General features: G+C 44.2%; 3 protein-coding genes across 4 annotated transcripts in view; 1 reads left to right on the forward strand and 2 right to left on the reverse strand.

Annotated features, from left to right (window-relative positions):
* The first annotated feature begins 13,489 nt into the window (after positions 1–13,489).
* LOC122559974 (ciliary microtubule inner protein 1-like) lies at positions 13,490–35,327 on the forward strand. Its single transcript, XM_043710088.2, has 4 exons — positions 13,490–13,585; positions 21,081–21,162; positions 25,680–25,778; positions 34,675–35,327. Exons 1-4 carry the CDS (start codon positions 13,536–13,538, stop codon positions 34,828–34,830), a joined length of 387 nt encoding a protein of 128 aa, XP_043566023.1. The 5' UTR covers positions 13,490–13,535; the 3' UTR covers positions 34,831–35,327.
* Positions 35,328–46,563: 11,236 nt separating this feature from the next.
* On the reverse strand, positions 46,564–65,470 carry LOC122559894 (uncharacterized). The gene is made up of 4 exons (XM_043710002.2): positions 65,258–65,470; positions 54,546–54,676; positions 50,884–51,049; positions 46,564–47,225 (listed from the first exon to the last, which is right to left on the reverse strand). The coding sequence occupies exons 1-4, from the start codon at positions 65,424–65,426 to the stop codon at positions 46,564–46,566; spliced, it is 1,128 nt and encodes a 375-aa protein (XP_043565937.2). The 5' UTR covers positions 65,427–65,470.
* Positions 65,471–68,969: 3,499 nt separating this feature from the next.
* The window catches only part of ppp4r1l (protein phosphatase 4, regulatory subunit 1-like), a 150,391-nt gene continuing 147,706 nt past the window's right edge, over positions 68,970–71,654 (reverse strand). Inside the window, exon 20 of one of the 2 annotated variants that reach the window (XM_043710084.2) lies at positions 68,970–70,945. In XM_043710084.2, coding sequence (XP_043566019.2) covers positions 70,797–70,945 — 149 coding nt within the window. In that variant the 3' untranslated portion in view covers positions 68,970–70,796. The remainder of the gene's footprint in view (positions 70,946–71,654) is intronic. The other variant, XR_006314608.2, reaches the window with a different exon arrangement.

Here is a 71,654-nt window from a genome sequence, read left to right on the forward strand (position 1 = left end):
TGACAATAAATAAATCATACCAAATCCGATTTGCAGTCCCATGACATGGAAACAGACAAAATAGGACCAAGATTAGACCATTCATCCTTTGAGTCTGCTGTACCACTCATTCTGATCATCCAACTCAGTACCCTGTTCATGCTTTCATCCCATATCATTTGATCCTTTAGCTCCAAGTGTGACAGCCAACTCCTTCTTGAAATCATACAATGTTTTGGCCTGGAATATTTTCTGTAGCAGAAAATCTCACAGACTCACCACTGTCTGGGTGAAGACATTTCTTCTCATCTTCTACTAAAAGGTTTACCCTGTGTCCTTGGACTGTGACCCTTGGTGTTAGACTCCTTCACCATTGGGAACATCTTTCCCTCATCTACCCAATCTAGTCCTGTTAGAATTATAAACATTTCTGTGAGGGCCCCCCTCATTCTTCTGAACTGGAGAGGATGTAATCCTCATCAATTCAACCTCTTCTCAAATGCCAGTCCTACGATCCCAGGTCTGTTGAATCTTCGCTGTGCACCCTCTATAACCAGAACATCTTTCCTCAGATAAGGAGATTAAAACTACACACAATATTCCTGGTGTGGTCTCACCAAAGCCATATACAATTTCAGCTGAACATCCCTGTTCATGTACTCACATCATCTCACTGTGAAGGCCAACATACCATTTGCCTTGTTCACTGCCTGTAGCACCTATAAACTTACCTTCAGTGAATGGTGTACAAGGACACCCAACTCTTGTTGCACATTCCCCTCTCTCAATTTATCCCCATTCAAATAATAATTTGATTTCTTGTTTTTACTAACAAAGTGGGAAAACTCAAATTTATCCACATTATACTGCATCTGCCATGCATTTGCCCATTCACTTATTGAAATCGAATTGAAGCATATCTGTTGTACTCACAGCTCAGCCTCCCACCCACCTTTGTGACATCCACAAATTTGGGGATATTATATGTAGTTCTTCATCTAAATCATTAAAATATCTTGTGAATAGCTGGGTCCTAGCACTGGTCCCTGTGGTACCCACCTAGTTATTCACTGCCATTTGGAAAAAGACTCGTTTATTCCTAATCTTTGTTTCCCACCTGCCAACAGTTTTCTCTGCATTTCAATACCTACCCCAGTCCATGCATTTTAATTTTACACACTAATTTCTTAAGTGGGACTTTGCTGAAAGGTTTCTGCAAGTCTAACTAAACCAAATCCCTCTTATCAATTCTACCAGTTACATCCTTGAAGAATTCCAGTCAATTTGCATTATTTCTCTTTCATAAATCCATTCTGACTGTCAGATCCTATCATTGTTTACCAAATGCTCAGCTATTAATTCTTTTTAATGGACTCCAGTATTTTCCCCACTACTGACTCAGGCTGACTGCTCTATAATTCCCCATTTTCTCTCTGCTACCCTTCTTAAAAATAGGGGTTAATGCCTGTCCAATCTGTAGAAACAGCTCCAGAGTCTATAGAATCTTGAAAGATGACCACTATTTCCAGGGCCATTTCCTTAAGTACACTGGCATGTAAATTATCAGGGCCTGGGGATTTATCGCACTTCAATCTCATTAATTTCCCCAACACCATTTCTCTACCAATACTGATTTCCTTCAGTCCCTTCCTCATTCAAAACCCTGTGTTCCCAAAATTGCTGATATATTATTTGTGTCTTCCTTTGTAAATACAGAACCAAAGTATGGTGTATTGAGTTGGTCAGCGATTTTGTTTTGTTTCTTGTTATAAACTCCCCTATTTCTAACTGTAAGGCCCTGTGTTTGTTTCACCAAGCTTTTCCTCTTTACAGTCAATTCTTGTATTCCTGCAAATTTACTCTGGTATTCTATTTTCTCATTTTTAATTAATCCCTTCATCCTCCTTCAAACTCTAAACTGCCCCCAAGCCTCATCTAGGCACAATGCAATGCCATCCATACTCTCAAGACCAACATTGTCATCAAACCCACAGATAAAGGAGGAGCCATCGTCATTCAGAATAGAATGGACTACTGCAAGGAAGTGTACCAACAACTGAACAAACAGGAACACTACAAGCAACTACTGGCTGATCCGAGCAAAGAACATGCCCGTGAACTCAACAGAATGATCAAGACTCTTGATCCAGTCCTTCAGAGTACCCTACGCACTCTCACCCCATGTATTTCTTGTGTAGGGGACTTCTACTGCCATCTGAAGATACACAAAGCTAACACATCATATCAAGCAATGGGATCCTGTGTGAGAACCTCTCTGGCTATGTTGAGGGAATTTTGAAACCCATTGTAGAGGGGACCCCCAGCTTCTGTCATGACACTATGGATTTCTTCCAGAAGCTCAAAAACCACCGACCAGGAACATGCATCATCACAATAGATGTTTCAGCAATCTATACCAGCATCCCCAGGACAATGGCATCACTGCAACAGCCACAGTACTCAACACCACCAACTGCCAGTCTCCAGACATCATCCTACAACTCATCTGCTTCATCCTTGACCACAATTTTTTCACCTTTGACAACCAGTTCTTCATCCAGCCACAAGGAACAGCCGTGGGGACCAAACGTACACACCAATATGCCAACATTTTCATGCACAAGCTCAAGCAAGATTTCTTTGCTACTCAAGACCTCCGGCCAATGCTGTACACCAGGTACATTGATGACATTTTCGTCCTTTGGACTCATGGCAAGGAATCACTGAAACAATTACACAGTGGTATCAACAGATTTCATCCCACCATCAGGCTGACTGCTCTTAAAGGTCAGGTTGCACCTATTTTTGCTCACATTGTTATTTCTGTGAAGTTAGGCTGGAACAAAAACCTAGGTGGTGTCTTTGTAGCTTATCACTGCATTGGAGAATGACAACTCTTTGGAATCATTCTTATTCTTGGACACACATTGAAGAAATTGGGATTGTTCACGATGGAAAGAAGAGGAGGATACTTGATGGAGGTTTGCAAAATCATGAGCAAGCTGGACAGAATGGATAGGAAGAAACTGTTCCCACTCATAAAAAAAAAATGAACAAAAGAGGGCATAGACTGAAAAGATGTATAAATGAAGCAAGGTTGATGTTAGAGAAAAGTTTTTTTACACACACTGAGTCGTAAGGGGATGGATTGCATTTCCTAGAAAGGCAGGTAAAGGCAGGTTCAACTGAGGCATTCTAGAGGAAATTGGATGATTATTTGGATAAAAAAGGTGCACAGGGATACGGGGAAAAGGCAAGACTTTGGCATAATGTAACAGAACCAGTGCAGGCATGATGGGCCTAATGGCCTCTTCTGTACTGTAACGACCATATATAGCTTTCAGCCAACATCATTCACATTTCCTTTTTCTGACATACATTTCTACAGGTATTCAAACACGGGAATGAGTAAGTAATGTTTTGGTCTTTATAGTGTTTCGGTCTTTATAGAAAGTGAATTGGGAGTTCCAAGTTAACAATAACTGTGGTTAGGTTGCACGTGGTTTCTTTGTCAGAGGAATTGTATACACATAGATTCCAATGTGCCTGGTTTAAATGGATCTTAGGGGCAATTTGATTATAGCTAACAGATACTGCCTCGGTTAAAAGGCTTTCGTGTTAAAAACTTGTACAATGAAAGGGGAGTGGCAGTTCTCCCAGCTCAGATTTTCTCTAGTTTGGTTTTAGCAGTCTGGCTGTTCAGGGCTGCTGGTCAGTTTTTTGAGGCTGCTGGTCAATGAAACATTTCCATGCTGATCCCCTCTCTCTCTCTCTCTCTGATATCTCTCCTCTAAGAAACTATGCTTGATTTTTCCTTTTTGCCAAGGTTGTGTTTATGGGGATTTTGCAAGCATTTGGAACAGCATCATAAAGTTGGGATAGTCTGTTGGGTTTTCAGATTGATTAAGTTGTTCAGTATTCTGTTTGCTTTTGTTTGTGTTACATTTGTTACTCTGTCAATAAATTCTGTTTTGTTTAAAACTGAGTGGTTAGACCAGCTGCATTACTCCTTGTACATACACCTTACACCTGCTTAAAACAACTAGAAAAAGTAGGGTCTGGGCTAACGTCATGAAATGTTTTCTGGGGGGCTAGCCTGCTCTATAGCATAAGAAAATGGCAAAAGAAATAAGCAAATATTTTGTTGATAATCTATGGCTGGAGGTTCTGTAGCCTTAGCAGGGCCAGAGTCATGTAATGCCACAGCTTGGATGAGAACTGTCCTGAAGGAAGTTGGAGCCTGTACTTCAAGTGAATCTGGGATTTTGTAGGGGCCAGCCTGGCAGACCAAGCACTGTAGAGGAGAAAGGTGTAGGGTTGAGATTTAGAAGGTAGGAGAGTGTTCAAGGTGGATGATCTGATCTAAGATTAAGTGCCACCAATGGGTAGGAGGGTCATCCCAAAGGAGGTAACTTCCCCCTTCCTGCCCAAAAGCAATCAACACAGTGAAAGATTGCTCCTGCAGGTTGGTGAATCTAAAAAATAGCGACTCGGTCTGAAGGGGCTAATCATTTAGAGTCACACAACATAGACAGACCCTTTGGCCCATTGGGTCTGTGTTGACCTGTCTGCACAAGTGAGATAAATTGAGATTAACCTCCTGCCTTTCACCTTACAATTATGACCCCTTGTTATTGATTTTTCAAGTAAGGGAAACAGTTACTTCCTTTCCTCCTTGTCCATGCCCCTCGTAATCTTATACACTTCAACCAGGACACCCCTCAGCCTGAAACAATAACCGAAGTTGCTGGAAAAACACAAGCAGGCCTGGCATCATCTGTGGAAAGAAAGCAAAGTTAACATTTCAGGTTCAGTGACCATTCTTTGGAATTAGGTCTCAGAACTTTAACTCTCAGGGTGACTCCACAGGTGGTTATATAGACCAATGTGCCACAATGGTCGTGGAAAGGACTGGGGTGGGATCGGGAGTGGGAGAACTTAATCAATCTGAAAACCCAACAGACTATCCCAACTTTATGATGCTGTTCCAAATGCTTGCAAAATCCCCATAAACAGAATGCTGTGTGGGGAATGTGGGGGGGGTGTGGAGACTCTCCTGAGTTGGCGGGGGTGGGGAGCTGGTGAGAAGGGGATGGAGACTCTGCTCTGTGCATGTGTGTTTGTGTGTGTGGGTGTGTGTGTGTGGAGGGAGTGTTCTAGAGTCTCACCCCTATGCTTAAGTAGCTCAGGGTGGGGGGGGGGGGGGGGGGGGGGTAGCAGAGTGATTGAAGATGCCCCTGTTTATGGAGATCCATACAAAATCCCAGGTTCATAGAGTGATAGTCATAGAGATGTACAGCATGGAAACAGACCCTTCGTTCCAATCTGTCCATGCGGACCAGATATCCCAACCCAATCTAGTCCCACCTGCCATCATCAGGCCCATATCCCTCCAAACCCTTCCTATTCATATACCCATCCAAATGCCTCTTAAATGTTGCAATTGTACCAGCCTCCACCACTTCCTCTGGCAGCTCATTCCATACACCTACCACCCTCTGTTTGAAAAAGTTGCCCCTTAGGTCTCTTTTTTATCTTTCCCCTCTCACCCTAAACCTATGCCCTCTAATTCTGGACTACCCGACCCCAGGGAAAAGACTTTGCCTATTTACCCTATCCATGCCCCTTATAATTTTGTAAACCTCTATAAGGTCACCTCAGCCTCCAACGCTCCAGGGAAAACAGCCCCAGCCTGTTCAACCTCTCCCTATAGCTCAGATCCTCCAACCCTGGCAACATCCTTGTAGATCTTTTCTGAACCCTCTCAAGTTTCACAACATCTTTCCGATAGAAAGGAGACCAGAATTGCACGCAATATTCCAAAAATGGCCTAACCAATGTCCTGTACTACCGCAACATGACCTTCCAACTCCTGTACTCAATAAGGTAAAAACAATGACTGCAGATGCTGGAAACCAAATTCTAGAGTAGAGTGGTGCTGGAAAAGCACAGCAGTTCAGGCAGCATCCGAAGAGCAGTAAAATTGATCGTTCGGGCAAAAGCCCTTCATCAGGAATACAGGCAGAGTGCCTGAAGGGTGGAGAGATAAATGAGAGGAGGGTGGGGGTGGGGAGAAAGTAGCATAGAGTTGAAGAGCTTTCGGGCAGAGGAAATGACCTGGGAGTTGCAGTGCGACAGGGACTCCCTGAGATTCTTGTAGAGAGAGGAGGAAAACTTCTTCAAGGCAGGCATCCTTGCAAGAGGATTCGCAGTAAGGTTCAAATCAACGAGGTGAAAACAATGACTGCAGATGCTGGAAACCAGATTGCTGCTCCTCGGATGCTGCCTGAACAGCTGTGCTTTTCCAGCACCACTCTGCTCCAGAATCCTGTACTCAATACTCTGACCAATAAAGGAAAGCATACCAAATGCCTTTTTCACTATCCTATCTACCTGCGACTCCACTTTCAAGGAGCCTGCACTCCAAGGTCTCTTTGTTCAGCAACATTCCCTAGGACCTTACCATTAAGTGTATAAGGAGAAAGTGAGGACTGCAGATCCTGGAGATCAGAGCTTAAAAATGTGTTGCTGAAAAAGCGCAGCAGGTCAGGCAGCATCAAAGGAACAGGAGAATCGATGTTTCGGGCATAAGCCCATTGGCCCATCTGGTCAAGGATTCACTTGAAGTACAGGCTCCAACTTCCTTCAGGTCTGTTTCTAATCCCAGCTGTGGCAATACGTGATTCTGGCACTGCTAAGGCTATAGAACGTCCAGCCATAGATTGTCAAAAGGGAATGTGCGGACTGCCCTGAGTGGGTGGGAGTGTGAACACAGCTCTGTGAGTGTGTGAAGGGAGGTGGAGCAGGTGGAGATGGTTGTGTGTGTGTTTGGGCGTGGACTGTCTGAGTGTAGGTGTGTCTGTGTGGGATGTTTATGGGGCTTTAGGTTTGAGTTGGTTGTGTGTGTGAGGTGGGGGTGTGTGAGTGTTTAGAGTGGTGTGTTTGTGGGTGGTAATGGTTTGCGAGGGAGGGAATGGTCTAATAGTATTAGTGCTGGACTGTTAATCCAGAGACACATGTAATGTTAACAGCAGATGGTGGAATTTGAAATAAACAAAATCTGGAATTATGAGTCTAATGATGACTGTTAATCCATTGTCAATTGTTGGGAAAGCCAATCTGGTACAATCATGCCTTTTATGGAAGGAAACTGCCATTCTTACCTGGTCAGACCAGTCCCACAGCAATGTGGCTGACTCTTAACTGGATTGGCAGTGGACACCATTGTCCTGCGAATAAATTTTTAAAAAGTGGAATGGGGGTGACACGTGTGTAGTTGGTATGTGAGGGGGTGGGCTAGGGTGTGTGTGGTGTAGGAAGGGTTTGGGGTAATGATGTGTGTGTGGTGGTGAGGAGCTTGAGGAGGGGTATGTGTGGGTGGCTATGGGGGGGGTTTGTGCGTGGATATGTTGTATGTGTTTGCGTATGGGAACATGTGTCCATATGGGGAAGGAGGTTGGGGTTGGGAGGGGACTGGGGTTTGGTGCTGTGGGTATGGGAGTTATATGTTGATGTATGTGTCGGTGGAGTGCAGTGTGTGTAGGTGTGGGGGCTGGGGTTTGGTGCTGTGGGTATGGGAGTTATATGTTGATGTGTGTCGGTGGAGTGCAGCGTGTGTAGGGTGTGTGGACTGGGGTTTGGTGCTGTGGGTATGGGAGTTATATGTTGATGTATGTGTCGGTGGAGTGCAGTGTGTGTAGGTGTGGGGGCTGGGGTTTGGTGCTGTGGGTATGGGAGATATATGTTGATGTGTGTCGGTGGAGTGCAGCGTGTGTAGGGTGTGGGGACTGGGGTTTGATGTTTTGGGTGTGACAGTTATAGGTTGATATATGTGTCGGGGAATTCTGGTGTGAGTTGGGGCTGGGGGCTGGGATTTGGTGCTGTGGGTATGGGAGTTACATGTTGATGTGTCAGTGGAGAGCAATGTGTTAGGGGGTTGGGGCTGGGGTTTGGTGCAGTGGGTATGAGAGTTGGTGGAGTGTAGTGTGTGTAGGGGGTGGGGCTGGGGTTTGGTGCAGTGGGTATCAGAGTTGGTGGAGTGTAGTGTGTGTAGGGGGTGGGGCTGGGGTTTGGTGCAGTGGGTATGAGAGTTGGTGGAGTGTAGTGTGTGTAGGGGGTGGGGCTGGGGTTTGGTGCAGTGGGTATGAGAGTTGGGGGAGTGCAGTGTGTGTAGGGGGTGGGGCTGGGGTTTGGTGCAGTGGGTATGAGAGTTGGGGGAGTGCAGTGTGTGTAGGGGGTTGGGGCTGGGGTTTGGTGCAGTGGGTATGAGAGTTGGTGGAGGGAAGGGGGTGGGGGCTTGGTGCTGTGGGTATGGGAGTTACATGTCGATGTATGTCAATGATGTGTATGTGTTGGGGCTGGGGTTTGGTATTGTGGGTATGGGAGTTACATGTTGATGTGTCAGTGGAGTGCAGTGTGTGTAGGGGCTGGGGTTTGGTATTGTGGGTATGGGAGTTACATGTGGATGTAAGTGTCAGTGGAGTGCAGTGTATGTCGGGGCTGGGGTTTGGTATTGTGGGTATGGGAGTTACATGTTGATGTGTCAGTGGAGTGCAGTGTGTGTAGGGGCTGGGGTTTGGTATTGTGGGTATGGGAGTTACATGTTGATGTGTCAGTGGAGTGCAGTGTGTGTAGGGGCTGGGGTTTGGTATTGTGGGTATGGGAGTTACATGTGGATGTAAGTGTCAGTGGAGTGCAGTGTATGTAGGGGCTGGGGTTTGGTATTGTGGGTGTGGGGGTTACATGTTGATGTAAGTGTCATTGGAGTGCAGTGTATGTAGGGGCTGGGGTTTGGTATTGTGGGTATGGGAGTTACATGTTGATGTGTCAGTGGAGTGCAGTGTGTGTAGGGGCTGGGGTTTGGTATTGTGGGTATGGGAGTTACATGTTGATGTAAGTGTCAGTGGAGTGCAGTGTGTGTAGGGGCTGGGGTTTGGTATTGTGGGTGTGGGGGTTACATGTTGGTGTAAGTGTCAGTGGAGTGCAGTGTATGTAGGGGCTGGGGTTTGGTATTGTGGGTATGGGAGTTACATGTTGGTGTAAGTGTCAGTGGAGTGCAGTGTGTGTAGGGGCTGGTGTTTGGTATTGTGGGTATGGGAGTTACATGTTGATGTATCAGTGGAGTGCAGTGTATGTAGGGGCTGGGGTTTGGTATTGTGGGTGTGGGGGTTACATGTTGGTGTAAGTGTCAGTGGAGTGCAGTGTGTGTAGGGGCTGGGGTTTGCTTTGTGGGTATGGGAGTTACATGTTGATGTAAGTGTCAGTGGAGTGCAGTGTGTGTAGGGGCTGGGGTTTGGTATTGTGGGTGTGGGGGTTACATGTTGGTGTAAGTGTCAGTGGAGTGCAGTGTATGTAGGGGCTGGGGTTTGGTATTGTGGGTATGGGAGTTACATGTTGGTGTAAGTGTCAGTGGAGTGCAGTGTATGTAGGGGCTGGGGGTATTGTGGGTATGGGAGTTACATGATGTAAGTGTCAGTGGAGTGCAGTGTGTGTAGGGGCTGGGGTTTGGTATTGTGGGTATGGGAGTTACATGTGGATGTGTCAGTGGAGTGCAGTGTATGTAGGGGCTGGGGTTTGGTATTGTGGGTATGGGAGTTACTTGTGGATGTAAGTGTCAGTGGAGTGCAGTGTATGTAGGGGCTGGGGTTTGGTATTGTGGGTATGGGAGTTACATGATGTAAGTGTCAGTGGAGTGCAGTGTGTGTAGGGGCTGGGGTTTGGTATTGTGGGTATGGGAGTTACATGTTGATGTGTCAGTGGAGTGCAGTGTATGTAGGGGCTGGGGTTTGGTATTGTGGGTATGGGAGTTACATGTGGATGTTTCAGTGGAGTGAAGTGTTTGTAGGGGCTGGGGTTTGGTATTGTGGGTATGGGAGTTACATGTGGATGTTTCAGTGGAGTGCAGTGTGTGTAGGGGCTGGGGTTTGGTATTGTGGGTATGGGAGTTACATGTTGATGTGTCAGTGGAGTGCAGTGTATGTAGGGGCTGGGGTTTGGTATTGTGGGTATGGGAGTTACATGTGGATGTTTCAGTGGAGTGCAGTGTTTGTAGGGGCTGGGGTTTGGTATTGTGGGTATGGGAGTTACATGTGGATGTGTCAGTGGAGTGCAGTGTATGTCGGGGCTGGGGTTTGGTATTGTGGGTATGGGCGTTACATGTTGGTGTAAGTGTCAGTGGAGTGCAGTGTGTGTAGGGGCTGGGGTTTGGTATTGTGGGTATGGGAGTTACATGATGTAAGTGTCAGTGGAGTGCAGTGTGTGTAGGGGCTGGGGTTTGATATTGTGGGTATGGGAGTTACATGTTGATGTAAGTGTCAGTGGAGTGCAGTGTGTGTAGGGGCTGGGGTTTGGTATTGTGGGTATGGGAGTTACATGTTGATGTAAGTGTCAGTGGAGTGCAGTGTGTGTAGGGGCTGGGGTTTGATATTGTGGGTATGGGAGTTACATGTTGATGTAAGTGTCAGTGGAGTGCAGTGTGTGTAGGGGCTGGGGTTTGGTATTGTGGGTATGGGAGTTACATGTTGATGTAAGTGTCAGTGGAGTGCAGTGTGTGTAGGGGCTGGGGTTTGGTATTGTGGGTGTGGGGGTTACATGTTGGTGTAAGTGTCAGTGGAGTGCAGTGTGTGTCGGGGCTGGGGTTTGGTATTGTGGGTATGGGAGTTACATGTTGGTGTAAGTGTCAGTGGAGTGCAGTGTGTGTAGGGGCTGGGGTTTGGTATTGTGGGTGTGGGGGTTACATGTTGGTGTAAGTGTCAGTGGAGTGCAGTGTATGTAGGGGCTGGTGTTTGGTATTGTGGGTATGGGAGTTACATGTTGATGTGTCAGTGGAGTGCAGTGTATGTAGGGGCTGGGGTTTGGTATTGTGGGTGTGGGGGTTACATGTTGGTGTAAGTGTCAGTGGAGTGCAGTGTATGTAGGGGCTGGGGTTTGGTATTGTGGGTATGGGAGTTACATGTGGATGTTTCAGTGGAGTGCAGTGTTTGTAGGGGCTGGGGTTTGGTATTGTGGGTATGGGAGTTACATGTTGATGTAAGTGTCAGTGGAGTGCAGTGTGTGTAGGGGCTGGGGTTTGGTATTGTGGGTATGGGAGTTACATGTTGATGTGTCAGTGGAGTGCAGTGTATGTAGGGGCTGGGGTTTGGTATTGTGGGTATGGGAGTTACATGTGGATGTTTCAGTGGAGTGCAGTGTTTGTAGGGGCTGGGGTTTGGTATTGTGGGTATGGGAGTTACATGTTGATGTAAGTGTCAGTGGAGTGCAGTGTGTGTAGGGGCTGGGGTTTGGTATTGTGGGTATGGGAGTTACATGTTGATGTAAGTGTCAGTGGAGTGCAGTGTGTGTAGGGGCTGGGGTTTGGTATTGTGGGTGTGGGGGTTACATGTTGGTGTAAGTGTCAGTGGAGTGCAGTGTGTGTCGGGGCTGGGGTTTGGTATTGTGGGTATGGGAGTTACATGTTGGTGTAAGTGTCAGTGGAGTGCAGTGTGTGTAGGGGCTGGGGTTTGGTATTGTGGGTGTGGGGGTTACATGTTGGTGTAAGTGTCAGTGGAGTGCAGTGTATGTAGGGGCTGGTGTTTGGTATTGTGGGTATGGGAGTTACATGTTGATGTGTCAGTGGAGTGCAGTGTATGTAGGGGCTGGGGTTTGGTATTGTGGGTGTGGGGGTTACATGTTGGTGTAAGTGTCAGTGGAGTGCAGTGTATGTAGGGGCTGGGGTTTGGTATTGTGGGTATGGGAGTTACATGTTGATGTAAGTGTCAGTGGAGTGCAGTGTGTGTAGGGGCTGGGGTTTGGTATTGTGGGTGTGGGGGTTACATGTTGATGTGTCAGTGGAGTGCAGTGTATGTAGGGGCTGGGGTTTGGTATTGTGGGTATGGGAGTTACATGTGGATGTTTCAGTGGAGTGCAGTGTTTGTAGGGGCTGGGGTTTGGTATTGTGGGTATGGGAGTTACATGTGGATGCGTCAGTGGAGTGCAGTGTATGTAGGGGCTCGGGTTTGGTATTGTGGGTATGGGAGTTACATGTTGATGTGTCAGTGGAGTGCAGTGTATGTAGGGGCTGGGGTTTGGTATTGTGGGTATGGGAATTACATGTTGGTGTGTCAGTGGAGTGCAGTGTGTGTAGGGGCTGGGGTTTGGTATTGTGGGTATGGGAGTTACATGTGGATGTAAGTGTCAGTGGAGTGCAGTGTGTGTAGGGGCTGGGGTTTGGTATTGTGGGTATGGGGGTTACATGTTGGTGTAAGTGTCAGTGGAGTGCAGTGTGTGTACGGGCTGGGGTTTGGTATTGTGGGTATGGGAGTTACATGTTGATGTGTCAGTGGAGTGAGTGCAGTGTATGTAGAGGCTGGGGTTTGGTATTGTGGGTATGGGAGTTACATGTTGATGTGTCAGTGGAGTGCAGTGTATGTAGGGGCTGGGGTTTGGTATTGTGGGTATGGGAGTTACATGTTGGTGTAAGTGTCAGTGGAGTGCAGTGTGTGTAGGGGCTGGGGTTTGGTATTGTGGGTATGGGAGTTACATGTTGGTGTAAGTGTCAGTGGAGTGCAGTGTATGTAGGGGCTGGGGTTTGGTATTGTGGGTATGGGAGTTACATGTTGATGTGTCAGTGGAGTGAAGTGTATGTCGGGGCTGGGGTTTGGTATTCTGGGTATGGGAGTTACATGTTGATGTGTCAGTGGAGTGCAGTGTGTGTAGGGGCTGGGGTTTGGTATTGTGGGTATGGGAGTTACATGTTGATGTGTCAGTGGAGTGCAGTGTGTGTAGGGGCTGGGATTTGGTATTGTGGGTGTGGGGGTTACATGTTGGTGTAAGTGTCAGTGGAGTGCAGTGTATGTAGGGGCTGGGGTTTGGTATTGTGGGTGTGGGGGTTACATGTTGGTGTAAGTGTCAGTGGAGTGCAGTGTGTGTAGGGGCTGGGGTTTGGTATTGTGGGTATGGGAGTTACATGTTGGTGTAAGTGTCAGTGGAGTGCAGTGTATGTAGGGGCTGGGGTTTGGTATTGTGGGTATGGGAGTTACATGATGTAAGTGTCAGTGGAGTGCAGTGTGTGTAGGGGCTGGGGTTTGGTATTGTGGGTACGGGAGTTACATGTGGATGTAAGTGTCAGTGGAGTGCAGTGTATGTAGGGGCTGGGGTTTGGTATTGTGGGTATGGGAGTTACATGTTCATGTGTCAGTGGAGTGCAGTGTGTGTAGGGGCTGGGGTTTGGTATTGTGGGTATGGGAGTTACATGTTGATGTCAGTGTCAGTGTCAGTGGAGTGCAGTGTGTGTAGGGGCTGGGGTTTGGTATTGTGGGTATGGGAGTTACATGTTGATGTCAGTGTCAGTGTCAGTGGAGTGCAGTGTGTGTAGGGGCTGGGGTTTGGTATTGTGTGTGTGGGGGTTACATGTTGATGTCAGTGTCAGTGGAGTGCAGTATGTTTTATGGGGCGGGGCGGGGCGGGGCTGCGCTGCAGGGGGCATGTCCTGTTGCTAGGAGAAGCGCGCGGCGTCACGTGCCGCGGACAATGGGCGGTTTTTAACGTCTTTCGCGCGAGCCGCGGGCGCAGGCGCGGACATGGCCCGCCGCGGGAGTGATGTCAACTTTGTGGCTGCCGACAGACAGTGGTAAAAGAAATTGGGGTAAATCCAGGGCGTTTAAAACAGGGTGTGAATGCACAGCGGGGAAATGTCGCCGTGGTAAATTTATAGCGAGCTAATGCAACAGTAACAAAGGATTGACACGGCGTAAACATACAGGGAATAAAGGCATATAAAGATAGCGGGAGGTTAATACAGTAACGGGGGTAATTACATAGGGAGACTATACAGGGTATGTTGGATAAATACACAAGTGGTTAATTACATAGGATAAACACTGAGGGATGATTATAGAGGAAGTACATATAGATGGTAATTGCACATGGGGTGTTACAGAGGAGATAAAAGGGGGTAATTACAGTGGGGCAAATACTGGTGGGTTATTACTCGTATTGGGGTAAAAACAAGGTAGTAACTGCAGAGGTAGTAAGTGATGGTAAACCCAAGGGGTTAATACAAAGAAGTTAAATAAATTGTGTAATGCCAGGAGTAAACACAATGTGGTAAATAAGGGGCAACCCCAAGGGAGCAAATAGGGTAAATAGAGGCAAACCAGGGTAGTTGGGGAGGGGAATCTTGAGGGTAACCATGGAGGGAGAGTGGCAAATATTGAGGTGGTACCCAGAGGGACAAATCCACAAGGGAAAACCTGGTTTGAGAGAGGCAAACAGGTTAGAAATGGACAAACCTGTGTTAGAGAGGGGTAAGCCAGAGGGGCAGACCTGAGTTTGAGAGGGGTAAAAGAGTGTGGCTGCTGGAAAAGCGCAGCAGTCCTCACTTTCTCCTGTGAAAGGGTTAACACAAGTTGAAAATTTGTAAACCCACAGGGCTAACCAATAGAGGCAAACCCAGGTATAAGCCTGCAGAAGTAACCCATATGTGTAACCCGGGCTAGGGAGAAGAAATTGGGGTTAGAGGGGGTAATACACAGCAACAAACCTGGGTTAGAGAGCATCAAGCCCAGGTTAGAGAGGTGTGACCCACAGGAGCAAATCTGGGTTAGAAAGGATCAAGTCCTGGTTAGAAAGGTGTAACCCACTGAGGCAAATCTGGGTTAGAGAAGTGTAAACCTACAGGGATAATCCATGCGGCAAATGGGGTTCAGAGAGAGGTCGACCCATAGGGATAATCCATGAGGGCAAACCTGGTTTAGAGAGAAGTATCCCGCAGGCACCAACCTTGTTTAGAGAGGATTATACCTGATTAGAGGAAGATAAACCCACAGTTGCAAATCAGAGAGTGGCAAACCATGGTTAGAGGCAGACAACCTGAGTTGTAATGGGGTCAACCCAAGTTAGGAGGAAGCAGTCTCAGATTGAAGATGAAAGTAAACCCATAGCAGTAACCCACAAGGGGTGAACCTGTAGTATAGATGTGGAAACCCAGGTGAGAGCGCTGTAGCCCATGGGCTGAATATGGATTCAAGGAGGGTAATCCAACAGGGGTAACCCACATTAGGCAAACCTGCATCAGACAGGGATAAACTCTCAAAAGGTAAATTGGATTAGAGAGGGGTAAATCTACAGGAGTAACATACAAGTGAACTTGGGTTAGAGAGGAGAAACTCACAGCTAAACTGTATTAAGAGAAAACTGGAGTGGTAAATTTGAATTAAAGAAGGGCAAACCACTGGAGCAAACTCATGTTAGAGTTTGTAAATTTGGATTAGAGATGGGTAAACTACAGGAGATAAATCCAGGTTGGTGAGGGGTAAACTAAATAAATAAACCAGCGTTGCAGAGGGGTAAAACTGGGTTAGGGAGGTAAAAACAAGGACTCTAATCTAGACTCTGGGTTAGGGAGGTGTAAACCTGCCTCAGACAGAAGAGCCCACTGGAGTAACCCTGGGGAGACAGAAATAAACCTAGGTAGACAGGGATAATTCTGGAATAAGTAGGGATAAACCTAGTTTAACAGCAATAAATCTGGGTAGAATGAGTAGCCTGGTGTCAGATGGGTAATCCTGGTTTCATCAATGAGGATAAAAAAAACAAGTGGTAACCCCCAGCTCAGCCAATGTCTCAATGCCTCTGTCTGTATCCACTGTATATTGAGCAAAATGGCATAAATTTCCTGTAAAGTCAAACAATGGAACTATTCCACTATCAGAGAGCTGTCACCAGAGCAATGTACTGCTGCTGAATTGTTGCTCTGACAGTTCTGTCACGCTGGTATCATTGTTAGGAGGAGTGACTGTGCATTGACCTTGCAAAATGGGAATGTACAGAGTAGCAATAACAGCAAAATGACCTAAGTTCAGGGAATATCCAACTAGGGAGTGCTGAGACATTGCTCATTTGCATTCTGGGAGTGGACTTCGCAGTCGGTGTGGGTCATGGAAGAATCTGGTCTTGATTCTGTCTGTCTGTCTATCTGTCTTGACTGATTTGCAGTTATCTTTTTAGCTTAGGCATGCTATGCGGTGAGATAGAAAAGGGGCAAGTCTAATACAACTTTATTGAATACTTTTATCAAGAAAAAACAATCTTTCATTAAACTCTATCAATCTCTTCACAGAACTTGGCTGGGCTAGGCTGTTCTTCTGTCTTTGAAGGTTGGCTGATGTTTCAGGATCTGCAGTTGTCAATCTGGGCTTCCCCTCTTGTTCATGGCTTGTTCTGGTCTATGGGTCATCTCGGTGCAGTAGTCTTCCGAATCTGTTCAGTCTGATACTTGCCGTGGGGTACAAGGAGCTCAAGAATGCCGTGTTGCTCAGCTGATTGTTAAAGGTACTCTTTGGAGAAACTGTTGAAGAATGTGCAAAGGGCAGATAGTGGGGCAGATATGGAAATGTGTTGCTGGAAAAGCGCAGCAGGTCAGGCAGCATCTAGGGAACAGGAGAATCGACGTTTCGGGCATTAGCCCTTCTTCAGGAATCAAAGTTGGGGCACCCAGATGGCCTGTTTTATCCCTCTCTTCATGTCCTTATTAAAGATTCTGTGGCCTATTTGCAGTACTAGCATTGTGCAGGGGCAAGAATCACCAATGAGGTGAATACTTTAATATTTCAAGATCACAAATCATGGTTTCAGCCTTTTAACTGTCAATGCATGCTGTTATTTCCCTGTGCCTCTGGCCTTCTACTGAGAGAGGTGCCACCAAGTCCGCATAGCATTCTTCTAACAAAGTAGATAAATTATTTCTACCTCCAATGTACCCATTAACACCTGGCTAGGCAGTTCCAGGCCTGTTTGATTTTGACAGGAAGTTGATTGTTCAAGGCAAGGCTGTATGAATATTGTCTGTTGTAGCTGTGCAGTTTGCAAATTGCAGAATCCAGCTAGATTTAAACTTGGCTTCCATATTTCCAGTTTTTATCCATGCTCATGAGAGCATGTCAATATTTCTGTCACAATACTGGCGGTCATGGGTCACCTGACCACACTATGTAGAATGGATAGTGGTGTTCCTGGCATTTCTCTTGGCGCTATTGAGCAGTGATAATCATATCTGTAATTTCATGGACGAATTTCTTCTGGAACAAGGAGAAGGTGCCGAAAGCGGATTCAGGTAATGGTCTTCCTAGTGATGGAGAGTAGGGACATTCCTCAGTAGTTCCCGCAGTCCACTTTATCTCCTTTCTGGAAGACGGTGGTGATGGCAGCATTCCTGAGATTGTCAGGAATTTCTTCTTCATTCCAAATTTTATGAAACAGTTGAAGAAGATGATGAGTAACTTCTGCTCATCCAAGATTGAAAATCTCCAGTCTTGTCTAGTCCTGCAGCTTCTCCATTATTCGTGTCTAATCTTGTCTTCAACTTCTGCCATACTAAATGGCAGTCTGAGATCATCTTTGGGGAGTTCGAGGATTTCTAAGATTTTATTGTGGTTTAAAAGTTCTTTGACATGTTTTCTCTGCCTCTCAAAAGGGTGCCATTCCTTACTTTGCATGTCCTTATCTTGCCTTGGTGACACTGAAGAAATGTTGTGCTTGTCAGCAAGGAGTTGCAACTCCTTAGCTTTCTCAGATCAGTTCTTGATCTCCCTAGGCTTTCTTTGTAAGTCCACTGTTGCTGCTTGATGAGTTCACCTCTGTGTCTCACTGGTGATGATGCTTTGCCAGGCACAGATAGTTTTCCTCTTCTTGTCGATTTAGATCTTGCATGTTGTCATTCTCATAAATCAGTCTTGAGTTTCCTAGTCTTGTAGCTAATGGTTTCTTCACAGCATGATATCGTGGCTGTTTTCAGCTCTTGCCAGATTTCCTCTGCAGCATTAAAATGAACTTTTTGGAAATTTTGGTGAAGATGTTTTTGGAAGTTCACTAGCCTTCTCTGAACCTTTTTCTGAACTGTTTCTTTGTCTTCAGCTGCTTCTGGTGGAATTTGATAGACGTTGAGGAGTAGATAAGGTGATGGACTGTCTAGCAATTGTTTGCACTGGTCATCACTTTGCTAACGAGTGAACAACTTTTTGGCTTTGCGATCAAAGAATTATATAGCTGATCATGTGTTTTGATCGTGAATGCTTCCATGAAGTCGTGAAATTATCTTTTTGGTGGAACAGTGTGTGCTGCTGATGACCAACTGGTGTTCCAGACATTTGATGAGCAGAAGAATCCCATTGATGTTGCAGTTCCCTGACTCCTTCCTTTCTAATAGTTTCTTTCTAGAATTGGGATTCCTTTTCAACTCTGGCTTTGACGTCTCCAAGGAGGATAATTTTATCTTCCTTAGGGATATTGGTGTGTATGGTGTCCAAGATGGAGTAGAAGTCTTCCTTGGACTAATCAATGGCACCAAAGATTGGAGCTTGGGAACCCATGACCATTGCATGCTGGTTCTTCGCAATTTACAGACAGTGTCTAACTTTTCACTGTCCGTACTCAGGAGCATATCCTCCTGACCAGAGTTCCACATCACACCCACTCCCCACACAGGCAGTAGAGTTTGACTCAGTCGATTTGCTGAGCCCCACTTCGAAAGCATGTGCAATTCACTGTGCATGCACAGTGCTGCATTTGTGGATAACATATTTAAAAAGTATGTGGATAAGATTTGAAACATCTTAACATTCAAGGCTATGAACCAAGTATTGGAAAGTGGGATTTGTCTAGATAAGTCCATAGACCATAAAATCGGAGCAGAATTAGGCTATTTGGTTTATCAGGTCTGGTCCACCATTCGATCATGGCTGACATGTTTCTCAACCTCCATTCTCCCTGTAACCCTTGATCCCTTTCGAGTTCTCCAGATTAACCACCCTCTTTCTGAAGAAATTCCTCCTCAGCTTTGTTCTAAACGATTAATCTACCACTCTGAGGCTGTGCCCTCGGGACCTAGTATCTCCTAGTGGAAACATCATTTTCATGTCCACGCCTCAGTGACAAATAATCCTTGCAGAACTTAGTCTTCTGGCTGCCATCCTATAAAAGACCCCTTTGTCCCCCACTCCATGCCTTCTGCCAGTCAGCCAATCCTCTATCCATGCCAGTGCCTTGCCTTAACACAGTGGGTTCTTATTTAGCATCGTCCTGTGTCAAAGGCATTTTCTATTCGGACTTGTCATTTACATAAATGATTTGGATGCGAGTTTGCAGATGACACCAAAATTGGAGGTGTAGTGGACAGCGAAGAGGGTTACCTCAGATTACAACAGGATCTGGACGAGATGGGCCAATGGGCTGACAAGTGGCAGATGGAGTTTAATTCAGATAAATGCGAGGTGCTGCATTTTGGGAAAGCAAATCTTAGCAGGACTTATACACTTAATGGTAAGGTCCTAGAGAGTGTTGCTGAACAAAGAGACCTTGGAGTGTAGGTTCATAGCTGCTTGAAAGTGGAATCGCAGGTAGATAGGATAGTGAAGAAGGCATTTAGTATGCTTTCCTTTATTGGTCAGAGTATTGAGTACAGAGTTGGGAGGTCATGTTGCAGCTGTACAGGACATTGGTTAGGCCACTGTTGGAATATTGCTTGCAATTCTGGTCTCCTTCCTATCAGAAAGATGTTGTGAAACTTGAAAGGGTTCAGAAAAGATTTACAAGGATGTTGCCAGGGTTGGAGGATTTGAGCTATAGGGAGAGGCTGAACAGGCTGGGGCTGTTTTCCCTGGGGCGTCGGAGGCTGAGGGGTGACCTTATAGAGGTTTACAAAATTATGAGGGGCATGGATAGAATAAATAGGCAAAGTCTTTTCCATGGGGTCAGGGAGTCCAGAACAAGAGGGCATAGGTTTAGGGTGAGAGGGGAAAGATATAAAGGAGACCTAAGGGGCAACGTTTTCATGCAGATGGTGGTACATGTATGGAATGAGCTGCCAGAGGAAGTGGTGGAGGCTGGTACAAGTGCAACATTTAAAAGGCATTTGGATAAGTATATGAATAGGAAGGGTTTGGAGGGATATGGGCCAGGTGCTGGCAGGTGAGACTAGATTAGGTTGGGATATCTGGCCGGCATGGACGGGTTGGACCAAAGGGTCTGTTTCCATGCTGTACATCTCTATGACTTGATGGACTAAAGTGACTCGGGCTGTATGACTCTGACTCTGCTCAGATACTTAAGCAGTATCCATTTGTTGTGAACATTGTGCAACGAACATCCCCACCTCTCCACTTATGGTGGAAGGAAGATCATTAATGAAGCAACTGAAGATAATTGGATCTAGGACCACTACCTGGAGAACCTGGGCTCTTGTGGTACGGTGATACTTTTTAAAAATAGAATCCCTACAGTGCGGAAACAGCCATTTGGCCCAACAGGTCTACACAGACCTCTGAAGAGTAACCTACCCAGAACCATTCCCCTACCCTATTAATCTACATTTACTTCTGACTAATGCACCTAACTTACACATCTCTGAACATTCTGGGCAATTTAGCATGTCCAATCCACCTAATCTGCACACCTTTTGGATTGTGGAAGGAAGCCGGAGCACTTGGAAGAAACCCACGCAGACGCGGGGAGAATGTGCAAACTCCACAAAGACAGCTGCCCGAGGCTGGAATCAAACCCAGGCTCCTGGCGCTGTGAGGAGCAGTGCTAACCACTGAGCCACCCTACCTACCTCCAGGCCAGGAGGTTTGGATTCAAGTCCTACCTGCTTCAGAGGTGTGCAATAACATCTCTGAACAGATTCAATGGAAAATATCTACTGAGGACGACTACAGAGATGTCCTGGGATTGAGGTAATTGACTTCCGATTATTTTCCATTGTGCCAGACATGACTCCAACTTATTTACCATTTATCCCTGATTCCCATTGATTTCATCCTGCCAGGACTGCTGATGTAATAGATTTGGCAACTATGTACGTTGGGTGAATGAATGTGCGAAGTAGGCTATATGGAACCAAGTGTGAAATCAAGCATAAATTGGGAATGACTGCAGAGTGTGAATGGCAATCTGGAGTGATGTGTAAGATACAAGTATGCAGAATAGTGTAGGAATATATAGCATAGCTATGAAATAATTGCAGAGTGGGAGTTACACAGGGAAGAAATAAATAAGTTTCCAAACAGAGTTAAAGATTTTTTTATATTTTGCAGTGAAATGACTGAAAATCTCAATCCATTTTGTTTCAGGACAAATGCAATCTTATTGGAGGCTGATTCAGCAAACAAATGGGTAAACAGATGGGGATTTCTGATAACTGAACGTGATCAGGTAATGTAGTTCCCAATCTCTGGAATCTAAGACGAATAAGATGTCAAGATGTTGAGAACATGCAGAAAGTTAAAATCACACAACACCAGGTTATAGTCCAACAGGTATATTTACAAGCACTAGCTTTCAGAGCGCTGCTCCTTCATCAGGTGGCTGTGGAATATAAGATCAGAACAGAATTTATAGCAAAAATTTACCGTGCGATGCAACTGAAATTACATACTGAGAAAGACCTGGATTGTTTAAGTCTCTCATCTTTTAGAATGACCATGTTGGTTTCAGTTCTTCCATATGTAAATCCCAGAACTTTTTTTAAAGTTATATTCTGAATTGAACTTTTAACAATAGCTCATGTCAGCTCAGATAATGCATTGAAGGTGAGGTTAAAGTCTACCTGCTTGTATCCCAATGTTCAGACTGATTCTATTTCTAAAAAAAAGGGATTTACAGAATCTTGCATGGATTTATGCAGTTTTTGAGCAAAATAAGATTTAATTCTGCAAGTACAAATTCACCCCACAAACTTTGTGTGTGTGTGTGTGCACCCTCTCAGACTTGTACCTCTTTATACACCACACACACACACACACAGTTTCATTATCTGTTGTTAAGATTAGATTCCCTAATCTAATCTTAACTATAAGTAATGAAACCAAGCAAGTGGTTAAATTATAAGTGTGAGGCCCATTTTACAAACAGTGATCGTGGGCCTGAGATTCTACTCACGCCTCAGGTAACTATCTGTGTGGAGTTTGCATGTTCTCCCCATGTCTGCATAGGGTTTCCTCCAGTTTCTTCCCACAACCCAAAGATGTGCAAGTCAGGTAAATTGCCCATAGTGTTAGGTGCATTAGTCAGGGACAAATAGAGGGTAGGGGAATGGGTCTGGGTGTTTTACTCTCGGAGGGTAGATGTGAACTTGTTGGGCCAAAGGGCCTGTTTCCATACTGTAGGAAACCCAACCTAATCTAAACTGGGGGAAAGCTAATTTTAATAAGATCAGATATAAGTTGGCCAAAGTGGTCTAGAAGCTGACACTTTTAGGTAAATGAAAACACAAACCTCAGCATTTATCAGAATGGATCACCGTTCACTGCGTCCGAAGTATTAACACTTTTTTTTTCTCTACAGATGCTGCCAGACCTGCTGAGTTTTTCCAACACTTTGTTTCAGATTACCAGCATCTGCATTTCCTTGTTTTACTGTTGGGTAAATCTGTGACAGGGCAGTGAGACACATTTAAGAAATAGCAAGAGTACAGGACACATCTTCCAATAAAGAAAAAGGGTTTAACAAAGTCTGTAAAGCCTGGAATACAAGTGACATACAGGATTGGTTAAAGAGAAAAAGGGAGGCTTATGGCAGATACTGAGGGTTCAAAACAGCAGAAGTCTTAGAAAGGTACACCATGTGCAAGAAGGAATTTGAAAAGAAAATTAGAAAAGCAAAAAGTGACATGGAAGGATAATGGCAGGTAAAAAGATAACTAGGGAAAGAGTAGGGCCCATGAAGGACCTCAGTGGTAATTTGTGCATGGAACCAGAGGATGTAGTTTTAAATGAATACTTTGTGTTGGTGTTCACAGTGAGAGGAACAATATGGATATAGAACTCCGGGAGAAGGATTGTGTTATAGTTAAAGAAATTGGCATAGAGAGAGAAGGTTCCGAGCGGTCTGGTAGGCTTAGAAGTGGATAAATATTCAGGGCCAGAGGAAATGTATCCTAGGTTGTTGAGTGAGACAATGGAGGAAATAGCTGGCGATAATTTTCAATTCCTATCTGGCCACAGGACTGGTGGACTGTCAGTGTGGCACAATTTTTCAAAACGTTGGGGGCCTGGGGGAATAGATAAACCAGGAAACTATGAAGAGAGGTTAAGTAGGTTAGGATTGTTTTCATCAGAAAAAAGGAAATTGAGGGGGGACCTGATTGAGGTCTACAAAGTCATGAAGGGTATAGACAGGATAGATAGAGATAAGCTTTTTTCCCAGGGTGAGGGATTCACTAACGAGAGGTCACGTGAGAGTTGAAAAGTTTAAGAGGGATATACGCAGCAGGTACTCTACACAGAGGGTGGTAGGTGCCTGGAATGCTTTGCCAGCAGTGGTAGTAGAGGCAGGCGTGGTAGATGCATCTGGACAGATGCATGAATAGGTGGGGAGCAGAGGGATACAGATGCTTAGGAATTAGGTTTAGTCAGTGGATTTGGATCAGCTCAGGCTTAGAGAGCCGAAGGGCCTGTTTCCTGGGCTGTAAATGTTCTTTGTTCCATAGTCAGTGTTGGGGAAACTATTGGAAACAATTCTGAGGGACAGAATTAATCTGCATTTGGAGAGGCTAGGATTATTCAAGAATAGGCAGCTTGGCTTTGTTAAGGTCATATCTGACCAACTTGATTCAGTCTTTCAAAGAGGTGGCCATGTGTAGATGAGGGCAATGAATTTGACGTAGTCTACTTCAGCAAGGATTTAGAACATAGAACGGTACAGCACAGAACAGGCCCTTCAGCCCACGATGTTGTGCTGACCACTGATCCTCATGTATGCACCCTCAAATTTCTGTGACCATATGCATGTCCAGTAATCTCTTAAATGTCCCCAATGACCTTGCTTCCACAACTGCTGCTTGCAACACATTCCATACTCTCAACTCTCTGTGTAAAGAACCCGCCTCTGACATCCCCTCTATACTTTCCTCCAACCAGTTTAAAACTATGACCCCTCGTGTTAGTCATTTCTGCCCTGGGAAATAATCTCTGGCTATTGACTCTATCTATGCCTCTCATTATCTTGTACACCTCAATTAGGTCCTCCTCCTTTTCTCCAATGAAAAAAGTCCAAGCTCAGTCAACCTCTCTTCATAAGATAAGCCCTCCAGTCCAGGCAGCATCCTGGTAAACCTCCTCTGAACCCTCTCCAAAGCATCCACATCTTTCCTATAAAGATTTAGATAAGGACCTGCATGGGAGACTGATTTTGAAAGTAAGAGCTGATGGATCCAAGTGAATTTGGCAAATTGGATCCACAGTTGGCTGAGTGGCAGGAAGTAGGGTGATGGTCAATGGGGGTTTTGATGGTTAAAGCCTGTGTCCAGTTCCACAGGGAAAGGTATTGGGGAATTTTATTGTTTATGGAATTTTCATCTTGTTGGAGGGGTCAATAACTGGAGGCATTGATTTTAGTTAAGGGTAAGGAAATTTTGCGATGTGAGGAAAAACTTTTTCACCCAGAGGGTGGTGGGAATATGGACTCAGCCCGTAAGGGTGGTAGATGCAGAAATTCTCATACATTTGAAGAAATATTTAGATACCAGGGCATTCAAGGCTGTGGGCTAGGTGCTGGAAAATGGGATTAGAATAGTTAAGCAGTTGTTTTCGACTGGTGTAGACTCAATGGACTTTTTGTTTTGATCTTTGAACCTATGACAGTTGGCAAGAAATGCTTGCTCCAATAATGTCACTGTGTCCTGTGCATCATAACATTATCATCAGCAGAAATGCTGCTGAGAAACATTCAGAGGGAGAAGACTGGGACCCAATCTGGAGCAGGGTTAAAAGGCCAGAAAGGGAGGAGGTGGGTGGATGTCTAGGCTGTTGGGCTGGGAGAATTGGGAGTGGGAATGTGGCGCGAGACCTTGGAAGGAGTGGGTGAAGGCGGTCTGTTCTGGCAGAGAGCAGCCTGCATTGGGAAGGGTGGGGAAGGCACAACATCTGTTGCACTGGGAGTGGGTGTGAGGCATGCACCAGGAGCTTGCCTTCTCTGTCTGGGAGTGACGGAAGGTTGAGGAGGGAGGCTGGGAGGCTGCAGGGGAATGATAGAGAGAGAGGGTGCTTGAAGAAAATAAGCTCACTTTCTCTGTTGTGAGGCAACTTTGTTTTACTCCTTATAGGTGCATCTTTAGAAAGCTGCTTTCTGTCACTTGGAAATGGCATCAACTTTCTTTCTGTTCTTTGTTCCTCTTAGAAAGGGCATTTATGGGATGATGTGGAGGTGCTGGTGTTGGGCTGGGATGGACAAAGTCAGAACTCTCACAACACCAGGTTATAGTCCAATAGGTTTAATTGAAATCACAAGCTTTCAGAGTGCTGCCCACCTGATGAAGGAGCAGCGCTCCGAAAGCTTGTGATTTCATACAAATCTGTTGGACTAAACTTGGTGTCATGTGACTTGCAGAAATGTCTCTGTTAGTCTCCCTGTTTCCACAGGAACAGGAAAGTGATCTGTAATTGTCCTGTTTGGAAATGTGTAAAAGAATGGCCGTTAGTGTTGCATTGTGCTGTATTACGCCTCTGTGAATGAATAGTCTGTCACCTGATGTCCAAGTTCAGACTTGGAGAAGGCCCCATTAGATCAGGATAGCGAAGGAACTGAAATCCACCAAGGAACCAGAACAATGTAGAGAAAACTGGTGAATCTAGCCTCATACGTATGACCTAACTTTAAGGACATAAACTTTTAATTTGGATATTAAAAAAAATTAAGTCCCTAACCACAAATGAATACTTCTTTCTTTTCAGATTGAGGCTGAACAGGAGAAATTGAGAAATAAATGTCGACTGCATACCCCAGATCACCTGAAGATTCGACCTGCATCTCCCATCAGCAAGTACATCCAGGTTGAAGTGCCTTTTGTTCAATCAATGAGTTTTTGTTAAGGTGGGATCTGTCATGTCAATGGGCAGTATCTTTGTCATTCAGATTACAGCTTCTTCACCCCACTTCTGTTAAAAGTCATTCCTCATTAAAATTCTAAAAATCCATGCACGTTGCAGTAGATCCAAAAGGCAACCTGAAGGCAGGTCTAACCCACCGTGCTACAGTCTCCAGGAGCTGGGCAAAGAGGCAATTGCCGATTCCACTCCAGTGTGTACCTGTTATGTACAGTGTGGGCCTGTTTCATACAATGTTGCCCTGTTACAGAGTCATAGCACAGAAAAAGACACTTTGGCCCATCACCACCTCACCATCCAAAACCAACCATCTAACTATTCTAATCCAACTTTTCAGCACTTGGCCCATAGCCCTTCATGCTTGGTGTCACAAGTGTTTCACTTCAATGTTATGAGTGTTTCTGCCTCTACCACCCTTACAAGCAGTGAGCTCCAAATTCCCACCCATTCTCTGGGAACTGCATACAGTACTCTGGCTGTGGCTTAATCAACTATTAGACAGTTCCAGCATAACCTCCCTGTGCCTCAGCTGATAAAGAGAAGTATCCCATATGCCGCCTTCATCACTTTATTGACATATCCTGATAACTTAAAAGACTGGTCTACACACACACCGAGTCCCCTCTGATCCTGGGCTTCCCAGATCATACTGTTCATCATGTATTCCCTTGTCTATTTGTTCTGTTCAAATGCATCACTTTCTATTATCCAGATTGAAATCCAATTTTCACTGCTCAGTACATCTGGCCAACTGTCTATGGCCCCTTGTAATCTAATGCTATCCTCCTCCATTATTTACCACTCCAGTAATGTTTGTATCATCTGTGATTCCTCACCCTTTGCAGACATCAGTATCATAAAAACTGGGCTAAGGACGATGGGGTTGTACAGGTGGCAATCCTGTACATAAAACAGCACTGCGCAGTACAGGCCCTTCGGTCCTCTGTTATAGAATCACAGAGATGTACAGCATGGGAACAGACCCTTAGGTCCAACCTGTCCATGCCAACCAGATATCCCAACCCAATCCAGTCCCACTTGCCAGCACATGGCTCATATCCGTCCAAACCTTTCCTATTCATACATCCATCCAAACGCCTCTTAAAAGCTGCAATTGTACCAGCCTCCACCACATCCTCTGGCAACTCATTCCATACCCATATCACCCTCTGTGTGAAAAAGTTGCCCCTTAGGTCTCTTTTATATCTTTCCCCTCTCACCCTAAACCTATGCCCTCTAGTTCTGGACTCCCCAACCCCAGGGAAAACACTTTGTCTATTTATCCTATCTATGCCCCTCATAATTTTGTAAACCTCTATAAGGTCACCCCCTCAGCCTCCGACACTCCAGGGAAAACAGCCCCAGCCTGTTCAGCCTCTCCCTATAGCTCAAATCCTCCAACCCTGGCAACGTCCTTGTAACTCTTTTCTGAACCCTTTCAAGTTTCACAACATCTTTTCAATAGGAAGGAGACCAGAATTGCACGCAATGTTCCAACAGTGACCTAACCAATGTCCTGTACAGCTGCAGCATGATCTCCCAACTCCTGTACTCAAAACTCTGACCAATAAAGGAAAGCATACCAAACGCCTTCTTCACTATCCTATCTATCTGTGACTCCACTTTCAAGGAGCTATGAACCTGCACTGCAAGGTCTCTTTGTTCAGCAACACTCCCTAGGACCTTACCATTAAGTGTATAAGTCCTGCTAAATTTGCTTTCCTAAAATGCAGCACCTCGCATTTATCTGAATTAAACTCCATCTGCCACTTCTCAGCCCATTGGCCCATCTGGTCCAGATCCTGTTGTAATCTGAGGCAACCCTCTTCGCTGTCCACTACACCTCCAATTTTGGTGTCATCTGCAAATTTACTAACTGTACCTCTTATGCTCATATCCAAATCATTTATATAAATGACACAAAGTAGGGGACCCAGCACCGATCCTTGTGGCACTCCACTAGTCACAGGCCTTCAGTCTGAAAAACAACCCTCCACCACCACCCTCTGTCTTCTACCTTTGAGCCAGTTCTGTATGCAAATGGCTAGTTCTCCCTGTATTTCATTAGATCTAATTTTGCTAATCCGTCTCCCATGGGGAACCTTGTTGAACGCCTTACTGAAGTCCATATAGATCGCATCTACTGCTCTGCCCTCATTAATCTTCTTTGTTACTTCAAAAAACTCAATCAAGTTTGTGAGACATGATTTTCCACGCACAAAGCCATGCTGACTATCCCGAATCAGTCCTTGCCTTTCCAAAAACATATACATCCTGTCTCTCAGGATTCCCTCCAACAACCTGCCCACCACTGAGGTCAGGCTCACCAGCCTATAGTTTCCTGGCTTGTCTTTACCGCCCTTCTTAAACAGTGGCACCACGTTTGCCAACCTCCAGTCTTCCGGCACCTCACCTGTGACTATCGATGATACAAATATCTCAAGAGGCCCAGCAATCACTTCTCTAGCTTCCCACAGAGTTCTCGGGTACACCTGATCAGGTCCTGGGGATTTATCCACCTTTAACTGTTTCAAGACATCCAGCACTTCCTCTTCACAGAACATCACAGACGCGCTTCACAGGAGGCTCCCAAGCACTGAGGATGTCACCTAGACAGGGGACGAAACATCTGCAACACAAATTCCCAGCTCGGCGAACAGAACCACAACAACGAGCACCCGAGCTACAAATCTTCTCACAAACTTTGAACTTCCTCTTCTGTAATCTGGATATTTTGCAAGATGTTACCATCTATTTCATGGACTTGTGAAACCAATCTGAAGCCCATCTAACCTACACTATTCCATTAACATCCTTATATTTATCCAGTGACCATTTAAATTCCCTTAAAGTTGGCAAGTTTCCGATTGTTGCATGCTGGGCATTTCATGCCCTTACTACTCTGAGTAAAGAACATAACTCTGACATCTGTCCATATATCTATCACCCCTTCATTTGTCCCCTCATGCTAGCCATCACCATCTGAGGAAAAAGGCTCTCGCTGTCCACCCTATCTAATCCTCTGATCATCTTGTATATCCCAATTAAGTCGCCTCTCAACCTCCTCTCTAATGAAAACAGCCTCAAGTCCCTCAGCCTTTCCTCCATGAAAGCTTCCCTCCATACCAGGCAACATCTTGGTAAATCTCCTTTAAACTCTTTCCAATGCTTCCACATCCTTCCTATAATGCGGTGACCAGAACTGCACACAATACTCCAAATGTGGCCACATCAGTGTTTTGTGCAGCTGCAACATGACCTCCTGGCTCCGAAACTCAATCCCTCAACCAATAAAAACAAACACACTGGATGCCTTCCTAACAATCCTATTAATCTGGGTGGCAATGTTCAGGGATCTATGCACATGGACACCAAGATCTGTCTGGTCATTCACATTGGAGAAAGTGAGGACTGCAGATGCTGGAGTACCAGAGTTGAAAAATGTGGTGCTGAAAAAACACAGCAGGCCAGGCAGCATCCGGGGAGCAGGAGAATCGACGTTTCAGGCATAGGCCCTTCTTCAGGAAGAGGCTGGTGTGCCAAGCGGGCCGAGATAAAAGGTAGGGGGGAGGGAATTTGGGGGAGGGGCGCTGGGAATACGATAGGTGGAAGGAGGTGAGAGTGAGGGTGATAGGCCGGAGAGGGGGTGGGGGCGGAGAGGTCGGGAAGAAGATTGAAGGTCAAGAGGTCAGTGCTGAATCCGAGAATTGGGACTGAGATAAGGTGGGGGGAGGGGAAATGAGGAAGCTGGAGAAATCTACATTCATCCCCTGTGGTTGGAGGGTTCCTGGGCGGAAGATGAGGTGCTCTTCCTCCAGGCGTTGCGTGGCCAGGGTCTGGCGTTGGAGGAGGCCAACGGACCTGCATGTCATTGGTGGAGTGGGAGGGGGAGCTAAGGTGTTCAGCCACGGGGTGGTTGGGTTGGTTGGTGCGGGTGTCCCAGAGGTGTTCCCTGAAACGTTCCGCAAGTAGGCGGCCTGTCACCCCAATGTAGAGGAGACTATCCTCTGTCATTTCCGCCACCTCCAGACAGACCCCACCACCAGGGATATATTTCCCTCTCCACCCCTATCAGCGTTCAGGAGAGACCACTCCCTCCACGACTCCCTCGTCAGGTCCACACCCCCCACCAACCCAACCTCCACTCCCGGCACCTTCCCCTGCAACCGGAAGAAGTGCAAAACTTGTGCCGCCACCTCCCCCCTTACTTCCCTCCAAGGCCCCAAGGGATCCTTCTATAACCGTCACAAATTCACCTGCACCTCCACAAACATAATTTACTGTATCCGCTGCACCCGATGTGGTCTCCTCTACATTGGGGAGACAGGCCACCTACTTGCGGAACATTTCAGGGAACACCTCTGGGACACCCGCACCAACCAACCCAACCACCCCGTGGCTAAACACTTTAGCTCCCCCTCCCACTCCACCAATGACATGCAGGTCCTTGACCTCCTCCATCGCCAGACCCTGGCCACACGACACCTGGAGGAAGAGCGCCTCATCTTCGGCCTAGGAACCCTCCAACCACACGGGATGAATGTAGATTTCTCCAGCTTCCTCATTTCCCCTCCCCCCACCTTATCTCAGTCCCAACCCTTGGATTCAGCACTGACCTCTCCGCCCCCACCCCCTCTCTGGCCAATCACCCTCACCCTCACCTCCTTCCACCTATCGTATTCCCAGCGCCCCTCCCCCCCCTACCTATTATCTCAGCCCACTTGGCACACCAGCCTCATTCCTGAAGAAGGGCTTATGCCCGAAACGTCGATTCTCCTGCTCCTCGGATGTTGCCTGGCCTGCTGTGTTTTTCCAGCACCACATTTTCAACTGGTCATTCACATTACCAAGAATCTTACCATTAGCCCAGTATTCTGCATTCCTGTTACTCCTTCCAAAGTGAATCACCTCACACGTTTCACATTAAACTCCATTTGCCACCTCTCAGCCCAGCTCTGCAGCTTAGCTATGTCCCACTGTAACCCGCAATATCCTTCAGCACTGTCCACAACTCTACTGACCTTAGTGTCATCCGCAAATTTACTAACACATCCTTCTACGCCCTCATCCAGGTCATTTATAAAAATGACAAACAACAGTGGTCCCAAAGCAGATACTTGCAGTACACCCGTAGTAACTGAACTCCAGGATGAACATTTCGCATCAACCACCACCTTGCACCTTCTTACTTACAACTAGCCAATTTCTGACCCAAGCCGCTAAATCATCCTCAATCCCATGAATTGATCAGAGCTGGCAGAGTGCACCCTTCCCGTCACTGCTTTGCTGTAAGGATATATTCCCAACTCTGGGGTATGGATTACATCCAATGAATACCAGCTCCACTCTGCGGTTACAAATAAAAAGAGCATTTCCTTTAACACGAAACAATATCTGGCTATTAAATACAAAAAGGGGTGTGTGAATAGTTACGTATGTACATTTAATGCTGTGGCTTTACTTCAAGAATTCGGATCGTCATTCTTGATCCATAGTGCACCCAATGGCAAACAAGCCAAATTCATACCACCTATGCCATATCTTGCTTCAAGCCCCCCATACACCAAACCTAGCTCTTCTTACCAACCTGACAGTACAACAACTCCCTGCTCCTTATTACTCCATGCTGTCATCCTTTTATCGCTCTGAAGCCTCAGATTGTACGTTTCTAACTCTTCCTCTATAGTTATACCATATGTACAGATACTTCTCTATTTTTATCCATTTCATTTGTTACATCATCTGTGCATTTCTCGGACCTTATTTCTATCCATCTACATCTCTCAATCTAATCAACGTTACAGGCATAGAAGGTAATTACAGCATAGAAGAAGGTCTTTTGACCCAGCCAGTCCAGCCCGGTACAGCAATCCAGTCAGTTCCATTCCGCCAGAGTCCTGCAAATTTATTCAGTTTGTTCCATCCAACTTTCTTTTGAATCATTGAACATCATAGTTTCCTCCACACCATAGGCAGCAAGTTCAAGGACACCTGCTAAATCTCTTGGTCCAACCTTAAATCTATAACTCTTAGTCCTTATGCCATCAATTCATGGGGAAAGTTTTTTTTTCTGTTCACTTTATCTAAACCTTTCATAACCTTGTAATAGCTCCATCAGATCTGCCACAGAAAATAACCTTGGCCTTATTGCTAAAGTCCTGCATTCTTAGAATTAGGCTAGTAAATCTCCTCCGCATCTTCTCCAGGATCTTCACATAGAAATTAGGAGCCTTTTGAGTGATATACCATTCAGTAAAATAATGGCTGATCCTTTGGCTGAATCCCATACTCTGGCTTTCTCTCTTTACCTTTAAGGTCTAAAAATTTATCTCTCTCTCAAATATATTCAGTGACACGGCCTCCTCAGCCTTCTGTAGTCGCAAAACAGGTTCAGCGGGTTCACTATCCTTTTACATGAAGAAGTGTTTCCTCAACTCAGTCCTAAATGATGAATCCTGTATCTTGATACTGTGTGCCCAGTTCTAGACTTATCAATCTGGGGAAACATCCTTCTTGCATCTAGTCTGTCCCGCTCTGTCAGAAGTTTATATGCTTCAATCAGATTTCACTGAACTCTAGTGAATACAGACCCAGAGAGAAAGTGAGGACTGAGATGCTGGAGATCAGAATCAAAAAGTGTGGTGCTGGAAAAGCACGGCCGGTCAGGCGGCATCTGAGGAGCAGGAAAATCGATGTTTTGAGCATAGGTTCTTCATCCTGATGAACATCACTCTCCTGCACCTCGGATGCTGCCTGACCAGCTATGCTTTTCCAGCACCACACTTTTTGATTCTGGTTTGACTGGGTCTGTGTTCAATCTCTTCTAGGAAAGTCCTGCCATCCCCAGTATCATCCGAGTGAACCTATGGCAAGTCTAACTTTCTTTAGGTAGTATTATGAAGGGGATGTCGACGTGCGTCTGCTAATTAACACTGAAACACCCAGAGAGGAGCACATTGCCTTGTAATCTGATAAAAGTATGACAAGGGGTCCCTCTCACCCCTCAATCTGTTATAAAAGAGTGGCTAAATGAAATCCTTTCACTCACTATATAATTAACAAGTAACAATTTATTTAACCCTAACAGTGAACAAGTTAACAGAATTACTAACAAACCAGACAATTCCTTCCTAACTACAACCTGTTCCCTAACTGAATTAAATTATATTGGTATACTGTTTCGATAACAGATCCCACTTACAATAAGCTAAAACTTAATCTCTCAAAATTGCAGCAAAAATATGTCTTCCAGAATGTTCTTTGTCTGCTCCACTGATTCTGCTGTTAGGGATGTTTTCTCTGTAATTCTTTTGTTCTGAATGCCCCTCTCTATCAAATTTTGGTGTCAGGAATGTTTGATGAATATGCCTATCTTTATGAATAGATTTTTTTTATTTCTGAGAACGTAGAGATTTCCTATCTCTTCAAATGGCAGTTGGCTCTCACCACCCTGTCTAATTTCCCTTTTGTTATACACCCGTGCAGATATATTAACTTCTTTACAACCTGATTGGTCCAACATTGTCAACACCATCAGATTTAAATTTAATTGGTCTCCAAGTGCCTTTTTAAATGAATTGGCTGAATTTAAACTGTTGTCTGGGTAAAACTGCTGCTTGGGCCTGCTAACTGATCAGCTTTTTGACACAATACTTCAATTCGTGCACCTGTACTTTAACTGCTGTTCAGACATCCATTTTAACTTTAAGCACAGAGAAGAACACCATCTTTTCAGGGATAACGCAATGCTTTCGCCCATTTTACAATTTTATCATTTTTACACACCAACATTGTGACAGTAGTGAGAACAATGCAGAAATGTTATGGTGCAGAGGAAGTCCATTCCGACCATTGAGTCTACACTCTTAGGAACATAAGAACAGGAGTAGGCCATTCAGTCCCTTGAGCCTGCTCCACCATTCAGTGAGATCAAGGCAGATCTGTACTCCATATACTTGCCTTTGGTCAATGTCCATAGATACTTTTTTGCTAAGCAACAGTATTAATCTCAGATTTAAAATTAACAACTGATCCTGCACCAAATGCCATTTGTGGAAGAGATTTCCAAATGTCTACCACCGTTTGTATGCGGAAGTGCTTCCTAACATCTCTTCTGAATGGTCTGACCCTAATTCTCTATATACTCTATGTACCCTAGTTCTAGACTCCCTAACCAATCAAAATAGTTTCTTTATCTCCCCTATCTTTTACTGTTAATGTCTTGAAGAGTTTGATCAGAAGTGATGACCTAGTGGTATTATTGCTTGACTGTTAATTGAGAGACCCAGATAACATTCTGGGGAACCTTAGCTAGAATCCCACCATGGCAGATGGTGAAATTTGAATTCAATAAAAATCTGGAATTAAGAGCCTAATGATGACCATGAATCCATTGTCAAATATTGTAACAACCGATCTGGTTCACTCATGTCCTTTAGGAAGGAAACTGCCATCCTTACCTGGTCTGGCCTACATGTGACTCCAGACCCACAATAATTTTGACTCTTAACTGCCGTCTGGGAAATTAGGAATGGACAATAAATGCTGGCCTATCCAGCACCACTCCCACATCCTGTGAATGAATTTAAAAAATAAATCACCCCTTAACCTTCCAAATGCTGGAGAAAACGCATCTAATTTGCATATTCTCTCATAATTAAACTGCACATAAAGCAGTCACTAAATGCATCCATATCCTTCCTGAAGTGGGATATTTAGAACCCGAGCACCATGTTTGTTGCAACCTACCCAGGGCTAGCTCTCATGTTCTTGATTTCTATTGTGCATGAAGTCTAATATTGTCACAACACTCCAGATGTATTTCAGATCTGTCTTTTTGCAGGTGGGAACATCACCTCCTGTTCCAAAGACAACCCAAGGACTTATTGGCTGGCGGTCTGCTGTACCAGGATTGAATCTGGAGCAATACAAAGCTCCCAGACGAGGGAAGTGGAGCTTTCTAAGTCAGATGAAATGGCCAGAGGACTGTATTGACTGATTTTGTGATAGTCAAAGCATTTCTTTTCATCTGTGCATTATCTGCTCATTGATGCCGATGGTTTTAGCTGCAGCACAGTCACTACCCAACACAATAGCAAACCATTTTTACACTAAATGTTATATTTTGATCCTTTTTTCCTTATCTCAAATACTCTGCTTCAACCACTTTCCTCTTTCAGTTAATCAAAGTGTTTGAAACTAAAGAAATGGCTCTCCGTTCAAGGTTAGTGCCACTCATGAACACAGTAATCCTTGTTTGAGGGGGTTTGTTCTATTGATCTGAATTAATACCAAAGGTCAAAAGAGGACGTGGGCTTCAGAGACCTTTCATAAAACCAATGAAAGTTGTTCTTAATTATTCAACCCAGTTGACTATCCTCCAGAAAGAAGAAAAAACTATATTTCTTCCAACTTTTCTTATTTGATTCTGTACTTCATGATTACAATAAATTGTTTTCTGTGATTGAAATTATTCTGCATAACGTTGCAGTATTGTGATGCATTCTTATGGATTTGGCTATGTTCCTTCTTGACTTTTTGCCGTAATCTTTGATATTTGTTATACATACTAATCAAGATGTGGAGAAGATGTGGAGAATAATGCTCTCTTCCAGGGCATCTGTCTATATCTCTAAGCCACATATCACTGCATGTGGCCAGCAACCTTCAAACCTTCATTAGTAAAAGTTCCATTTCAGAAAATCTGAACATTAATCCTTTGCTCCTTATGCAAATCCAGAATGAATATTCATAATTAAACTAAAGGTTTTAGAAATGAGAATAAATAAAGTTTGGAGAGACTGAAGTCAGACAGCATCTGTGGAGAGAGAAAACAAGCTAACAGTGATGTTCAATATGACTTATTGGGCATGCTTTTATAGTGAGGAGAAAGATTTAAAAGGAACTAAGGGGCAACTTTTTCATACAGAGGGTGGTTCGTATGTGAAATGAAATGCCAGAGGAAATGATAGATGCAGGTAGAGTAACAACATTTAAAATATATTTGGAAAGGTACATAATAGGAAAGTTTAGACGGATCCGCCCTAAACACAGGCAAGTAGGACTAGTTTAATTTGGCAGTTGAACCAAAGGATCTGTTTCCCTGCTGTTTGACTCTATCACTTGAAATAGAACTAACTGTTCAGCATTTTCTGTTTGTGTTTCAGATATCCAGCACCTGCAGTATTTTGCTTTGATTTTAATGTTTTCAGGTTATTGACCATCGATGCTGTTGGTTTGTATAAAAACTGCTAGAAAATAGCTGTTTCCAAGATTTTTCAATCAAGTTGTAATGTAGAATCCAGACACTAGGTTCAACAGATATAAATTACGATTAGCAGTGCATTTAAAACAGTTTTTTTTCAGATATCTGTGCCACCCTGCACCCCCAGAGTGGAGTTACATAGGAAACTGGAGCAGGAATGGGCCATTTAGCCCTTCAACCTTCCTCCGCCATTCAGTCAGGTCATGGCTAATCATCCAACTCAGTATCCTGTTCTCATTTCCTCCCCATATCCTTTTATCGCTTTTGTCTAAAAGTCAGAGTATTTTGGCCTGTTTCCTGGGGCAGAGAGTTTCACTGGTTAACCACCCTTTGGGTAAAGACATTCCTATGGCCAACCCCTTAGACTATGACCCCCTCCCCAATCAATCATTGAGAGCATCCTTCCTGCATATACCCTGCTTAATTCTGTTAGAATTTTATCAGTTTCTATAAGATTCCTCCCTTACTTTTTTAAACTCTCATGAATATAGCCCACCCAATTCAGTCTCTTCCCCATATGTCAGACCTGCCATTCCAGTACTCAGTCTGGTAAGCTGCCTTTGTCTTCCTCTGTAGCCAGATCATCCTTCCTCAGATAAGGAGACCAGAACTGCATGCAATACACTGAGGTCCTGCAGAATTAAAGTGAGTTGTTGCTGTTGTAGTTGAATCCTCTCATTGTGAAGACCAGTATACCATTTGCTGCCTTCACTGCCTGCTGCACCTGCATGCTGACATGGTGATCTTTCAGCTTTTATTTGAGCACCTACTCAGTGAGTCTCTGAACTCTATCCCCAAACTTATTTTGTCTAGTTTTAGCTGGAAACTTGTAAATGAATGGGTGCTGATTAGAAAGAATTGCCCACAGAACACCAAAAAAGCTGTATACCTAGGTATTTGTCCCAGGTGACAATGGTTAGTAGTAGGGGAGATTTAGATTTGTTTTTGGACCTTTGTTCCAAATTACAGGATCAGTAGAAAGAGATTTTGAGCCAGTTGTAGGTAACCAGTTTCAGGCTGAAGAAAGTAAAACAATTAGAACATTACAGCGCAGTACAGGTCCTTCGACCCTCAAAAATACTAGCATTCTGCTCTGATTCCTTAATTGGAGGAGCACAGAGGCCTCTCAGGGGTTTGGAGAACTGGGGACAGGAGAAGTCAGACCATGGAAGGATTTGAAAAGGAAGTTGAGAATTTGAGTTGCTTGACTGAGAGCCATCAAAGAGAAGTGAATACAGGAGCAATAAGAATGAAATACAGGACATGGGAAGTCTGAAACAATCTTAGCAAATGCCAGAATAGTCAAAATGTTAACTGTCTCTTCAGATGAAGCCAGAACTGCCAAGTTTCTCCAGCTCTGTGTTTGAATACAGGAGCCATGACTGAACAGGATATGATGGAAGAAAAGATGTCAGCAACAGAATTTGGAATGACTTCACATTCACAAAATATGAGGGACAAGCCAGGAGTGTGAAGGATTAGTTAAGTCAGGACTCGTGCAGAGAGTCTCTGAGGAAGGATAGACTGTTTGTCAAAACAGTCAAAGTTGCAGTCACTGACGGGCTGAAGTGTGTCTATTTTAATGCACGAAGTGTTAGGAATAAGTGGGATGAACTTGGTGCATGGATTAGTACTTGGAATTACAATGTTGTGGCCAGTACGGAAACTTGGACAGGGGCAGGAATGGTTTTTGGATGTTCTGGGATTTAGAGTTTCAAAAGGAATGCGAAGGGAGGTAAAAGAGATGGGAGAATGACATTGCTAATCAGGGAGGTCGTTGAGGAGGGTTTGTTCACTGAGTCATTGTGGGTGGAAGTCAGAAACAGGAAAGGAGCAGTCACTCTATTTCTATAGAGCCCCCAATAGCAACAGAGACCCGGACGACCAGATTGGGATGTAGACTTTAGAAAGGTGCAGAAGTGACAGGGTTGTTGTCATGGGTGACTTCAACTTCCCTAATATTGATTGGAACCTCTTTACTGCAAATAGTTTGGATGGAGCCAATTTTTGTCAGATGTATCCAGAAAGGTTTTCTGAATCAATATGTAGTGAAACCCACTAGAGGGGAGACCATATTTTATTTGGTGCTTGGCAACGAACCAGGCCAGGTGTCAGCTCACTCGGTGGGAGAGCATTTTGGTGATGGTGATAACAACTCCCTGACCTTTACTATGGTCATGGAGAGGGATGAGAGCAGACAGTATGGGAAAGTATTTAATTGGGGGAGGGGTCATTACAATGCTATTAGGCAGGAACTGTGGAGCATAAATTGAGAACGGATGTTCTCTGGGAAATGCATGACAGAAATGTGAAGGGGGTGAAATGTCAAAACATTCAGTATGATAGAGGAAAAAAAAACAGTTAAGGAAAATGTCAGTGAGTCAGCGAAAGAAAGTTTGTGCTCCTTACCCTCAACTGTTTTGGCAAACAATTGTAATTTAGCTTGATCTGCTATAGGAAATGATCTCTTGCTTATTCAAGGCAATGGGTGATTGACCCTGTCAGGTAGATAGGGCAAAATTATTGTGTAGGAATTACCAAGAAAATACATTTGACTTTCTACCAAATTGATAGGGTTGTTAAGAAGGTGTATGGTGTGTTAGCTTTTATTAGTAGAGCGATTGAGTTTTGGAACCATGAGGTCACTGCAGCTGTACAAAAAGGTAGATAATACTGACAGAATTTTAGACAAACAATCCTGAATTGAGCAGGATGTTGGGGATTGAAAGCAATGTGAAGGCAAGTCCTTATAATATGGTGCCCTCTGCTGGCTGGGCTAGGTGCCTCCGTGGAGGATTGTATACATATTGGAGAGGGAGTAGAAGACAAGTTAGTTTCATCACTGACTTATTCAAGGCAATGGATAACTTACTGTGTCAGATTAAGCAAGATTAACCACACAAAGTGTTTATTAATTTACAACAAGGGTTCCAGAAATGAGACAAAGTTAGAAAGGAGAAGGCTGAGGAAAGATTCGGTAGAAGTTTTCAAAATCATGAGGAGTTCAGGGAGAGTGAGTAGGAAGATCCAATTGTAAATGGATCAAACTTGTAAAAAGATCAAAAACCAGAGGGCAGAGTTTTAAAATAATTTTCAAAAGAAGCAAATATGAGGTGAGAGAAAATGTTCTTTCAAAGTGACTAGTTAAGGTCTGGAATGCACTGCTTGGTAATATAGTGGAGACAAGTTCAAATGAGGCATTCAAGAGGGCATTGAATGAATATTTAAATTGACATGAATACTTGGGTACAGTTCGTATCATAGTAGAGGAGATGTTGGATGTATTAGAATGTACGAAGGTAGATAAATCTCTTGGTCCTGACCAGATGTATCCATGAACACTGCAAGAGGCTAGAGAAGAAATTGCGTGGGCCCTGGCTGATATTTTTGCATCATCATTATGCACAGGTGAAGTTCTGGAAGACTGGAGGATAGGGAATATTGTGCCCTTATTCATGAAGGGCTACAAAGAAGAACCTGGGAACTGTTGACCAGGAAGCCTAACATCTGTGGTAGGTAGGTTACTTGAGAAGATTCTGAGAGATGAGATATACGTGCATTTGGAAAGACAGGGTTTGATCAGGAATAGTCAGTATGGCTTTGTGTGGGAGATCATGCCTCAAATTTATTAAGTGTTCCTTGATGAAGTGACCAGGAAAGTTGATAAGGGCAGAATGGCAGACATAGTCTATATGGATTTCAGTAAGGTTCCACATGATAGGCTGCTCTGGAAGGTTAGATCGCATAGAATCCAGGACAAGCTGGCAAATTGGATACACAATTGGCGTGATGGTAGGAAGCAGAGGGTAATAGTGGAAGGATGCTTGTCAAACTGGAGGCTTCTGACTAGTGGAGTGCTGGGCCCATTGCTGTTTGTTATCTATATCAATTATTTGGATGAAAATGTACAAGGCATGACGAGTAAGTTTGCAGCTGACACTAAGTTGAGGTATCATGGACAATGAGGAAGGTTATCAGAAATTGTTTTGGGATCACTGCTGTTTGTCATTTTTATAAATGACCTGGATGAGGGCGTAGAAGGATGGGTTTGTAAATTTGCGGATGACACTAAGGTCGGTGGAGTTGTGGACGGTGAGGAAGGTTATTGTGGGTTACAGAGGGACATAGAGGGACACAGCTGCAGAGCTGGGCTGAGAGGTGGCAAATGGAGTTTAATGTATAAAAGTGTGTGGTGATTCACTTTGGAAGGAGTACTAGAAATTAGATTAGATTAGATTACTTAGTGTGGAAACAGGCCCTTCGGCCCAACAAGTCCACACCGACCCACCGAAGCGTAACCCACCCATTCCCCTACATTTACCCCTTTACCTAACACTACGGGCAATTTAGCACGGCCAATTCACCTAACCTGCACATCTTTGGACTGTGGAAGGAAACCGGAGCACCCGGAGGAAACCCACGCAGACACGGGGAGAATGTGCAAACTCCACACAGTCAGTCGCCTGAGGCGGGAATTGAACCCGGGTCTCTGGCGCTGTGAGGCAGCAGTGCTAACCACTGTGCCACCGTGCCTAGTACTAGATTAATCTTAAGATTCTTGGTAGTGTAGATGAGCAGAGAGATCAGTGTCCATGTACGTAGATCCCTGAAAGTTGCCACCCAGGTTGATAGGGTTGTTAAGAAGGTATATGGTGCGTTAACTTTTATTAGTAGAGCAATCGAGTTTTGGAACCATGAGGTCACTGCAGCTGTACAAAACTCTGGTGCGGCCAACTTGGAATATTTTTCCCAGGGTTGGGGAATCGAGGACTAGAGGGCATCAGTTTAAGGTTAGAGGGGTAAGAATAAAAGGGAACCTGAGGGGCAACTGTTTTGCACAGAGGGTGGTACGCATGTGTAATGAGCTGCCGGTAGAAGTGTTTGAGGTGGTTTCAGTAACAACACTTAAAAGGCATTTGGACAAATATGTGAATAGGAAGGGATTAGAAGGATGTGGGCCAAGTGCGGAGAAATGGGGTCAGTGTGGATGGACATTTTGATCGGTATGGACCAAAGCGCCTGTCTCCATGCTCTAGGACTAGATGACAGTGGGTTGAATTTTACATTTTTGGCTAAGTCTGAGTTGCAAGAAATTCTTTTGAGGGTTTTTCAACATTAAGCCAATCTTACCAAGTTTGTTTCACTAACTACTTATCCTATCTCTACGGAGTCCCTCGTGGATTGGGGGGGGGGGGGGTTGGAAATCACACTCCACTTTGCTGTCGGGAATCTAGAGCTCATGTTGAACAGGGTGGTATATAGGCAGGACTTCCTTTTTCCCCTAGGACAAGCTGAGGAGGCCAAGACACCAGACCATGCCAGCTGAGTTAGAGCAGTCTCAGCAATCTGGAGGAATGCCCAGCACTGTCGGAAGATCTATGTCCTTCTCCACTCTGCCAATGTAGGTGCCACCATCTTCTCTCTGATATCCGACACACAGTCTTTCTCTTACTGTACCCATCTCCCGCAAAGGCTCACTGCTCCTCCAGTCTCATTATTGCCTGCAATATCTTGCCTCAGTTGCTCTCATCCACCCCAACCCCTGTCACTACCTACTGTGCTATCTACTTGCCTACTCAGGAAAATCCTCACCTGCACCAACAGTAATAACTCGTCACTCACTTCCATCTCCCATTATCCCTATCTCTCTTTCTTGCAGACATGCTCTCCTCATTCTCTCACTCTTTCTCTCATTCTCAATGAGAGAAAACAGCCCCCATAGAACAGAAAGAGTGAAGACGGATTGTGGACTGCCTGTCATTTAGCTCCTTATCCCTTGTAAGGAGATGATTCTGACTCTGACTAGCCTGAGTGGTTGACTGACCATGTCCAATCCCCTAGACTGGTTTCGGAGGCAGCCCTTACTGGGCTGGCACCCTCTGACCAAAGGCAATCCTCCTTGACTGTGACCTGCAGATAGCCAGGACAAGCTTTCTGTCTTTGTTTCTGCACTAAACAGCAAGGCAAGATAACAACAATCTGGGTCTGGTATCTCTGAATGAAGGGGCAAAACTCAAAAGAAAGCAAGGGAGGGATGGAATGAGCATTCAGACGGGCTCAGACTGAATGTGTGCTGAGACAGTGTGCAGGGTGCTTAGAGATGCAGCCTGGTCTAATAGATGAGGTAGGGTGTGTGTGTGTATGTGTGTGTGTTAGCACTCACCGTGTCCTTGCTACAATATTATAATGCAAATTGTCAGTGCAGCCCAATGTGCAAAATTGAAGTGCAGAAATATCCAGCCGTTATATGACCAAAAAATATAGGAACAGAAGTAGATTTTTTTTTATTCCCTCAGGCCAACTCTGCCATTCAATAGGATCATGGTGGATCCTGCATTCCTCATGTTTATTTTCCTAATCTTTTCCCCATAAACCTTGCTTTCCTTTCTCATCAAAAATTAATCTATCTCAGCCTTAAATATATGCAAGGGCACTACCCCCACAGTCTGTGTGGCAAGGAATTCCAAAGACACTCAACCCCCAGAGAAGAAATTCCTCCTCATCTCACTCTTAAATTAGCACCCCCTATGTCTGCGAGTCCAAGACTCTCACATCAAGGGAAACATCCTCTCGGTATTTACCCTGTCAAGCCCCTTAAGAATCCTGTATGTTTCAATGAGATCACCTTTCTTTTGTTCTTCTAAACTTCATGTGAATCTCAACCTGTTCAGCCTTTGTTCATAAGACAATCCCCCCATACCAGGAATTATCCGAATGAGCCTTCTCTGAACTGCCTCCAATGAAGTTATAGCTTTTCTTTATTAAAGGGGCTGGAACTGCTCAGCACTCCAGATTTTAACTTTCCAAACATAGGCTGGGACTGTTGTAGTGGGGGTTAATGGTTTAGATGGACGGCAAGTTGTTAAGTGTGTACAAGAAAATTTTCTGATTCAGTATGGGGATGCTCCTATGAGAGAAGGTGCAAAACCTCACCACCTCTTGAGAAATAAGGCAGGGCAAGTGACTGAGGTGTCAGTGGGAGAGCACTTTGGGGCCAGCGACCATAATTCTATTAGTTTTAAAATAGTGATGGTAAAGGATAGACCAGATCTAAAACTTGAAGTTCTAAATTGGAGGAAGGCTAATTTTGACAGTATTAGGCAAGAACTTAATTTTTAGATTAGATTAGATTACAGTGTGGAAACAGGCCCGTCGGCCCAACAAGTCCACACCGACCCGCCGAAGCGAAACCCACCCATGCCCCTACATTTACCCCTTACCTAACACTACGGGCAATTTAGCATGGCCAATTCACCTAACCTGCACATCTTTGGACTGTGGGAGGAAACCGGAGCACCCGGAGGAAACCCACACAGACACGGGGAGAACGTGCAAACTCCACACAGTCAGTCGCCTGAGTCGGGAATTGAACCCGGGTCTCTGGCGCTGCGAGGCAGCAGTGCTAACCACTGTGCCACCGTGCCGCCCACATGTATTTATAAAAATCCTTTGGATTCTCCTTAACTCTATTGGCAAAGCTATCTCATGTCCCCTTTTTGCCCTCCTGATCTCCCTCTTAGAGTATAAAGGCAGTAGGAATATACTTAAGGATTCATTCGATAAATCTGGTCTATACCTGACCTATGCTTCCTTCTTTTTCTTAACCAAAACCTCAACTTCTTTAGTCATCCAGCTTTCCCTATACCTACCAGCCTTTCCTTCCACCCTAACAGGAATATACTTTCTCTGGACTCTCGTTGTCTCATTTCTGAAGGCTTCCCATTTGATTGGGGGGGGGGGCAGATGTTCACAGGTAAAGGGATGGTTGGAAAATGGGAAACCTTCAGAAATGATATAGCGGGAGTCCAGAGAAAGTATATTACTGTCAGGGTGAAAGGAAAGGCTGGTAGGTATAGGGAAAGCTGGATGACTAAAGAAATTGAGGTTTTGGTTAAGAAAAAGAAGGAAGCATAGGTCAGGTATAGACCAGATTTATCGAATGAATCCTTAGAGTATAAAGGCAGTAGGAATATACTTAAGAGGGAAATCAGGAGGGCAAAAAGGGGACATGAGATAGATTTGCCAATAGAGTTAAGGAGAATCCAAAGGGTTTTTATAAATACATTAAGGACAAAAGGGTAACAAGGGGGAGAATAGGGCCCCTCAAAAATCAGCAAGGCGGCCTTTGTGTGCAGGTGATGGGGGAGATACTTGCATCAGTGTTATGATACATCCCCAGGACCTGATCAGGGGTACCCTAGTACTCTGTGAGAAGCTAGGTAAGTGTTTGCTGGGCGCCTTGCTGAGATATTTGTATCATCGATAGTCACAGATGAGGTGTTGGAAGACTGGATGTTGGCTAACATGATTCCACTGTTTAAGAAGGGTGGTAAGGACAAGCCAGGGAACTATAGACCCAATGAGCCTGACAGTGGTGGACAAGTCATTGGAGGGAATCCTGAGGGACAGGATATACATGTGTTTGGAAAGGCAAGGACTGAATAGGGATAGTCAACGTGACTGCTTGGAAAATCATGTCTTTAGGTTTTGGAAGAAGTAACAAAGAAGATTGATGAGGGCAGAGATGTGGATGTGATCTATCTGGACTTCAGTAAGGTGTTCAACAAGGTTCCCCATGGGAGACTGATTAGCAAGTTTAGATCTCATGGAATACAGGGAGAAGTAGCCATTTGGATACAGAACTGGCTCAAAGATAGAAGATTAAAGGTAGATGTCAAAGGGTGGGGGTGGTGGTGGTTGGTTGTTTTCCAGACTGGAGGTCTGTGAACAGAGGAGTGCCCTCTACTTTTCGTCATTTATATAAATGATTTGGATGTGAGCTTAAGAAGTACAGTTAGTAAGTTTGCAGATGACACCAACATTGGAGGTGTAGTGGACAGCGAAGAGGGTTACCTCAGATTACAACAGGGCCTTGATCAGATGGGCCAATGGGCTGAGAAGTGGCAGATGGAGTTTAATTCAGATAAATGCGAGGTGCTGCATTTTGGGAAAGCAAATCTTAGCAGGATTTATACACTTCATGGTAAGGTCCTAGGGAGTGTTGCTGGACAAAGAGACCTTGGAGTGCAGGTTCATAGCTCCTTGAAAGTGAAGTCACAGGTAGGATATTGAAGGCGGTGTTTGGTATGCTTTCCTTTATTGGTCAGAGTATTGAGTACAGGAGTTGGGAGGTCATGTTGCAGCTGTACAGGACATTGGTTAGGCCACTGTTGGAATATTGCTTGCAATTCTGGTCTCCTTCCTATCGGAAAGATGTTGTGAAACTTGAAAGGGTTCAGAAAAGATTTACAAGTATGCCAGGTTTGGAGGATTTGAGCTAAAGGGAGAGGTTGAATAGGCTGGGGCTGTTTTCCCTGAAGTGTCGGAGGCTGAGGGGTGACTTAATAGAGGTTTATAAAATAATGAGGGGCATGGATAGGATAAATAGACAAAGTATCTTCCCTGGGGTAGGGGAGTCCAGAACTAGAGGGCTTGGTTTAGGGTGAGAGGGGAAAGATATAAAAGAGGGTGGTAGGTGTATGGAATGAGCTGCCAAAGGAAGTGGTGGAGGCTGTACAATTGCAACATTTAAAAGGCATCTGAATGAGTACATGAATAGGGAAGGTTTGGAGGGATATGGGCCGGGTGCTGGCAGTGGGACTAGATTGGGTTGGACTATCTGGTCGGCATGGATGAGATGGACCGAAGGGTCTGTTTCCTTGCTATGCATCTCTAAGACTCTATGTGGTCACAGTAGCACCTTGTACAGTTGTAGTCAGACTTTTCTGATAGGAAGGTGGAGAAAGAATGATGGGAAGGAAGCTTGGCAGCAGTATGAGGGTGTGGAGTGTCAGAGTGTTACACATCCTCATCCTTCTTGAAGTGTAAATCCACAAAGATCAAACCAGCTGACTGAGGTTTTTGTTTTGTGTTTTATTTTGTTGCTGAAGTCAATGTCAAAGGCTGTGTTTGTACTGGGAGCATTTTGATATCTTACCCTTTCCTCTCTATTTGGAATTGAACAGGTAATGATGGACCTGGGCCGTGTAATGGCCCTGTTGAGGGGGATGTGGTTCTATGACTATTGGAGTTTGGGGGTGGGGGATTACTCTGCACTGAGCCATTTACTAATCAACACATGGCAGGTAAAAAGAACATTCACTGCACCCACGCAATCCTTCAGCCCCTACCTCTACTCCCTCCCTCTCCTCGTCCTTCCCAATCTACCCTCTCCCTTATTTTTCACTTTTCCTTCCTGGTCTTCCCTCCCTCCATTCTGCTATCCTCCTATGACACTCCCTGACACTCCACCCCATCCTACTGTTCCCAAGCTCTCCCATTATTCTTTCCCCATCCTCCCATCAGTGTCCCACTTCTCCTCAATCCCAATCCTCCCCCTTATCTCCTTGCAGTGTCATCACCTTCTCTCCCACCTTCCTTCATCACCTCCCCGTCCAACCCACTGCCCAAGTATGTCCCTCCTCCCTCCCTTGCCTGTATTCTGTCACTGCTCCCGCTCTACCTCAGCTAAGATGGGTTGACCTGCCCACCTTTTTGAGGTTTTGTTATGCTGCCTTTAGACTTTACATTGGCTGACAAGGAGGTATCTTGCCTGAGGGACTTGTTGTTTATTTCAGCCTCGGTGATAGTAGCTTCTTTCTTCCAGCTATCACTGGGCTTTGTGGGTGATATGTCATCCTGTGCTTTATCTATAACTACGATTGGATTAGGGTTTTGGGCTTGTTTACTGCTTTTCCTGTGCCCAGCCGGCCTGGCAGTACGGGTGGGTCGGTTTTTCCAGACTGGGTTCCTCTGCTCTCTAATAGTGCCAGCTCGTGGCTCACCCGGTTTCAGCAGGTTGGCAAGGTAGAGCGTGCCATAAGGGCCCTTGCGCCAAGTCTCCAATGTGGAGTCATACTTCTGGTGAGCAAAGAGAGCCGACTTGTCCATGAGGGAACTGGTCTTAATGCCAGCTGTCCGCTTTGTCCATTGGATTTGGAAGAGCTTGCTGATGTTGTCCAGGTGTCCTGTCATTTGAGCCAGACTCATCAATGTCTCGCCATTACCATCAGGGTCATCAGCCTCAGCTCCGTGAAGCAGTAGCTGGTCAATGCACTCAGACCTAGCCATGACAACTGCCATGTGGAGAGCAGTGCGTCCACTTGCAGTTTTGGTTTTTGGATCAGCACCTGGAAACAGACAGAGCAGTAGGTGAACAGAGAAACAATTGAGCGTACAGTCACTTGAACATATCAGCACATGAACGTGTTTTAGAAACATATATATAAAAGCACGCAAGTATAAAAACATAGAATCAATTATTTAAAAAAAAAACAATATTTGGGAAATCCTGATCGATTCATAGCTTCATGAAATGGAAATCATGTCTGATGAATTTATTAGAGTTTGTGAAGGAACACTCTAGCAGAGTAGATAGAGGGAAATTAGTAGATTGTTCTATTTGGACTTCCAGAGAGCATTTGACAAGGTATCTCACAAAAAATTAAGTTGAAAGAGAAGTGCCCACAGTGTTGAGGCAGCATATTGGCATGGATAGAGAATTGGTTAATGGGCAGGAAAGAGTGAGTGGGATAATGGGTTCTTTTTCAGGTTGGTGACCTGTGACCAGTAGGGTTCCACAGGGATCAGTGCTGGGAGTGGAATGGTTTATAAAATATGACATGGAGGAAGGAAGTGAATGTATTGTACTCATTTTACAGTCATCTGCAAATTTAAGTGGAAAGGCAGGTTGCGACAGGGAAATAAGCAGTTTACAGAGTTTAAGTACTGGCGGAACGGCAACTCAGTGGTTCGCACTGTTGCCTCACAACAGCAGGGAACAGCTGGGTTCGATCCCCACCTTGGGTGACTGTGTGTGGAGTTTGCACATTCTCCCTGTTTCTGTGTGGGGTTTCTCCCACAGTCCAAAGATGTACAGGTCAGGTGAATTGGCCATTCTAAATTGCCCATAATGTTAGATGCGTTAGTCAGGGGTAAATATTGGGTTGGGGAATGGGTCTGGATGGGTTACTCTTCGGAGCGTCAGTATGGACTTATTGGGCCGAAGGGCCTGTTACCATAGTGTAGGGAATCTAATCTAATCTACAAAAAAGTAAATGAGCAAGGAGTTGGCAAATAGAATGTAATGTTGAAAAATATGATGCTGTTTATTTTGGAAGGGTGAACAAATGAACACTACTATCAAAATGAAAAAAACACTACATAAAACAGCAACACAAAAGGACAAGCATATCAGATTCCTAGGAGGCTTGCCTGAGTAAATGCTGGGAGGATGTTTCCCCTCATGGGACAGTCTAGGAGCAGGGAGCATAATCTCAGAATAAAGGGGTGCTAATTGAAGACTGAGTTAGGAAGAATTTCTTCACAAAAGGTTGTAAAGTCCAACAGAGCCATGTGGGCAAGATCCTTGGGTACATTTAAGGCTGAGATGGATAGTTTTTTTGATTAGGAAGGAAATGAAGAGTTATGGGTAAGAGCAGGGAAATGAACATGAGAACTGTTTCTCAGCCATGATCCTATTGAATGGAGGAACAGATGAGAGCCAAGTGGCCTACTCTTGTTCCTATTCCTTAAGGTCTTCATACAGTCACACAGCATGGAATCAGACCCTTTGGTCCAAATCATCCATACTGACCAGGTTTCCCAAAATTAAACTAGTCCCATTTGCCTGCATTTGGCCCAGTTGCCTCTAAATCTTTCCTATTCATGTACCTGTCCAAATGTCTTTGAAATGTTGTAACTGTACCTGCATCTACCACTTCCTCTGGCAGTTCATTCCACACACAAACCACCTTCTGTGTGAAATGGTTGCCCCTCAGGTTCATTTTTAATCTTTCCCCTCTCACCCTAAAGCAATGTCCTCTAGTTTTGAATTCCCCTGCCATAAGGAAAAGACCTTGGCTATTCACCTTACTGCACCCCTCATGATTTGTAGCGCTCCTACACTCCAGAGAAAAAGTCCCAGCCTCTCCTTATAATTCAAACCCTCCATGTCCCATGTAGGGTAAATTTTTGTAAATTTTTTTCTGTACCCTTGCCAATTTAATAGTAACCTTCCCACAATAGGGTGACCAGAATTATACACAGCACTCTAAAGGTGGCCTCACCTACATCCTGTACAGCTACATGACATCCCAACTGTACTCAGTACCCTGACTAATGCAGGCGAGCACACCACCTTGTCTACTTGTGACGCCGCTTTAAGGAACAATGTTCCTGAATCCCTATGTCTCTCTGTTTGATAACACTTCCCAATTCCCTGCCATTAACTGTGTAAGTCCTGCCCTGGTTTGTATTACCAAAATGCAACACCTCAGTGTTTATCTAAATTAAACTCCATCTGCCACTCCTCAGCCTGTTGGTCCAACTGATCAATATCCCTTTGTACTCTTAGATAACCTTTTTCAAGGTCTACCACCAAATTTACATGCTTTGATTATAAAGAGTAATCTCTTATGTAAGATATCTTTATCAAAAGATTTCTGAAAATCTGTCACTGGTTCACCCCATCTGTTCTACTAGTTATGTCCTCAAAAACTCTGGTAGGTTTACCGACCATCACTTGCCTTTCATAAAGACTTTTAATACCATTGGGTTCCTATTTTTTATGGTCCTACATAAGAGTACATGAAAACAGTAGCATATGAACCATAGGAGCTTGTGAACACAGGGGTAAGTGAACACAGGGAACCGGTGAGTGAAGAGGCACATGTAAATCAGGGCATCTGAATGAAATAGCATCTGAACATAGGAGTTTATGCTCAGAGGAGGACATGTGCATTAGGAGCATGCTGTATAAGATAATGTGAACATTAGGAATATGTGTACATAGAAATGTGAACATAGCATGTGAACAGAGTGGTGCGTGAATCTAAGGGCACATGTTCAGAGGGGCACGTGGATAAGTAGCATGTGAACATAAGAGCACTTGAACATATGAGCACATGGTCTGAGCAGCACATGAGATAGAAGCATGTGAACAACGCATCACACAAACATAGAAGCACATGTGTATAGATGGGCATATATATTAGGTGTACACGAAGAAAGAAGCACATGAACAGAGCAGCATGTGAACATGGGAACCATGTGTACGTAGGAAAATGTGATCAGAGCAGCATGTGAACCCAGAGGAATGTAATCATGGGGCATGTGAAATAAGTAGCATTTGAACCAGCAACACGTCATTTATCCCCTTTGAGCTTTTTCTGTCAGTTCATTGAGATTGTGGTTAGTCCATTTTTTTATGCCTTACTAATTTCTTGCAATCAAAACCTATTGGTCTCAGTAGGAGGAACAAAGACAGAAAAAGCAGAGAAGCCCAGACACAAGATCGAAACAAGAGACGTTGCACTCAAAGGGATTGTAGATGATGCTGAGGTGATTTGAAAATCACCAGTAATTCACCATGGGAGAGAGCGCAGGTTCAGTGTAGTTACTTTGGTAGCTATTTAATAATTTCAAAGATATATTTAAAGTTATTTGTGAGGATCTCAAACTGTTCAGCTTTGGGTTGTGGACTTTTAGAAAAATATTTTCTCATGACAGATGGGTGTCACTGGCAAGGCCTGAATCTGTTGCTCTTGATCTGAGTTGCTTGCTGGGACCATTTCAGAGGGCAGTTCAGTGATAGAGTAGATGGGTTCACCATAGAGTCTGTGGATGTGCAGGCTGGATGAGTTAGCCATGGTAAAAAAAAAACAATGTGGAGTTAGAGGGATGAGGTGGACCTTGGTGGCATGCTCTTCAGAGAGTATTGCAGACTCAATGGGCCGAATGGCCTCTTTCTGCACTGCAGGAAATCTATGATAGCTACTGCATCCTTACCATTCATCAGAAGAAAATTGACAGTGCTAACGTGGCCCCTGTGAGCAGCAATAAAGAGTGCAACGAAAGCACGTTCTGCAATCCAGGCTGCCTTTTGTTTGGTGTCCAGTTGCCTGAAATTTGGAGTGGAGTACTCAGTGTCTTCGGTCACTCCGAGCGACATTAACTGCACGTCAATGAAAACCATTAACAAAATGAGGGCTCATTCACTTGCTTCTTTGTAATCACTTTTGAGACACAAATCCCACTTTCAATACTTGGACCACAGCCACATTCTACATTCCTCCCACCCTCTGGGTGAAAACTATCTTCTCTACATTTTACGACATCTAGACTGACACCGGAGGGAGTGCTGTGCTGCTGGATGTCTGTGTTTCAGATGAGATATTAATCCAGGGCTCCATCTACACATAAAAGATCCCATGGCACTATGTGAAAGTGGAGTCAGGGAGATTCCCCCTAATACCTTGGTCAATATTCATTCCTTACCCAGTTGGTTCTGCTTATTATCACTTAGCTATTTGTAGGATCAAGCTATGTGAGAAATGAATGCTGAGTTTTCTGAGTTACAACTATTTAATTGATTGTGAAGAGCTTTGGGATGTCTTGACTTTGTGACAGGCACACTATAAAGGCAAGGTCTACCCTCCAAATGTCACCGGCTTTAGTCTCAGGAGTCCCCTCTTCTCAATCACATCATACAGTCAGCAGCTTTGTAAGCACAATGAAAGTTTTAAAATTATTTATTCTTTTGTGGGGTGTGGATTTCACTGGCAAGGCCAGTCTTTGTTGACCATCCCTAATTGTCCTTTGACCCATGTGGCTCACAAGGCCTATAGGAGCCACACACCTACAAAGTGGCTGATTCCTAACTAGCCTCTAGGCTATGAGCAATGGGCAATAAATGCTGGTCAAGCCAGTGATGCCCTCATTCTGTGATTGAATTTTAAAAAACTCTGACCCTCTTCTAACAAAGTGCCCGTGAGACAGGATGGGAGAAAAGAGAAAAAAAGATGGGCGACAAACAATATTCCTGGTGCTGTCGCCACAATGGCAGACCCCCAGAGGGCATAGCACACAAAGATAGAGACAAGTAGTGTTGAGGAAGTGGGCAGGCTACAGAAGGATTTGGGCAGGCTAGGAGAATTAGAAAAGAAGTGGCAGATGGAATATAATGTGGGAAAGTGTGAGGTTAGCAGTTTGATCGGAAGCATAAAGGTGTGGAAGCTGTTTTACTGCTCTGCCTGTTTGGTCAGTCATGATATTCCTCTTGCCTGACTTGGCCCCTTGCCCGAGGTGACTCTAGCCTGCTAGAACATTCTGTTAATAACTATATAACTTCTGTTTTTTCTCACATAATTCATGAACTGTTTATCTGCCACCTCCATTGACTCAAGGTCTGAGAAACAATAGCACGTTATGTATAGTTATGTTATAGTCTTGGCAAGGCAGACTTCTGCCCGGTGTACGTTCACATAGGTCATCTAGTGACTATCTTGTGGTTCTGTATCTGACTGAGCAACAGTCAGCCCAGCATTTTATGCACCATATAAGCCCTTGTATTCTGTAACACTGTGGAGAAAACACCGGTCCGTGCTAAGGGAAAGTGTTTTTTTCCCCATGACATCATGCAATAAAGTTTGTTGATGCTCAAGGTTTGAGTTCGGAGAATTTCTTCAACAAAAGGTGGAGACTATTTTCTAAATGTGGCAAGATTTCGGAAACCTGCAACACAAAGGGACTTGGGCATTCTACTTCAAGATTCTCTGAAGGTTAACGTGCAGCTCAGATGGCAACCAGGTTGGCAAATGTTAGCATTCATTTCAAGTGGGCTAGAATACAAAAACAGGGATGTACTGCTGAGGATATATAAAGTCTGATCAGATTGCAATTAGAATATTGTGAGCAGTTTTAGGCCCCGTATCTAAGGAAGGATACACTGGTGTTGGAGGGGGTCCAAGGAGGCTTACAGAAATGATCTCTGGGATGAAGGACTTGTCACACAAGGAGTAATTGAAGACTCTGAACAGTACAGGACTCTAGAAGGATATGGGGAGATCTGATTCAAAAGTTATTGAGAGGCCTAGATGGAGTGGATGAAGAGAAGACATTTTCATTAGTAGGAGAGACTAGGACTTGACAGCACTGCCTCATAGTGAAGAGACAACCCTTTAGAACTGAGATGAAGTGAGTCTGTGGAATGTATTGCCTCAGAAGGCTGTAGAGGCCAAATCACTGAGTGTATTTAGAGATAGGTAGATAAGTTCTTTATTAGTAAGGGGATCAAGGGTTATAGGGAGAAGGCAGAAGAAAAATACCAGCCATGATCAAATGGTGGAGCAGACTTGATGGACAGAATGGTCTAATTCTGCTCCTATATCTTATGGTCTTATGTCAGAAGCTGAAGGCACAGATATCAAGAGGGTAGATACCAAGCGGGCAGATGCAGAGAGGACAGATACCAAGGGTCAGGCACCCAGAGGGCAGATACCAGCAGCTGGTTACTCAAGGGCACCTTGCTGAGATATTTGTATCAGTCGATAGTCACAGTCTTCCAGGGGTGCCGGAAGACTGGAGGCTGGCTAACGTGGTGCCACTATTTAAGAAAGGTGGTATGGAAAAGCCAAGAAATTATAGACCGGTGAGCCTGACATCAGTGGTGGGCGAGTTGTTGGAAGAAATCCTGAGGGACCGGATTTACATGTACTTATACAGGCAAGGATTAATTAGGGATAGTCAACATGTGTGAGAAATTATGTCTCACTACCTTAATTGAGTTTTTTGAAGAAGTAACAAAGAGGATTGTTGAGGGCAAAGTGGTGGATGCGATCTATATGATCTTCAGTAAGGCGTTTGACAAGGTTCCTCATGGGAGACTGGTTAGCAAGGTTAGATCACATGGAATACAGGGACAACTAGCCATTTGGATACAAAACTGGCTCAAAGGGTGGTGGTGGAGGATTGCTTTTCAGACTGGAGGCCTGTGACCAGTGGTGTGCCACAAGGATTAGTGCTAGGTCCAATATAAATGATTCGGATGTAAAAATAGGAGGTTAGGTAAGTTTGCAAAATTGGAGATGCCGTGGATAGCAAAGAAGGTTACCCCAGAGTACAACAAGATCTTGATCAGATGGGCCAATGGGCTGAGGAGTGGTAGATGGAGTTTAATTTAGATAAATGTGAGGTGCTGCATTTTGGAAAGCAAATTAGAGCAGGACTTCTACATTTAAGGTGCTGGCAAGTATTGCTGAACAAAGAGACCATGGAGTGTAGCTAACCCCATACCAACCTGTGCTGGGAGTGTTTGATGGAGACAGTGGAGAGTAACTTTAATCTGTATCTCACCCATGATATACCTGTCCTCAGAGTGTTTGATGGAGATGGTGAAGAAGGGGCTTTACTCTGTACCTAACCCCATGCTTGCTTGTTCTCAGAGTGTTTAATGGGAACAGTGTAGAAGAAACATTACCTTCCATTTAAAAGACTAGAATGAGTTTTACCCTCTGTATCTAACTTCCCCCATGCTATAGCTGCCCTGGCATTGTTTAATGGGGACAGTGTCAAGTGAACTTTACTCTGCACCCAGCTCTGTAATGTGTTTACAATGGCTAAATTGGATGCTTTTATTGCATGATCTCATATCCCATACCAGGCAGTGGTACCTTCTTAATATCATTGTGTGCAGCAGCGTGTAGCAGCTGCTGCCAGCCATCTTGAAACCAGGTTTTCATTGTTATTGTTGAATTTTTGATGACACCGTTGTATTTTAAGGTAACATTGTCAGGCATTTCTCCTGCAGAAAACAGACAAACTATATTAGCATTACCAAAACACAAATCACTTACACATCAAAAAGAAACCTCACTGTGCACTTGGCCTAGACTATCACTTCAGGGCTATCCTATGAGATTACTTGGAGCTGCCTCCTTTCAAGTGAGATGTTGAGCTGAGACCCCATTCATCTACACAGTTCACTAGGAGCCAATGGCACCATATGAAATGGGGAAGTTTGTTCATTCACTGTCCTTGGTCAAATATCCCTGAAACAAGCTCAGGGTAATTACTGACCCATCTCAATTGCTAGGATGTAGTTAGGCTTTAAGTCTTGTCTTTGAAACAGAAAAATGCATCATTCATTCATGAGAAAGTGCTCAAGAACATATCATTACCTTTGTGTACTCACAAAGATCATGGGTACTGTGTTATGTCCCAGTCATTGTACCTTAAAGGGAAATGCTCACGATTGCATCTCTGCATCATAGCATATAACTGGAGGCCATAAAGGTCTCAGAGACCATCTTAAGGCCAAGTACACAAGGATAATTGAGGGAGGAAAGGGAGAAGAGAGAGTCATAGAGACAGGTTGGATACAAAATTGGTCACGGAAGACAGAAGCTAATTATATTGCCATAGAGATGTACAGCAGTACAGCATGGAAACAGCATGGAACAACTGGCCCCACCCCAGATGTTGTTTCAGGGCACCCTGCAGTCATTATCGACCTCCCCCCATCTCTCAAACTCGGACCACCACCATCCCTCGCACAAATCACAGAAAAAGAACTGACAAAGTCTTGTTCAGTCTTAGCAGCCAGCACAATCCCTTAGGCTGCTACATCCCATTGAATAATTCCCCAAAAGCCCAAAGGCAAGTCACTGACAAATGGTATAGGCCACAGACTGGGAGTAGTACCAGGCAGAGGGCCCAGACTCCTAACAGTTCCAGGTCACAGATCCCAGAATACAGTCACTCACAAATAAGTGTCCAGGTCTGAATCCCTGACCGAAAGCTTCAGAAACAGCAGCAGACAAAATAGAAAAGTCCAGGCTTCAGGAACTGATGCTTCAAGACACTGGCAGGGAAAAAAATAGAGACAACCAGATTTCTCAAGGCAGCAACAGCAGCCAGTCCCAGTTGCAGGTCCCTCCAGGGCAGGCTGGTTACAGCACCAGAGACCCCAGGCCACACGCAGCAGCAGGTGTTTTTAACTTCTTCAACTTAACAAGGAGAAATCTGGCTCCCAGGCTTCCAAAGGCGGCAGTAGCAGCAATAGGGAATTCCAGGTTTCAGTGGCTCCAGGCAGGCAGGCTGCAGTGCCAGAGGCTCCAGGCTCTAGGCCTCAATTAGCTCCAGCTGTTCTCAGTTGTAACAGATGTTGCCATTCCAGCCTCCACGTTCCAATGACAGATTCCCTTGGACTTTGAGGTAATCTTCTTCACAGTCCACTAAACCGCCAATTTTGGTGTCGTCTGTAAACTTACTAACCATACCTCCCATGTATACATCCAAATCATTTATATAAATGATGAAAAGTAGTGGACCCAGCACCATTTGTTGTGGCACTCTACTGGTCACAGGCCTCCAGTCTAAAACAAAACCCTCCACTACAACCCTCTGGGTCTTCTACCTTCGACCCAGTTCTGTATCAAAATGGCCAGTTTTCCATGTATTCTATGTGATCTAACCTTGCTAACTAGTCTATCATGAGTAATCTTCTTGAATGCCTTACTGAAGACCATATAGACTATGTCCACCACTCTGTCTTCATCAACCCTCTTTGTTACTTCTTCAAAAAGCTCAACTAAGTTAGTGAGACATGTCCTCCCATACTCAAAGCCATGCTGACTATCCCTAATCAGTCCTTGCCTTTTCAAATACATGCACATCCTGTCCCTCAGGGTTCCCTCCATCAACTTACTCAACACCAACGTCAGGCTCACTGGTTTACACTTCCTGGCTTTTCTTTACCACCTTTCTTAATTAGTGGCACCATGTTAGCCAATCCCCTCTCTTTAGCACCTCACCTGTGGTTATCAAAGTGAAAACTTTACTCCTTAGGTCCCTTTTAAATCTTCCTCCTCTCACCTTAAACCTATGCCCTCTAATTTTGGACTCCGAATCCCAGGGAAAAGACTTTGTCTATTTACCCTATCCATGCCCTTCATGATTTTATAAATTTCTATAACATCACTCCTCAGCCTCCAATGCTCCAGGGAAAATAGCCCCAGCCTATTCAGCCTCTCCCTCCAGCTCAAACCCACCAACCCTGGATCTCAGCAAGGGACCCAGCAATCATTTCCCTAGCTTCCCACAGAGTTCTAGGGTAACTTGATCTTATCAAATGGGCCAGTGAGACAAGAGGTGGCAGGTGGAGTTTAATTTAGATAAATGAGAGGTGCTGTGTTTTGGAAAGGCAAATCAGGCGAGGATATCTACACTTAATGGTAAGGTTCTGTGGAGTGTTGCTAAACAGAGACCTTAGAATGCAGGTCTCAAGGAATAGTTCCTTGAAAGTGGATTACCAGGTAGATAGGATAGTGAAGAAGTACCTTATGCAAGAATTGGTCAGTGCATTGAGTATGGGAGTTGCAAGGTTATGTTGCAGCTGTACAGGACATTGGTTAGGCTACTTTTGGAATACTACATTTGAAAGAGTTCAGAAAATATGTACAAGGATTTTGCCAGTGTTGCAGCAACTTCTAGAATAGTAAGTACTCCTAGAATTCAAGGAAATCAGCTCCATCACTGAAATTACCTCAAAAAAGAAGCAAGTCTTACAACTACAATATCTTTCAGTCCTCCACCTTCGACTACTCAGAACCCTCTCCCATATAATCATACAACACAGAAGCAGACCTTATGGTCCAACCAGTCCATGCCAATCACAATCCCAAAGTAAATTAATCCCACCTATCTGACCTTTGCCCATATCCCTCCAACCTTTCCTATTCATGTACTTATCCAAATGTCTTTTAAACACTGTAATTGTGCCCACATCCATCAATTTCTCAGGAAGTTAAGAGGTGAGGTAGCAGAAAACTGGAGAATAGCTAATGTTGGAGAAATTATTGGTGAAAATTGTTTGGATGAGATTTACACATATTTGGAGAAGAATGAGCTTATTAAGGTTAGCCAGCATGGCCTTATGCATGGAAAGTCTTGTCTCACAAACTTGATTGAATATTTTGAGGAAGTGACGAAGATGATTAATGAAGGGAAGGCAATGGATGTTGACTTCAAGCTTTTGACAGGGTCCTTCATGGTGGATTGGTCCTGAATATCAAATCGCCTGGAATCAATGGTGAGTTGGCAGGTTGGATACAAAATTGGCTTGGTCATGGAAGTCAGAGGCTAGTTGTGGATGGGTACTTTTCTGACTGGAGATCTGTGACCAGTGATGCTCTGCAAGGATCAGTATTGGAATCTCTGTTGTTTGTAATTTATAGAAATAATTTGGATAAAAATGTTGATGGACTGATTAGTAAGTTTACAGATTGCATGAAAGTTGGTGGAGTCGCGGATAATGGGGAAGGTTATCAAAGGATGCAACAGGATATAAATAAGCTGGAAAGTTGGACGGAGAAATAGCAGATAGAGTTTAATCTGGACAAGTGTGAGGTAATATATTTTGGGAGGTCAAATGCAAATGGATAGTATATAGTAAATGGCGGGACCCTTAGGAGGATTGATATACAGAAAGAACTTGGGTTGCAAGTCCATAGCTCCCTGCAAGTGGCAACACATGTGGATAAAGTGGTAAAGAAGGTGTATAGCATGCTTGCCTTCATTGGTCAAGGCACCAAATATTACAATTGGCCCGTCATGTTGTAGCTGTTTAAAACTTGAGTTAGGCCACATTTGGAATATTTTGTACAGCTCTGGTCGCCACACTATAGGAAGGATGTGGAGGTTTTGGACAGGGTACAAGAGCTTTAACAGGATGTTTGCCTTAGCTACAAGCACAGGTTGGACAAACTTGGATTGTTCTTGTAAGAGCATTGAAGGCTGAAGGACCGGATAGAAGTTTATAAAATTATGAGAGGCATAGATAGAGTTGTTTTTTTTCCTCAGGGTGGAAATGTCAAATATTAAGGGGTATAGGTTTAAAGTGAGAGGGGGTGAGGCAAATCCTTTTATATAGATGGGGGTAGGTACCTGGAATGTGCTGCTGGGGAGGTAGTAGAAACAGATACAATAAAAAAATCTGAGGGGCAGTTACACAGACATATGTAGAGGCAGGGAATACAGGGATGCAGACCATGTGCAGGCAGATTGGATTAGTTTAGAATGGCATCATGGTCAGCACAGACATGGTGGGCTGAAGGGCCTGTTCCTGTGCGGTTCTGTTCTATGCTCTTTGTAAACTGAATTGCTGAACATGAGACCTGACACTAATGTGCTTATTGATGTAATGTTTGTGCATATTACTGAGCTGTAAACAGTGTGTGTTTTTCAATATCATGTTATCCATAGCTTTTTTTTTACATTGTGAAGAATGATGCAAATATTAGGAGCCACAGGTTGTAAAGATGTATTTGATAAATTGCCCAATTACAGATAACAAAGGACCCAGAGTGATGATAGGGTTAGTCTTGGTATCAGTGGATTGTTAGGGATGCATTAGGGATTAGAGGACAGTGAGAATCAATCAGCGTTCCAGCTACCAGTCCCCATCCAACAATGCATGTTGGAAAATGTGGTTCAAATGTTCACAGTGTAGAAATCTTACCTCTGAGTCAGGTGGTTTTGGCTTAAAGCTCACTTCAGGATCTAAGCACAAAATTCAAGGCTGACCCTCCAATGCAACACTGGAGGAATCCTGCACTGATAAAGGTGCTGTCTTCTGTATGAGATGTGAAATGAGGCCATCTGCCCTCTGACAAGAATAGAAAAAGCTCTCGGCACTATTTGAGTGGTCTAGTGTACACCACCTACACGATGCATTGCATTAACTCCCCAAGCTTCCTTCCAATGGCACCTTCCACCTCACTACCCAGAAAATCAAGGTCAGGGATACATGGAACACCACTATCTGCATGTTTGTCTACAAGTCACATACCTTTCACTTGGAAATATATCACCATTTCATTCACGATTGCTGGGTCAAAATCTGGCAAATGTTTTGCTAACGGCATCGATTAGATTAGATTAGATTCCCTACAGTGTGGAAACAGGCACTTCGGCCCAACAAGTCCACACCGACCCTCTGAAGAGTAACCCACCCAGATCCATCTCCCTCTGACTAATGCACCTAACACCATGGGCAATTTAGTTTGGCCAGTTCACCTGACCCGCACATCTTTGGACTGTGGGAGGAAACCAGAGCACCTGCAGTGCCCTAACCCCAGGAGTTGCAGTGGTTTAAGGCGGCAGTTCACCACCACCACCTTCTTCAGAGCAACTAGGGCAGGCAATAATTGCTGGGCCCAGCCCGTGGGGCCTAATATTCATGAATTAATAAAAATACTTGCAGAGAAGAGAGAAGGAATAATTCCTAATGTCCTGTTCAAAGTTTATCCCTCAATCAATGTCACAAAAACAGATTCTTTGGTTACTATCATCTGCTGTTTTGGTGTGTTCTTTGTGCAAAGTGGCTGCTACATTACAAGTTCAAAAGTATCCCACTAGCTGTGAAGCCCTTTTGACATTCAATGGTCTTTAAAAGAATGAGTGCAAATTTCTTTTTATTCTACAACAGTACCATCTAACAGGAATCATTGGCAACACTACTCCAGCCTGTTTCCCACTCATGGACTGGAGGTAAACATACAGGTCTGTATAAAGTTGTTCGCCCCTCCCAGTTTGCATAAGAAAAACATGGTGACATCTATCTGCCATTTTAATGTCAATATGAGGCTCAACAATGAGACATGTTTCCTGACCATCCTTCCCTTTGTTAGGTTTAAGCAAGAAGAGTACAATAGCGTGAGTGAATGTGTCGCGGAACTCCAAACAATGGATGTCTTCAATCTCCATTGGCCTCGAGTTAATGCAGAGTTTAGACTGAGTCCTGGAGGATGAAGGTACCAGGTCAGAGTCTTGATTGTGTTCGCAGAGTTTCAAGTGTAGCAGTAGTCTGATTTTCACAGTGGCCTCAGCATTCCCTGTATTCAAAGCGGAACAGGCAACAGGGACTCTGGCAGATCAGCTTTTAGCTGGGCCATGGCAAGCAATGGACAAGCCTCTGACCAGAGAAATAACATCCCACAGACACAAAGTACACCCTGAGATAGTTGATAAACTCAATGTCAGATGGGGGACCGACAAAAACCAGGGTTACTAACCATCCAAGATTTACTCTGCAATTTCTCCGCCTTACTGAGATTAAATAAGTCTGTTCACAACTTTCAATCCTGAGTTAATCCTCATGTTCTCACCATCAAAGGAATCTTCTTCTTTCCATCTCTGTAACATCATTCAACTTTATCTTTTCTTAGCTCATTTGTTGCTGAAACTCATTGATGTTTTAGATATTTTTAGACAGAGTCCACTGCACTCTTGGCTGACATCCCACATACTACCCTCCATACACTCAACATCACCCAAACCTTAACTCCCATTAAGTGTGCCCTGATCTCCCGTCACCACATGCTCCCGGACTTCATTCCTGGTCAGACAACATCTTGGATTTTAAAATCCTAATTCTGATTTTAATCCCTCAGTGACTTCACCCCTTCCCTCTCTCTGAAATCTCCTCCAGTTCCACAACCCTCCGAGATCAATGCATTGATCTAATTCTGGCCTATAGTGCTGTGGTCAGTTCCAAGTTCTGAAGTTCCCTCCCTAAATCTCTTCACTATTCTATCTTGCTTTTCTCCATAAAACCTAACTTTGTCTGACCAAACCTCTTTTCTGTGCCTCAGGCATCTTGGAAAGTGTCATGAAGTGAAAGGCACTACATAAATACAAGATGTTGTTTTGTTGTCTCCAGCAATTAAAGCCCAATTTCCAGGATGTTGCCATAAAAGGTCTTGATGACAATTAAAGAAAGTCCTCTGAGCATATAGGCATGCCTCCCATCAAATAAGATGTCTCTCGTTTAAAACGGAGACGTAGAGGTTTTTTTCTTCACTTGAAGGGTTTTTGGAAATCCCTTCTCCAGACAAGGGAATAGTAAGAAACGAAGTAGGGTCAGATGGTGTAGAATCTGAGTGGGGAGAATTGAGGAACCACAAAGGTTAAAAAAAAAGCTGGAGTTACATACAGACCTCCAAATAGGGGTCAGGAGTTGGGGCACAAAATGCACTAGGAGATAGAAAAGATGTGTAGGAAAGGCAAAGTTTCAGTGATCATGGAGGATTTCAATATGCAGGTGGACTGGGAATATCAGATTAGTAGTGGATTGCAAGAAAAAGACTTTGTGGAATGTCTGCAAGATGGCTTTTTGGAGCAGCTTGTGGTGAAGTCCACTAGGGAACAGGCAACACTGGACTTAGTATTGTGTAATGAGGCAGACTTGATAAGGGAGTACAAGGTGAAGGAACCCTTAGGAGGCAGTGATCATAACATGACTGAATTTGAGAGGAGCAAGATAGAATCAGAGGTAACAGTATTACACCTGAATAAAGGCAACCACAGAGGCATGAGGGAGAAGCTGGGCAGAATTAACTGGGACAGGAGCCTAGCAGAAAAGACAGTGGAAGTGCAATGGCAGGAATATCTGGGAATAATTCAGGAGACACAGCAGAGATCCATCCTGAGGAAAATGAAGCCTGTTACAGTGAAGATGAGGAAAACATGGCTGACTGGGGAAGTTAGGGATAGCATAAAAGCAAAAGAGAAAGCATATAATGTGGCGAAGGGCAGTGAGAAACCAGAGGATTGGAAAGCTAAAGATGAACAAAGGCAACAACAAAAAAAAAAGAAATAAGGAGGGAGAAGATTAAATTGAGGGTAAGCTAGCTAGTAATGTAAAGGAAGGCTGTAAGAGTTTCTTTAGATATATAAAGAGCAAAAGAGAGGCAAACTTAGACATTGGGCCGCTAGAAAATGACACTGGAGAGATAATAATGGGGAATAAGGAAATGGCTGAGGAACTGAACTATTTCTTAGTGTCAGTCTTTATGGTGGAAGACAAGATGAATATCCCAAACATTCAAGAGAGCGAGGGTGCAGAGCTGAGCATGGTGGCCATCACCAAGGAGAAGATACTGGAAAAACTGAATGGCCTGAAGATAGATAAATCACCTGGACCAGATAGACTATACCCCAGAGTTCTAAGGGAGACAGCTAAAGAGATAGTGGTGATTGTTCAGGAATCAATAGAATCAAGGAGGTCCCAGGGGACTGAGAAATCACTAACATGACACCCCTGTTTAAAAAGGGAGTAAGGCAAAAGATGAAAAATTATAGACAGATTAGCCTAATCTCAGTCATGGGTAAGATCTTAGAATCCATTGTGAAGAATGAGACTTCTGAATACTTGGACGTGCATGATAAAATAGGGCAAAGTCATATGGTTTCATCAAGGGGGGGGGGGTCATGCTGACAAATCTGTTAGAATTCTTTGAGGAGGTAACGAACAGATTAGACCAAGGAGAACCAATGGATGTTGTCTACCTGGACTTCGAGAAGGCCTTTGACATGGTACTGTACAGGAGGCTGCTGAGTAAGATAAGGGTTCATGGTGTTAGAGGTAAGGTGCTAGCATGGATAGAAGCTTGGCTGATTGCCAGAAAGCAGAGATTGGGGATAAAAAGGTCCTTTTCAGGATGGCAGCCAGTGACAAGTGGTGTTCTACAAGGCTCAGTGTTGGGACCACAGTTTTTCACTTTATACATTAGTGATCTATAAGGAGGCATTCTGGCTAAGTTTGCAGATGATACAAAGATAGGTGGAGGGACAGGTAGCATTGAGGAGGCAGGGAGGCTGCAGAAGGATTTGGACAGGTTAGGTGAGTGGGCAGACAAATGGCAGATGGAATACAACGTGGGAAAGTGAGGTCTGCACTTTGGTAGGAAGAATAGAGGCATGGACTATTTTCTAAATGGAGAGAAAATTCAGAAGTGCAGAGAGACTTGCAAGTTCTAGTCCAGGATTCTCTTAGATTAAACTTGCAAGTTGAGTCAGTAGTTGGAAGGCAAATGCAATGATGGCATTTATTTGAGAGGTCTTGAATATAAGAGCAGGGATGTACTTCTGAGGCTCTATAAGAGTCTGGTCAGACCACATTTGGATATTGTGTGCGATTTTGAGCCCCATATCTGAGGAAGGATGTACTGGCCATAGACCGTGTTCAGAGAAAGTTCATGAAAATTGTCCTCTTTGAACTCGCTAAAAACCTTCCTTTTCTTCCTCACCCAGGTTTGTATTCTCTTAGACATCTAGGGTTTTCTCAACTTACTGCTCCTACAGTTCCCTCTGAAAGGTTACATGGTGGACCTGTACTCTCCCAGCTCCTTTTTTGAATGCCCTCTATTGTTCAGCTGTAGACATCCCCACAAGGAGCTGCTCCCAGTCTATTGTGGTCAGATTGTGCTTTATTTTAATGAAATTTCCCTCCCCCAGTCTTTTGCAGTCAATCTTTTTCCTTGTCCAGAAAAAAATTTGAACCATTCCATGTTGTTCTTGTCTAAATGTTCCCCCACTGCCACATTGAGCACTTGTCTGCCTTCTTTCCTCAGAAACAGATCCAGCACTGCACCATCCCAACATATTGATACAAAAGAAATCCCTGGATACATTTTAAGAAATCCACCCCCTCTAAGCCCTTAACACTATGACTATCCCAATTTATGTTGGCAAAATTAAAATCCCTTGGTATAATTACCTTATTACCGTTACACAACTCTGAACTTTCTACATATTTGCTCCCCTATTTCCCACTGACACTTTGGGTGTCTATGATACACTCCCAGTAAAGTAGCTGCCCCTTAAAGTTCCTAAGTTCTACCCACAAAGCCTCTTTTGAAGACCCTTCCAAGATATCATCTCTCCTTATTGCAGTAATTGACTCCCTAATTAATAGTGCGACAACACCCTTTTTACACCATCGTTTTCTTGCCTAAAGATCCTGTACCCTGAAAGGTTGAGTTGCCACTCCAGTCCTTCTCTCAACCACATTTCTGTGATGGCAACAATATTATTCTTCCAAGTGTCAATCCATGGCATTAACTCATCAGTCTTACCTATTACATTCCTAGCATTAAAGACCATCCAGCCTTGCCTTACTCTCTTGACACTCAACATAGCTGGGAGCTGCTTCCTTTGCTGTAGCATGATGTGTCTCTGTTCCATTGATATTCTGTGTCCCCTCCCCCATCAGTCTAGTTTAAATTCCTCCCAACAGCACTAGCAAACTTGTTTGATATAATCCTTCAGTACTTTTGTTTACTGATTGTAAAAATACAGGTCACAGCATTGAAGGCTGCTTTGTGAACAATCAGAAATCAAACAACTGCTTTAGAGTGTGACACACTGTTTTCTATTTGACTGGCTAGGCTGACAGGTCAGGCAACCAATGGAAAATTGTTTGAAGGAGGTCATGTGATGAAACCAGTTGGTACATGTAACGAGAGATGGCAACCCTCTACCAGCTGACCCTGCACACAATTGAATTGGGGTGGGGTGCAGTCATGCCAACCAAAGGCCTTACCCTCATCCATGTAGTAGAGCCTTTGCAGATTGGCAGGGATTCCAGTTACCAGCTCCAGGTTAGTCTTCAGTTCCCCAATGGTCATTTTGCTGTGACACTTCTTCAATTTGAAGGTCTCCCCTGTGTCCACCAGATGTATTCTCAGGCTACAGTTCCTTTCTTGAGCCATGAGGACATTGACAGGCTCTGTCTCGCATTGACCGTCCCAGTGAAAGGCCCAAACCCACCACTGCTTAGCAGGCCTTCAGAAAAATATAAAGAAACATATCGTAATAAAATATGAGCTGTTTAGTTGAAATCATTCATTTCTAAATGTTCAATTTGATACAAAAAAATCATCAGGACCTGAGCTGAAGCAGGATCAGAGTTTCTGTTTCCTAACAATGTGTGGGGAGGTACATGCTCAGCTTGTGTTTGACATCTCCCTGGAGACGGACTTTGTTTCCAGAACACTCTGTCGTGTGGGGCCTACCAGCCACTGTCAGCTGTTTCTTCCTTTCATTTTAAGAACCTATTTCACCAGGTTCAGATTTCCTCATCTGACAGCTGATAAGAAATGCCCTCAGTGGGGACAGGGGAACAGAGATGTCTGGCTGAAGTTTTTATATAACCTCAGAAAGAGGTGACCATGTGCATCATGTCTCTCCATCTATAAAGCAGTGTGTGTCGCTCTGCATTTTGATGCACAATCTCAGTGTTACTGAGATTCCACCCTCTGCATGTATGTGTGCATGCCATTGCATGTATGTTTGTTTATGCCTGTACCTGTGTGTGCCATTTTTAGATGTCTTGTCTGAGGCTCCCTCATTGTGGGAGGCTGGACAATGACTAGTGGATGGAGCTAGACAAAGTTCCTACAATATAGCATCCATCAACCTTAAGGCAGGTAAACCCAATCTTTGAAAAATATCACCACAGAGGCCTGTATCCCATAACCAAGTCACCCTTTCTTTATGCGTGGGGTGTCCTTGACACTGATCCAACTTCCTCAGAACCAGCTTTCAAAGTGAATAGAACCTCTGACACAAGTTTTTTTTCACCTGTCAGCAGGGCTCGCTGATTGGACCAGATTAACAGCCCCAAACAGGGCAATCATATTCTATGAGGTCAAGCTGGCTTATCTAATTCCAATCACTACTAGAAAGCATCTACTGGGGACATTGAATGACAATCTGCTCCCCTTTAAAGTTCAACACCATAGTGGGGCAATTCTTATCCACCTCTGGTTCCCTATTGTGTTTCCATTACATTGTTTCCAATCCTGAAGGACAAGATGTGGTTCTCTCTGTCCTCACCATTGGCCAAGTGTGTCTGTGATCTGGAATGATCAGAGATGTGATCAACTGTGCAGGATACCGCAAGTGGATTTGGAACAGGCAGATGGCATTCAGTCCATAGAGTCTGCTCCACACTGGCCCAGCTTGGTAGCACAATCAAAACCCCCTGAAGGTTGAAAGGGAGAGAGGTTGTTTCCCTTTGTGGAAGACTCCAGGTCAAACAGACATCATCTCAGAGTACAGGATTGCTCATTTAAGAAACAGATGAGAAGAAGTCTTCTCTCAGAGGGTAGTGAATCTGTGAATCTTTACCACAGAGAACTGTAAAGATCACTAAGTACATTGAAGGCTGAGATAGACAGATTTTTAATCAGTAAGGGAATTGAGGGTTACTGATTTAAAGGCAAGAAAATGGTGCTGAGGATTTTAAAATCAACCATGCTCTTACTGAATAGCACAGCAGACTTAAAGGGTTGAATATCCGCCTTCTGCTCCTCTGAAAAAGGACTACAAGGATCTAACAAGAATGCCGCACCACCAGACAAGGAAGAGACTGAGCTCTGAGCGTAAGAAAATGCCATTGCTGACCACCAGCAACAAAAAAAAAACTCAAACTTATAAAATCAGAACCAACTGTTGATAGTTATTAACCAAATGATGTCAGATTAGATTATAGCTGGTTCAGATTATAACTGCAATGCATTTGGTGTCCAGACATTCAACAAGTCTGTCAGTAATCACTAAATACACAGCTCAGGACATCTGACCAATGTCACTGTCACATTTGCCCCTTGCTTAGTCAATTTCACTCTTGGTTATTGCTAAGACTGCCAAAAGTATATTACATCAAAACAACTTGAATAGCTCAGTCCTTAGGCACTAGCCAAACTCAAATATCAGTTTAGAACCCAGAAGACTGAAGCTGACTTACCCAAGTGGAACTGAACGGCAGTTCAACTAAGTTGATCTGAATCACAGCATAGAATCACTCCACTCAATTTGGAACTCGTCTTTTTGTGGAATGTTTTGAAGCACAAGTTCACTGTTGGTTACCTAGGAGACTGCAACAGTGTGGGTTCGATTCTTGCATCAGCTGAACTTACCAAGGACTCTCCTTCTCATCTCCCCTCCGCCCACCTCATTCCAGATCCAACCCTCCACTCAGCACCTCCCTCTTGAACTGTCCTACCTGTTCATCTCCCTCCACTCCAACCTATCACCATCGCCCCCACTTACATCAACCTATCACCTTTCCAGCTACCTCGCCCCCACCCCCACAATCCTATGTATCATATCAGCCCCTTTCCCCCATCACATTCCTGATGAAGGACTTATGCCAGTAACATCGATTCTCCTGCTCCTTGGATGCTGCCTGACCTGCTGTGCTTTTCCAGCACCATACTTTAGGATTCTGATCTCCAGCATCTAGAGTGCTCTCTTTCTCCAACTTCTCCTCTCACCAGAGGTGTGGTGACCCTCAGGTTAAACCACCAGTTCTCTCTCAACCCTTGGTTAGAGAATGGGAAGCCCAATGCTCAAGTAAGACTATAACCACTTTTCCCTTTAAATAACTGCAGTAAGGTATCCTGCTCCTCTACTCAAACCCTCTTGCAATGAAAGCTAGTGTGTCATTTGCTTCCCAAACTGCTTTCTGTACTTTCATGCTTGCATTCAGTGACTGGTATATAAGACACCCAAGCCCCTTTGTATACCTTTTTCCAATCTATCGCTTTTCAAATAATACTCTGCATTCTGTTGCAGAGAGGAGCCTAAGATGTTTTATTTTAAGAACCCTTCCACAGAGTGTAGGCTGCACTCGCAAAGCCAGAATTTGCTGCTCATCCCTAATTGACTTCAAACTGAGTGGCCTGTTGCACCACTTCCGACAGCAGTTACTAAGTCAACGATTATGGCTGTGGCTGAAAATGTGTTGCTGGAAAAGCGCAGCAGGTCAGGCAGCATCCAGGGAACAGGAGAATCGACGTTTCGGGCATAAGCCCTTCTTCAGGATTATGGCTGTGGGTCTGGAGGCACATTTGGCCAGGCCAGGTAAGATGGACAGATTTCCTTCGCTGACGGACTAAAGTAAACCAGATGGGTTTTTGCTACAATCGATGGTAAGTTCATGGCACCATTCCTAAGACTACTATTACATTCCAGATGTTTGTTTTAGTTAATGAATTGAAATTCCACCAGCTCCTGTGGTGGGATTTAAACTCTTGCCTGCAGGGCATTAACCTGGACCTCTGGATTACTGGATAGTGAAACAGTCAATGCCTTCCAGGGTTACAAACTGACCTTGGTAATAAGCTACCTGCTAACTTGATGATAATTTAATCAGGATTGGGATAGTATTGGAGAAAATGTCACATTATTATTGATTAAATGTATGCTTAATGTCACCAAAGGATGAAAGTAATGACAACACACCAATATATTACAGCAACACAGTATTTAATGTTAATTGTAAAAACTCAAACTTGTAACTATAGTTACAATACAATCAGCCTTTACACTATACAAAAACCTCATTCTTATACACCATATCATAAAAAATGCTTGGTAATACGAGTCGGCATCAAAACAAGGGAAGTGCAAAGGCAATAATTCCTGATGCAAGGCATTTCTGTCACCATAAACCAAAGAGGAGTACATGGCAAAACATGGGAAAAGATGTTACACATTCAGGGAATATTCAAAGCCTCCTTGACAGCAATGAACTTGCATGTTGCAAGCCCATTCCCATCACAAAGCTTCGCACGTTGATCCAGCTCACTCTCAAAGGCAAATCCAATGCAGGAAAACTTCAGCCAGTGCCCAGTCAGGTACAGCTCATTTAGTTTGTTCAGTCAAACTGCAACACCAATTGCGCCAGTCCCTATTTCACTCTGCTGAGCCACAAGACTTGACAGTGCATCAATTTCAAGAGAGAGAAACTCAGTGGAACAGTAGTGGGTGTTTTATTCACTGAATGAGTCAACAAACAATGAAAACAGGACTGCTGTGGCACCAACACACCTCCAGAGCACTATTCAAGATGAATTCAACACCAAAAATAGTTAGATTTAGAGATATAATGTATCCCTGCATTATCTTAAAAGCAACCTGCAGTTTTATCTCTAAGTCCTTACCACATACTGATCAACAAATATGGAACCCGTAGCAGCTGGTTTGAGGATAAAAACATTTAAACTAAATTTTAAAAATAATAAAGCTTATTCTACCTCATATTTATTATGTGCACTTCTGAATATCAATTCTCTAGCATTTTTCATTAGTGGTATGAACTGCATTCTTAGTGCTGCCGAACTCTACAGCAATGTGAATTTAAAGTGAAAAGGAGACAGTTAAAACATCGGCATACAGAGTCCAATCTGCTGGTTTCAAGTGCGGTTGCACCTTCCTGGTTAGGTTTCCCATAACCAACATGGCTCAGTTACTCATTAAAAAAAAAGATGGTGGGTTTGGTGGGATAGTACATACTCAGCTCATTTCCCCTGTCAGTATGTTGGGTAGTCATTGTGTTTCATGCCACTGAGAAGTCAACTCTTAATCCGCTAAGGGAGCAGTTCAATGTGGCTTCCAAAGTGCAAAAGGAAAAGTAGCTGCCCTGTGGGGAGGGGAAATTTAGGAGACAGCTCCACAAGTTTCAAAAAAGTTAAAATGCAGCTGAAATCAGTTGAAACGTGCCTGAAATCTCTGTATTGCATACTTTCTGAAATATTCAAATGTACATCAGTTGGGGGTATATCAATACAAAAAAAACTGTACAAAATTAGAAAAGTGAGGAGCACATACTCAAAAAATAAAGAATACCAAATTGTAACTGTTTCCAAATTGCAAAGTTCACTTTTAGAAATAAGACAGTTAGGAAATAAAAAACAAACTGTGTCAAGAATCAGAGGGAGTTTTAAAAAGAAACTTTCTAAATAGTTTTGATTCAAAAATAGCTGTAGATAGTTGAAGAAATATGGGCACGTAAGGCTCGTGGTCTCCAGGTTTGTTAGTGGATTCAATTCCCACCCACCCTTTCCCTTCCCTCATTTATAAAAGCTCTTTGCAGATCTATACACATATTTAACAAAGAGGAAGGTGCTCTGCATCCTCCAGTCCAGATCCAGCCTGTAGACCAAGATAATGCCCACTTGACCCCCAGGTATCACCTCCACCTTGTGTGGGACTCGGGGGGGGCTTACCAGACGCATCACCAGTTCAGGAACTGCATGCAGTTATAGAATTGGACAAGTTGGTTAGAAAGGTTTTCAGTGTATAAACGAGGTGGTGTTCACAGGGTTGTTTCGGAGCTCAGCACTAGCAAAAAATCTCACATCACGGTCTCGGTCTGACTGCAGAATAAGAACAATCTCTTCGACGGCTTCTACGTGAGGATTCTCCGCCTCTGTGAAATATGCTGGGAATAACAAAGAATCAGCATAGCATTAAACACAGCCCAGTCACAAACATACAGCACAGGAGGCCATTCAGCCCATCTTACTGTCTTCAGCTCTTTGAAATAGCCACCAGTTAGCGCAAGTTGGTTCTGAAGGGTCACTGGATCTGAAACGTTAAATCTGCTTTCCGTCCGGATGCTAGCAGACCTAACTTTCTCCAGCAATTTCTGTTTTTGTTACTAATGTCACGCTTTGTTTATCAACGGTCCTGCAACTTTTTCCCTTTAACTATGTATATCTAATGCACTTTTGAAATTAGTATTAAAAATCCTTCAGAGCAGTGTTTTTCAGATGATAAACCTCTGAGTAAACAAATTTCTGATCTCCTAGGATTACAAAATGATTACAGTGCACTAGGAGGCTACTCAGCCCATCATGCCTGTAGTGGTTCTATTCTCTACTGTCAATCTCCTGCCTTTCCTCCCCTGTACACCATTTCTATCTAAATAATCATCCATTTCCCTCTTGAATACTTCAAATGAATCTGCCTCCACCACATTTCCAGGCAGTGCACTGCATAGCCTAACAACTTGCTGTGCAAACAAATTTTTGCTCACCGAAGTCGTAGAGATGCACAGCACGGAAAAAGACCCTTCGGTCCAACTCGTCAGTCCATGCTGACCAGATATTTTAACCTAATCTAGTCCCATTTGCTAGCACTTGGCCCAT

This window comes from Chiloscyllium plagiosum, unplaced genomic scaffold, assembly GCF_037043375.1.
Source record: "Chiloscyllium plagiosum isolate Xiang-an unplaced genomic scaffold, Cpla_swu_hap1 HiC_scaffold_15, whole genome shotgun sequence".
NCBI classification, from domain to species: Eukaryota; Metazoa; Chordata; class Chondrichthyes; order Orectolobiformes; family Hemiscylliidae; genus Chiloscyllium; species Chiloscyllium plagiosum.

Bases quoted from the DNA above. Each gene is read 5' to 3' on its own strand.
- LOC122559974 (XM_043710088.2), top strand. From the start codon at position 13,536: ATGGCCCGCCGCGGGAGTGATGTCAACTTTGTGGCTGCCGACAGACAG. The intron at 21,163-25,679 runs GTAATGTAGTTC...CTTTCTTTTCAG, and splicing joins TGATAACTGAACGTGATCAG to ATTGAGGCTGAACAGGAGAA. The intron at 25,779-34,674 runs GTTGAAGTGCCT...GTCTTTTTGCAG, and splicing joins CCATCAGCAAGTACATCCAG to GTGGGAACATCACCTCCTGT.
- LOC122559894 (XM_043710002.2), bottom strand. From the start codon at position 65,426: ATGGCTCAAGAAAGGAACTGTAGCCTGAGAATACATCTGGTGGACACA. The intron at 54,677-65,257 runs GTAAGGCCTTTG...TGTTTTCTGCAG, and splicing joins GCTCTACTACATGGATGAGG to GAGAAATGCCTGACAATGTT. The intron at 47,226-50,883 runs GTAAGGATGCAG...GTCTGTTTCCAG, and splicing joins CAATTTTCTTCTGATGAATG to GTGCTGATCCAAAAACCAAA.